The following is a 71,523-nucleotide window of genomic DNA, read 5'->3' on the forward strand; positions in this document are numbered from 1 at the left end:
GCCTTTATTGGCGTCCAACTTTAAACTAAATTCACCCATAGCAATAAGTTCACCCAATCATGTTTTAAAAACTTCTAAACTATTATAAGTTAACCCCCCACAAATATCCTTATTGAAAACCTAATCTCATAAACCCTAAAATATGTAAGTTCACCCGCTGAAAACACCCACATGTTCTTTATTGCATGAACGTCGTGCATCTCTATTTCAAGTGCATTTCCCAAGCATCTTGATGAGCTGGTCCAATAATATTTCAGCTCTTTAACCCCATCACAATCATGAATATTGCTTCTCCTGCACATGGAAAACCCAATAGTGCCGGGTTGGCCGAATGCTCCTATTTGGAACTTGTCGTGGACATTGTCATCATATATATTTTTCAGCTCTCTCGAGTATTTTGTAGCTCCATCTATATTTCAAGATAGTCAGTAACAACCAAACATTGTCCTCGTATATTCAGTCAGTGACCACTGACTTTTATTTTTTCATTCAGTGGATAGGCACCGAACGTCTGTTGTGTTTAAACATTGTTCTGCGATCTACTCAGATTATGCTAGATTCATCCCTCATCGAGCAAATTAGCAAGAAACCGTAAAATATATTAATTTCTTTTTTTTAATTGTATTGTTAACAAATACCAAATCTTTTTATATTGATATGAAATTTTTATGAATGTATTGATATGACTTTCTTCTTCAAAACAGAAGAAAAAAAAGAGAACAAGTGGGTTTCGACTTGATTTAAAAAAAAAATTAAAATAAAATAAAAAAAAAATTAAAATAAAATAAAAAAAAAAAAAAAAAAAAACAGAGATGGCCGGTGGCCACTAAATAAAAAAGATCAAATAACTCTAAGAAGGCAACCAACGACCTGATCCTATTCTAAATCATAAGGCTACCTATCCTAAACCCTAAAGCGCTGCTGCATTTGCTGCATAGTACATGAAATTTTAACGGAAAAAACCTGGAACATTATGCTCCTACCTCACTTGAAGAGTGAAGACTGCCAACCAACGACTACTTAGTCCTGATCCTCCATTTGCCACCGAAATGGCTTTTCTATTCACCAATGCATCAAGAACTGTCAGAATGCTGTGAACTTGAACTACGGCTAGGGTTTTTTTTGGAAGGACTAGGAACTGAAGGTAAGCTTCATGGTTTTTGGTTGGAATACGAAACTGACGTTGAGGATAAGGGTTATTTCTCGAGGGAATACAAACAGTTAAGGAGGAAGAAGGATGGGTGTGTGTAGGGATGGCAACGGTTCGGTTTGGAGACGGAAATACTATATTTATCCCTATAACCACGAAAATTAACCATATTCATAACCACAAATTAACCATCCGGTATTATCCATAACCATACCCACCGGGTAACGGATTCTCCATCAGTTAACGGTTATATCCATCTTCGTCAATACAAAAAATATATTCGTTCAATTGACGCATGATAATTTAGGAAATATTAATTTCGTCACTATATAATTGATGATAAAATGATTTAGTGAATAGATCTTGTAAAGCATAGAAATTAAAGCTAAACATTGATAATGTTGGCTAATCTTTGATATCTCCTATAAGTACCATTGAATTATCATATATTTTGATTCATATAAAATATTTCGAACTTTCCCACAAAATGCAACTCACACAATGCAATTTTTATATTTTCAAGGTAATGGATTCGGTGAATAATGAATATATATATATATATATATACTATTTAATATTTTAATATTACATAATTATACTATATTATTCGGTTCGGATTCGGGGACGGATACAGATTGGAGACCCCTATGACCATATCCAAAATTATAATCGAATAATATTCACCGTTTTTCCCCATACCCAAAATATACCCAAATTTTCATATCCAAATCCAATCCATTCGGTCGGTTATCCGCGGTTATCAGGTGTAACGGTTAGAATTGCCATCCCTAGGTGTGTGTTGGGCAATGTATTAAAAGGTGAAGGCATAGGCGAGGCGTCACATGGATAGCCCCGCCTAGGCGTTCATCTCACGGTATCTAAAATTTTAATATATATTATATATAATTATATTTATAAAATAGAATACTTTGTAAAACAAATATAATTATAACTAAATCAAAGATAATAACATTTTCTTCACTATTAAGTCTAGTTATACTTAGAAACTATGTCATATAGTCTTAAAATGTTGTAATTTTTTTTTTTTGTAAGTAATTATAGAGAACTTCAAGAGGAAAAAGGCTGAGTGACCACAATTATAGGAAATTTCAATGAAAATAAAGGCAGAAATTCACAATTACAGGCAATTCAAAGGAAATAAAAATTAAGTGGAGCAATTATAGGGAATTTGAAATGAAATAAAAGTTGAGTGAAGCAATTATAGGAAATTTAAAATGAAGCAAAGGCTGAGTGGAGCAATTATAGGGAATTTAAAATGAAGTAAATGATGAGTGAAGCAATTATTATAGGGAATTTAAAGGAATAGAATGACTTAATGGAGTAGTTATAGGGAATTTGAAGAGAAATAAAAGAGAAATATGATTATATGATGTTTATCTTCTTTTTTTTTTGTTGGAATGGAGAATATCCATAAAAATATGCTTATCTATAAATAATAAACACAAAAAGATGCTTATCTATCTATCTAAAAAATAATATTAAAAAAAAAAAAAAGAACTAATGAAAAGTGCTTGAAAACTTTGAGTTTTAATAATAAGGACAAAATAAACGGTAAAGTGAATAGTACCAGGATTGACTTTTTAGTGTAAAAATGTGATTTTTTGTTAAAGTGAATAGTACCGGATGCTTTTCATTAAAGTTCTCATAAAAAAAAGATGGTGGGGTAATAAATGTTAGCAAAGTGGGGACTATTTAAATTTTAAAGAGAACAAAATTATTGAAAAACAAAAAGTTAGGAGAAAAGAAAGCCCTCGCCGTTTGTCTTCTTCATCTTCTTCCCTGGTACGATTTTGCAACTTAGGCTCATGGCTGGGTGTCACATCCCGGCCCGGGGCGGATCACTTCTCGGGCCTGCTCCACCATCGTAGCACAATATTGTCCGCTTTGGGCTTACCATTCCCTCACGGTTTTGTTTTTGGAACTCACGAGCAACTTCCCAGCGGGTCACCCATCATGGGAGTGCTCTAGCCCCCTTCTCGCTTAACTTCGGAGTTCCTACGGAACTTGAAGCCAGTGAGCTCCCAAAAGGCCTCGTGCTAGGTAGGGATGGGAATATACATTTAAGGATCACTCCCCTGGGCGATGTGGGATGTTACAATCCACCCCCCTTAGGGACCCGACATCCTCGTCGGCACACGCGGCCAGGGTTAGGCTCTGATACCAATTGTCACATCCCGGCCCGAGGCGGATCACTTCCCGGGCCCGCTCCACCACCGTAGCACGATATTGTTCGCTTTGGGCTTACCATTCCCTCACGGTTTTGTTTTTGGGAACTCACGAGTAACTTCCCAGTGGGTCATCCATCATGGGAGTGCTCTAGCCCCCTTCTCGCTTAACTTCGGAGTTCCTACGGAACCCGAAGCCAGTGAGCTCCCAAAGGGCCTCGTGCTAGGTAGGAATGGGAATATACATTTAAGGATCACTCCCCTGTGCCATGTGGGATGTTACACTGGGCATGGCTTTGGTTTAGGTATTCTTTTTTTTTAAAAAAAAAAAACTAAAGGCAAAAAAGGGAAAATACAACGCCTGGACGCCCTAATGTGCACTTCGTCGACACCTTACACCGCACCTGGAAAACAGAGGCGGCAAGCTACCTGCCCAGCCTTCGAAGCTGCCTAGGTGAGCCTTATAAAACACCGGTGTTGGGTTTACATACTAATTAGATTGGGATTTTTTGTAATTTTTCAATAATGTTTGTTGTTTTGTCTTTCTGTTTAAGATTAAAATAGGACCAGTATTATTAAAAAGTGTTGTTATTTTCATTCCAATGTCTTTTTTTTTTCACTCACTTTTTAATGAAATTTCAAGTACAAGTTGACTGATAAAGATCTTAAAACATATATAATAATAATAATAGGTTGGTGCGAAAAGGTAACTGGAACTTAGACTTATATTGGATTGAGAAAAGAATGAAAAATGTAAGTCGGATTCGCAAGAAATACATAAAGAATGGAGATAGAAGGAATTATAAAACGAAAAGGAATGGATGTCCCTTCACAATTAAAAGGTAAGAAGTGGTGCAGTCAGAAAATTACAATAATGGGACCACGAACAAGAAGCTTTTGAAAACTAAATATACTTCCATTTATAATTGGCGATGACATGTTCTCATATTTTAGTAACGTTGTTTCGCAATCAATAGAATCAAATACATTTTTCATTGTATATAACCAAGTTATCATTCAACCATTGATTTCCACTCATTTTTATTGTACACAACCAAATTATCATTCAACCATTGATTTCTCATATAATAAGAATTCTTAACAATATTGATCACTAGAAAAAGTCTCCCTATTTTGGAAAGGTTAGCGTTTTGTTATGTTTTAATTAAAAAGAGATTAATAAATAGTTTGTCTATTATGCTTGCCTTAGCTATTATAAGGGTCATATATAAAATTTAAAGGGAAGATATTTGAAGTTGGGGTCAGTGGCAGCCAATGCTCCCATGTTAGCTCCGTAAAAAAGAAACAAACAACAAATGATGATTGTAAATTTATAGTTATTGGAGTGCATAATCATACAACAGTAGACTATTTGGAGGGTCATTCATTTGCTGGTAGATTATAGTTGGAGGAGACTTTGTTATTAGGGAAATAGCATTTCAATTCTGTAAGAATAATAGTGGATGGAGCAATAGCATATTTGAGGTTATTTTAGGAATAATAGTGGGTAGAAAAATAACATTTTGTTGCAGTCCTATTGGATTAGGAATGTGACTGTGTAAATCCTAGTGTATCTAGGAGTATCTTGTATATTCCCTTTAGTAGTTTAATTCCTATCAGAATCCTGATAGGGTAAGAATTTAACTTTCCCTACTACTATAAATAAAGGTACAATGAGGTGATACAACACACACCTCAGAATTACATCTCTCTCTTCTCTCTCTATTGTTGTCGGTTGCTCTCCCTCTCTGTCCTAAATACAGTTCAATCAAATAGGACTACAACACGTTATCAGCATGATCTTGTCAAAAGCTAAGGAACTAAAGGATCGTGGAAGAGGTTTTCTTCTACAAAATCAAAGGCTTTCAATTATTTTCTGTCAATCATGTTCTTTTAAAATAAATTAAGATATTTGAAAAGACCTTGAAGTATGAAAACATTCCCCATGATGCATGAACCCCCTATATTTATATTTTCCTTTCAATTATATATATTGTACATATGTTCATATAGTTTATCAATATATATTAGCATTTGCCCACACACTTTGTGTGTATGAACACATTTTTTTAGAAAATGAGAAGGGGAGAGGGAGAGAGAGAACATGGGGGGAATGGCAGGTTTTTGTTTTTGGTATTTTTTTTCTTTTTTAAAAAAAAAATTATTGAAGCTATTTTAACATCACCTGTAGGTAAGGCTTCAATAAAAAAAAAGTAAAATTTGGACATGTGAAATTACATTATTGCCCATCAATTTTTTTTTTTGTGTGAAAGAAAACTAAGTAGTCTTTTGACCATCTTTTGGTTAACAAAGAGGGTTTCATTAATTAACAAAGATATTTGTTCATGCAATACGTAATTATGCTATGTGGAATTTGTGAGTGAAAGCATTGAAATTAATTTAGAAGCAATTAAGGTTTTTTAAACCCTAGGATTCAAAAAAAAAAAAAAGAAAAAAAAAAGGGATTTTTTGTTGCCGAGCTGCAACCTCAAGCAGCTTCGTCGCTGGCCATAAGCCAAGTTGGCTGGCCTGCAGCCTCACCACCACTTTGGGACGGTGTCGTTTTGATGCTATGGACCATTGTGCAGCAGCCCCGTGGGCTTGCTGCTTCTACACAGACAACCAAGCTTCAACCTGGGTTGGGTCTTCCATGGGCTTGAAGCCTTGAGCCCACCAGCAGGCTTGCAGCCTTGTTGGACCATTTTCTGCAGCCTAGCTCAATATGCCAGCAAGCCTTTGTGCTTGCTAGGCTTTGACCTAGCCTTGGACTACGATTCAAATCCAATTTCTTGACTGGGCTTCTCGCACCCAAGCCTAAATTTGAAGCTAGCCCGCAGCTGGGCTTCGTGCATGCATCTATGGCCAACTTCCAACTTGAGCCGTGTTCCCCCATGCCACTAGGCTTATCCCAGACCCCGGCCCGTGGCCTGTAGCTGTGATTTAGGCTGCACCCGCAACAACCCATGACCCAGTAAACCCTTTTAGGGCCTTGCCCTGCATACGACACCCAAGCCCATCGTGAGTGGGCTATGGTTTTTCGAATCCAATCCTACTTTTGGCATTCTCTATAATTTTAACCTAAATGTTATTATTATTATTTTGCTTCTACAATCGACTCTGTATAGTCCGATCTATTGAATTAATTAAAGTGACCATCAATCCATTAATCTGACAATTAATCCAAAATTATTGACCTGAAGTTCACCTTTTGACAATTAACGATTTAATAAATTATTTCGTTTCTTTGAATCATTGACTATCTTTCGTAGTCCCGATGCACTCACACTTGGATTCCTGAAGTAATCCACAAATCCACTACACTTTATTGTATATTGTATAATGTGTTCTTGCAGGTACCCCTATATATGAACTGGACGTTCATAACTAAATTGAACCTGTAGTTTCGAATTTAGTGCCTTTGAAACTTGAAGTTTTCATTCAAAACTTACCACATGAAACTTGTAGCTTTCTTGCTTAAATTAAACCAATACATGTCTATAGAACCCGAATGTTCTATGATATATGTCTATGCATTTCCATATGACTAACCACGTTTTGTTGTACCCTATATTTTGGGACATGTCGAACTTGAACTAGCTTGAATTCACCGCTCTAGAAGTCTCTGGAAGAAACTACCTAAAGTGTGTTCAAGATGTGAAGCTTTATCTTACTGCAAAGAGTCTTAGAGCTACTACAGAGGAACCTATCAACGATGAACCCGTCGATGAAGCTTAGAAAGCTACTACTATGATCTTCATTCGTAGACTCATCCATGATACACTGCAGACTGAGTACCTCGCAAAGGAGGATCCACGTACCCTCTGGTTTGCTCTGGCCGATCGTTTTATCACCAGAAATACATTTACTTTCCTGAAGCAAGACACGACTGGCAACATTTACGCTTCCAAGACTTTAAGTCTGTGAATGAATACAACTCTGAAGTTTGTAAAATCTGATCACTACTTAAGTTCTGTAAAGATGACTTAAACAAATAGGATCTCCTAGAGAATACTTATTTGACTTTTAATGCCACCAATATTGTCCTGCAGCAATAATATAAGGCACATAAGTTCACCAAATTTTCGGATTTGATATTTGTTTTACTTATTACTGAAAAGCAGAACCAACTTTTGATAAAGATTTATCAAGCTCAACCTACTGGCTCGAACGTTACGCCTGAAGTGCATGTGACCAATTCTAGTAACCACAACCGACGGAAACCTCATCGTGGCCGTGGAAATGGATGGCAAGCCCTACCACGGGCCCAAGGTCAACAAAACAGATGCCCACCCAAAGGAGGAAATTTGACCCAGAAGCACCAATCTTTTGCCCCTAAAGCCGCAAACTTCAAGAACAAAGGAAAAGCTACCGTTCAAATGGCTTCCATTGAAATGGACATGTTCTATCGTTGCAGATCAAAGGATCATTGGTTACGCGTATGCTGAGCTACCCCTGAGGCTATTGTTAAATATCATTCCCGTCGTGAGTCTAACTTTGCGGTTGTAGAAAATCCCGAAGATACTACAACAACTCAGGAGGTTTCAGATTTTCAGGAGGCATCTGCTCCCATGGAAGAATAAAGTTTTATTTTTATAAGACATGTTAGGGCATTTTACACCCTTAGTGGCCGAACCCCCCTTAAATTTTAAGACGATGGTTTAATTTTTAGACAATTTTTCTAAGACTTTAGAATTATTTGTTTGGTTTTGGTTTGCTTTGAATTATGGATATTATTTCTTGAATTGTTTAATTGAATAAATGGAATTATATTTACGCATGTGACCAATTCAATTAATTTATTTCTAAGTATGACTAGTAGGGAAGTTAGTTGTCTGCCTGATAGTTCTACCACGCACACCATATTGCATGAGAAACGCTATTTTACTAACTTCGTACGTAAAAATGCACCTTTGATAACCCTTTTAGGCCCATCCAACCAGATAGAAGGATACGGAAAGGCCTATATTATATTGTCCCATGGTACTGAATTAACCATTAAAGAGGTACTTTATTCTCCACGTTTCGGAAGAATGTTGCTGAGTTTTAGAGATATTCGAGATAATCAATATCATGTTGAAACCACTGAAGAGAATGGTTCTGAATTTCTTTGTATCACTTCTTACGAATATGGCCAGAAGCGTATTCACGAGAAGTTGGAACGTCTTATGAGTAGATTGTACATAATAACCATTCATGCCATTAAGAACCATCACGTGGCCAGCCCTATGGCTGGATTCCAGAGCATTCTTCTACTTTGGCATGATCGAATGGGACAACCTAGACGAGATATGATGCGCCGTATCCTCAAAGTATCACATGAGCATCACTTGAAATCTTATCTCGGCCATCTGCTTTGCAAAGCTTGCTCCCTGAGGAAGTTAAACATTCTACCCTCACTTACATAGAGTATTCATGACCCCCTTAAGTTTCTTCAAAGGATTCAAGGGAATAGTTGGGGACCTATCCAACCAATATGCAGACCATTTAGATACTTTATGGTGTTAGTTAATGCATCGACGCGATGATCACATGCTTGCTTATTGTCCACACGCAATGCTGCATACTCTAGCACAAATTATTAAGCTAAGGGCTCACCACCCTGATTATCCGATCAAGTCGATTCGACTGGATAATGTTGGAGAGTTTACATCTTAGACCTTTTTGTTGGGATTGAAGTTAAACATCTTATACCCCATATTCACACCCAAAATGGCCTGGAAGAAGCTTTCATATAGAGCATTCAAATGATAGCTCGAACTTTGGTTATGCGAACCAATTTGTCGGTATCTGCCTGGGGCCATGCAATATTACACGCAGCTTGGTCTGCATAAGGCCTATTATACCCAACCTCATTCACCGTTACAGTTGGTTACTGGATACGAGCTTGACATCTCGCATTTACGTGTGTTTGGGTGTGCAGTCTATGTGCCAATAACGCCGCCACTACGTACCAAAATGGGTCCTTAGAGAAAAATAGGAATCTATGTCGGTTATGATTTGCCATCCATTATTCGCCACTTAGAGCCCTTGATAGGAGATCTCTTTACCGCACGTTTTGCAGATTGTCACTTTAATGAGGCAGTCTTCCCATCGTTAGGGGGAGATAAAATCAGTAACGTTCGTGTAGAATGCCGCAAATTATCGTGGATTACTCCCACTATGTCTTATTTATATCCCCGTACCCTCAGTCTGAAATTGAAGTGCGACATATTCTAGATTTTCATAGCATAGTTCAAAGCATATCGGATGCTTTTACTTATCTAGCAAAGGTGATGAGATCACATATACCCGCTGTAAACGCACATGTAAGGATGAACGTATTTAACGTATGCTGTAACACTGCCTTGGAAGGCCGGACCATCCCCGAGGGTGGAGCGATCGCACCTCCCATACGGCCTGGTCCACTGGCGGCTAACCAATCACCTTCTCCTACCCTGAAGCATGGTAGGCCCCCTGGTTCAAAGGATTCACAACCCCAAAAAAGGAAAATGGCACAAACTAGTGACCTTAGTTTGAATTAGACCATTGCTTACTTATCTGTTCCAACGCATGAGATTATTCTAGATTACGGTGATGTCTTAGATGAGACATATCGGTATCTCGAGAATCGTGAGATTTTGGTCCATTATGCAGTATTGGATGAGGTTTGGCATCAGAATGAGATGATTGTCGATGATGCATACGTGTATACCGCTGCTTCTGACATTATGCTTAGCGATGACATTCAACCACGTTCCATTAATGAATATTGACGTAGAACGGATTGGTTAAACTGAAAACAAGCAATTCAGGTCGAACTCGATTCGTTCGCGAAACGTAAGGTGTTTGGGCCTGTAACTCCTACTCCACTACATGTGAAGCCCGTGGGCTATAAATGGGTTTTCATGAGGAAGCGTAATGAGAAGAATGAAATAGTGCAATACAAAGCACACCTTGTAGTGCAAGGTTTCTCTTAACGCCCTAGGATTGATTACGAGGGGACGTATTCCCTCGTAATGGACGTCATAACGTTCCACTACCTTATCAGTTTGGTCGTTTTCAAAAAACTGAATATACAGCTTATGGACGTGGTAACCACGTATCTCTATAGGGATCTAGATACGGAACTGTACATGAAAGTTCCAGAAGGACTTCCATTAACTGGTTCAAATAGTTTTAGACCACGGAACACTCTCTCAATTAGATTAAGGATATCACTTTATGGATTGATACAATCTAGGCGGATGTGGTATAACTGTCTGAGTGAATATTTGATAAGTCAGGGTTATGTGAACAACAAATTATGCCCATGCGTGTTCATAAAGAAGTCACATTCTGGATTTGCGACCATTGCAATTTATGTCGATGACTTGAACCTCATCGGAACTTCCACAGAGCTTGAGGAAAACTCGTTATTTGAGATGAAAGATCTTAGGAAAACTCGTTATTGTCTCGGCCTAGAGATCGAACATTGTTTGGATAGAATCTTAGTACATCAATCGAACTGCACCCAGAAAGTGTTGTGACATTTTAATGAGGATAAAGTAAAGCCTTCAAGTACTCCTATGGTCATTCGAACTCTAGATGCTAAACGAAATCCCTTCCATCCCAAGGAGGATAAGGAAGAGATTTTGGAGCTTTAAGTTCCATACCTAAGTGCAATTAGTGTTTTATTGTACTTGGCTCAATGCACTAGACCCGACATCTCATTCGTTGTTAATCTTTTGGCTACATACAACTATGCACCTATAAGCAGACACTAGAATGGTGTTAAAGCCATTTTCTGCTACCTAAAAAATACGACGGATTTGAGCTTGTTCTACACCCATGAATCCTCGAGAGAAGCTGCCACCCCTCTCGGTCCTCGAGTTGATTCTAGCCTCGTTGGTTACGCTGATGCTGGTTATCTGTCTGACCCACATTGGGCACGTTCACAAACTAGCTATGTCTTTACCGTTGGAGACACTGTTATATCTTGGACACCTACCAAGCAAATGCTAGTTGCGACTTCTTCAAACCATGCTGAGATTCTCGCCCTGCGTAAAGCATAGTGCTTTGGTTGAGAGTAGTCATGGAACATATTCGAAGCACTAGTGGTTTTACTTCCGTCGTTGACTTTCCTATAACGATCTTTGAAGACAATGCAACATGTATCGAGCAGTTAAATAAGAGATGCGTCAAGGGAGACAACACCAAACACATAGTGTCGAAGATCTGTTATTTTGACCTGCAACAACAACATCAGAACATTGAAGTTAAGCAAATCCGTTCCCAGCACAACTTGGCCGATTTCTTCACTAAGTCATTGCCCAAGTTTACTTTTGAGAAGCTTGTCCAAGGAATCTATATGCGTAAATTATCTAAGTTGAATTGCTTGTAGTTATCTTATTTGGAAGTTATATCTAACTTATGGGGAGTATCCTGAAGCATACTTACTTGATCTTAATGTACTCTTTTTCCTACGATTAGGAGTGTAAACACGAAAAGTTCCTGAAAACAAGAGACAAGAATAACGTGTACAAAATATATTTTTTGGTGTTTATGATTTTGGGGTTACAATCTCTTTGTAATTTGTTCCTCTGATTCTATCTTCGTAGGGTGTAGGTTTGTGGATGAGCTGTTGATCCAAAGGGCCGTCGGGGCTTGATCTAGGGATGAACAGTTGATGAACGGATCTTCGAGGGCTTTTGGGCCTAATCTTGAAGACTGATGGATGAGCGGATCTTCAAGGGCTTTTGGGCCTAATCTTGAAGACTGGGATGAGCGGATCTTCAAGGGCTTTTGGGCCTAATCTTGAAGACTGATGGATGTGTGGATTTGTTGAGGTTGTTGATCCAAAGGGCCGTTGGGGCTTGATCTTAGGACGAACGGGTGATGAACACTTTCTTCAAGGGGCCGTCGGGGCTTGATCTTGAGTCAGTTGGAGTTCTTCAAGGGCCGTTGGGGCTTGGCCTTGAAAGAGGATTTTACGAAGAATGAAGAGTATTTTCTTGATCCTTCGGGATTTGCTTGAGAGCTTTAGAGTTTCGAGGCTTCAAGGTTTTGGTGTGATGTAAATTCCTTTCTTTCTTTCTTTTTTTTTTCTTTCTTTCCTCTTTCTTCCGAAATGAATGCCTTGGCCTCCTATTTATAGAATTCCAAAACTTGATTTTTGGATTTAAATAATCAAATGAAATAAATCATTTCTGCCAGATATTGACACGTGTCCTATTTGATGACCTTTCCAATTTATTTCGATTTTTCGTTGAGTCACACGCTACATGTAAAATTTATGTGACACGTAAGCGTTGAAATTTTAATTATTGGTTAACATTCATATCACCGAAATTTCGATGTCTACAAATGCCCCCACTTCAAGGCGCGTCGTTGACATGTGCTTGTCACGTGTATGAGATGCGTTTTGAAGTTCCTTAATGTAGATGTCAATCCAAGGGCCGTCGGGGCTTGATCTTGAATTGGGCTGGAAATTTCTTCAAGGGCCATCGAGGCTTGATCTTGAGTTCGACTGGAAGATTTTCTGGTTTCCTCCAATCGTTGATTTTCCACAAGCTTAATCTTGAACTGGGCTGGAGGATTCTTTTGGTCTCCTCCGAAGGTCTGAACTTGCTCCTTTTATATGGAGTTGAATTTGATTCAAGGGTGGTGAACACTTGATTTTGAATCGGACTTGTGATTTCTTCAAGGGCCATTGAGGCTTGATCTTGAACTGGGCTGGAGGATTCTTCTGGTCTCCTCCGCTCGTTGATTTTCCTTTGTGCTACTCTTGAACTGGGCAGCAGGATTCTTTTGGTCTCCCCCCGAAGGTCTACGAGCGGTTTCAGGATATGGCAGGCAAGTACGAGGTGGAGGTGCTGACCTGTTTCTTTGTTCAATCTTTCCAATTCGTATTGAAGAGGGTTGGAAAGATTGAAGTTTCCTTGTCCCTTCTCTGGCAGTGTATCAACCGTTGAAGATGACTACTCGAGAGCAATACTAGGTAAGCCATCAGGAATAGATTCCAGGTAGTCGGTTCCAGATCGGAAGACTGACTCCAAGTGCCGGCTGATTGCTTCTTTCACTTTGCCATGCGAGTAAGAACAAGGACAAAGGAAAAGACAGGGAAAAAGCATGATATGAGATACCTTTGCTTTCGAAGAAGCAGCGAATGAATCAACACATATATTTGTTGTGCTTGTCTCCACATGCTTCGATGTATCATTTTCACTTGCCTTACTTGCTCCCCTTTGCAGAAGTGGTATTTCCTTATGCAGGTTTAGCATCTTTTCTTGTAGTATTTGTCCTCCGATGCAGGAGTTGAATGCAACCTTTGCATTTAAATGGTGCTTCACTCCTTGGTGGCAACTGGTTTGAGTGGAGGTTCCGACATATTGCTTTCTTTGTCCTTGTCTTGGCAGGTGAGAACAAGGGCAAAGGAAAAGATAGGGAAAAAGCATGATATGAGATACCTTTGCTTTCGCCCTTGATGATATGAGATACCTTTGCTTTTGAAGAAGCGGTGAATGAATCAGCACATGCTTCAATCTATCGTTTCCTCCTGGGTCATCTGTACTCGAGGCATCTGGTATCTTCAAAGGTTGAATAGGTTTTCTCAAAGGAAGAAGAAGAATTGTGTATTTCGAGAGGCTTTGCTGGGAGTGCGCCCTCAGAGGTGAGGAAGAGTTGGGCATTTTCTTCAGGTCTGCCTTGTCATAAGAGACGAAGGTCGACGTATATAGGGATTTCTTAATAGCAAGTGGTGGTACCGTTCTTTTACCCTTGTCGACAAACGTCTCTTCGATATCTGAACGACGCCTCTTCGATTTCTGAACGACGCCTCTTCGATTTCTGAACAACGCCTCTTCGATTTCTGAACGAGCGCCACTTTTGACAAAGTTGCACGCGTTTTCTGAAAAGCAGAGAAAGCGTCGCCGAACTTTGCGCTTGTCGGCTAAAGACGTGTAGTTGCGATGATGGCCTCCACGTGTTCTCGACTTTGTCAGATATCTTTTGACAAAGTTGAACGCGTTTTCTGAAAAGCCGCGAACGCGTCGCCAAACTTTACGCAGGAAAATCCGGATTTTTGAATCGGTGGTCGTGTCGCTTGGCTTTTTACAGAGGTATCGATCACTCCAACATACACACTCTGAAAATTGCCCATTCTTGAAAATCGTCTCCGGCCTTTTGAGAATTAGCTCCATCCACCCCTTCTCTCTGAACACCTTTGAAAAATGACTAACTCATCGAACCTTTGCTTAGATTTGAGTCTTAGCAGCGATCCAGTTGCACCCCTTCAAGGTAATGTATGGCGCCCTTCTTTTTTATCTTCTAACGGTCCTCTTTCAGGTGAAGACTCCATGATGACGGATGTAACAACAGCTACGATAGTAGCTAGAAACCTCCTCACTCCTAAGGATAGTAGGCTGCTTTCAGGACGGTCCGATGAGTTGGCCGTTCAAGAGTCCCTCGCTCTCAGTGTTCAGTGTGCAGGCTCTGTGTCCAACATGGGCCAACGCCTACTTGCTCGCTCCCGCCAAGTTGAATCCTTGATGGCGGAGGTGGAAAGTCTCAAACAAGAGATCAAGCAGCTGAAGCATGAGAATAGAAGCTTGCACGTGCTTGCAAACAACTATTCGACGGGCATGAAGAGGAAGCTTGATGAGCTGCAAGAGTCTGAAGGTCGGATTCAGAGTGACCGTCAAAGGTTTTCGTCTTTCCTCCAGAGACACCTTTTTCCTGGGTCTTCCAGCGTTTGGCCAAGTATTGAGGCCTGGAATGCTCTAGCTTCAATGCCTCCCGCTCCGATGCCTTCTGCTTCGATGCCTTCCGCTTCTAGAGTTTTGCCAAGTAATGGGGCTTCACGTGAACATCCTTTGTGAAAGCTCCATCTTTTTTTTTTTTTTTTTTTTTTTTTTTTTTTTTGTATACACTTGTAATTTCTTGGAGATTAATGGAAATGCTTTATTTTATTCAGTGTATTGTGTTAAATACAAATAAAACATATACATCACTAAGTTTTTTTTTTTTTCCTCCTTCGGTGGCGCTGATCCACCAAAGTTTTTTTTTTTTTTTTTTTTTTTTTTTTTTTTTTTTTTTTTTTTTTTTTCCTTCGGTGGTGCTGATCCACCAAAGTTTTTTTTTTTTTTTTTTTTTTTTTTTTTTTCCTTCGGTGATGCTGATCCACCAAAGTTTTTTTTTTTTTTTTTTTTTTTTTTTTTTTTTTCCTTCGGTGATGCTGATCCACCAAAGTTTTTTTTTTTTTTTTTTTTTTTTTTTTTTTTTTTTTTTTTTTTTTTTCCTTCGGTGATGCTGATCCACCAAAGTTTTTTTTTTTTTTTTTTTTTTTTTTTTTTTTTTTTTTCTCCTTCGGTGGTGCTGATCCACCAAAGTTTTTTTTTTTTTTTTTTTTTTTTTTTAATGTTGGAAAGTGGCCAACTTGGCTATGCTTTTAGCTAGACAACAATTGCAAATGCTTTTGGCTATAAAAAAATTATAAAGGAAGAAAAGGAGAAACATTTTCCTTGTTTTAGGGAGGAAAAACAGGAAAGTGTTTTTGTTTTTTTCTTCCACATCCGTTGGTTTAAAGAGCCTTTGAAGCAAAGGAAAAAAAAAGTGAAGATAGCTCATTTCGGTTTTGGAGAAAATAGAGAAGAAGAGAGAGCTCAATACTCTGCTGAGAAAAAAGAAAAAAAAAAAAAACTGCAAATAGAGAAGAAAAGCTGCTGCTTCATTTGGTTAGTAATCATCTACCAAAGTAGTTGTTGTTTGTAATAGCTTTGAGCTATATGTATAGAGAAGAAATTATTCATTATATTTCTTCCTCTATTTGTTTCTTTGGTGTGTGAGAGCTTTTGGGTGTATTGGGTTATTTGGGCTGTGAGATTACCAACACTTTGTAAACTCCCATTTGGTTGATAGTGGATTATTGGGTGAGCTCCTACTGCTCCAAGGACGTACTCCAGTTACACTGACTGTGGAGGAACCTCGTTAAAATTTTTGTGTCTTTTATATTTTGTTCTTGCATTTTTTTTTTTTTTTTTTTTTTTTTTTTTGTGTTTTTTTTTTTTGTTTTTTTATTATATATATATATATATATATATATATTTTATTAATTTTTTTATATGGTGATCTGCAAGGCTGAGGCTGCCAAATCGACGAAGAACCCAGGAACGCGTAAATTGGTGGTGTAGAAAGAGTGGTGTTGTGCAAAGATTGCAAAGGGATTTTTTGCTGTGTAATGCCTTTTGGTCACAGTCTTCCCTTGGTAGTGACGTTGCCGTGCCTCTTGCCGCTGCTTGGAGCTTGTTGCAGTGTGTCACTTTTACCGTGTGGGGTTATGCAAAAGACTGCAGCGAGTTTATGCTGTGTAGTGCCTTTTGATCATAATTTTCCTCGGTGGTGACGTTGTTGTGCCTCTTGTTGCTGCTTGCTGCACCGTCATCGCTGCACACCATTGCACTGTCTGTTGTCCTGCTGTTCAAGTTTTGTGGCTGTTTTTTTTTTTTTTTTTTTTTTTTTTTTTTTTTTTTTTTTTTTTTTTTTGCGGTCATGGTATTTTTCAAATGTTTTAAGAGCAACACCATTACCATTCTTGCGAAGGAAAATGATTCGCAAGATAGGGGAACAACTCTGAAGATTTACGCCCCACTGACTGGCCTTAAGGCGCTTGCTCTTCCTACAAAAGACAACTCCATGCATATTAAGTCGTGGTCTTCTGAAGTATCTTGGAAGGTGGCAAACTTTGTTCGATCAAATACGAAGAGGGAGGCGTGCACACCGGGGATTCTTATCTTGAACCCTTCACACCATGCTCATGACAGTCATCCGGCTTCGGTGAATGGCTTGGAATGATGCCTTGTCGACTACCGGAGAAGCTGTTTTTGATGAGTCTTATTGGGAGTGGCTTGAAGATGTCTTGGGCCGATCTAAACATGTGCTTACTAGCATGGGCCTTTACCATGCCGTGTACGCATCTTTGTTTAGTTATGATCTCCATCATTCTGTCCTTCATGCGTTCTTCGAGCATTGGTGTTCAGCGACTAACACGCTTCATACAGCTCAAGGAGAGATGTCAATTTCACTTTGGGATCTCCACAAGATAGGGGGATTGCCAATCCAAGGTAAGTTTTATGACGAGGTCGTTCCTAGTGCGGAGGAACTTTCTCTCTGCAATAACCGAGGATTGCCTGCGAGTTGTCGCTGTTTATTTTGGGCATATCACAAGCTTTTCCAAGATGCTCGAAGTAAATCAGGCGTGAAGATTTCTTCATGGATCCGCTTCTGGTATTGGGAGGACACAAGGTACAAGAAGTCCTCGAAGAGAAGAAGTTGCAACAAAACCACTAAGCCAAAGGGAGACTCATATCCATCTGGTGCCATTGGTTCAGCTAGGCGCCGTTCCCCTGCCGAGTTGAGAGCGTTTGAGGACCTTGGCATAGCATCAGAGCATGTGGAAGAATCTTACCTAGCTGCTTTCTTAGCTTGTTGGCTTTGTAAGTTTGTTTTTCCAATCGGCGACGTCAACTTTGTTCGTCCTGGGGTTTTCAAAGTTGCTAGCAAGATGGCTGCAGGTGAATCTTTCAGTCTTGCTATCCCGGTTTTGGCCAATATTTATAATGGCTTGAGTGTTGTTTCGAACTCAGCAAACACTGAAGATCGTGCCGCGGTTCTTCCCTACCATTATGTGTATGGTTGGTTGGGTGAGTACTTCGGTACTCATTTTTTTTCTTCAACTCTAAACAAGTCAGGGCCTTTGATGACGAAGCATTCTGGCGTGCTTTCTTCGAAGAGCCTCGATGATTCCCAGGCGCAAGCACTGTTTAGAAGCTGCGAAGGCTTGAAGATGGACTATCTGGCGAGAGTTGGCTCGGTGCGGCGAGGCATCATGGACGATTCGCATCTTCGCTTCTCAGACTTATCTTACCTTGTAAGTCTTCGCTCAGGGTATGTTTCTTTGCGGCAAGAAGATCGATGCATTGTTCAGCCGTATAGTCCCCACCGTTTCAGCAGGCAATTTGGTTTTGTCCAACATGTGCCAGGCAAGCTGAAGGAAAAAAACCAATTAGACTCCTTGCAAGCCGTGTATATGCATTGGGAGTCTTGTACCCGTGCATGTACAAATGCTTCTATCACCCTGCCGGCAAAAGACGAGTTCAAGAGTAGTCCAGTAACCCGTGCTTACATAAGTTGGTGGTCAAAGGTATATTATGAGAATTCGGGGATGGCAAGTGGTACCAATTCTTCTCATTCACACCTCAATGTATTGAAGGAGGGGTGTTCTGTGGTTCCTACACAACTGATATCTTTTGATTGCGCGAGTGCTGCTACTTTGCAAGATAGACCAGTGGTTTTAGTCCCTCAATGCCCACGCTTGTCTTCTCAACATCTGGATGTATCTGAAGAGGCCGGTGATGAAGTTGATTCGCACGAAGATGGACTTGTTTTGCGGCAGGGTCAACAAGTTTTAAACAAGCGACGTCTTGAAGGCGCTCAGGCTGATAGCGATGTCAATTTTCGTCATAAGAAGAGAGAAGTGTTTAGGCTCCCTCAACTCGATGGTAGTGTGTCGTTTGAGAAAGACGTATGCATCTTCTTCTCTCTTATGACTTCTTCTGCTTTCATTGTTCTAGCTTTTGTTTCTAACAGCTTTCTTTGTTTTCTTTAGGTTGGGCCTTCTTGTTCTTTTGACTTGGCGACCACAGGTATTTATTCTTATACGGAGATGCTATTTGGAGGCGACCTACCCACAGGCGAGGAGATTGGGGATCCACCTGGTACAGAGCTTATCCCAAGTTCGTCAAGTTTCCCAAGTTTGCCGTGTGTAGGTGGAGGCATGCAAGATCCCGTCATGCATTCTACACCTTTGCCAGCTAGCTCTGAGATCTCTCTGAGAGGGCCAAACCTTAGTGGTACTGAGCAGCTTATTCATCGCATCAATCTTCGTGCGGCAATGGATATCAAGAGCCATATTGAGGGGAGGATTTTGAAATGCCCGTCGGAGGACCTTGCGTTGCTTAAAGAGGACTTGTCGAAACTTATTTCTGCAATTGACAATCTTAACATTGATTCTTCATCCTTGAAGATCAAGATCGCCGAAATTATGGCCGCCTCAACTGAGTATTCTTCCTTGCGTGTTATTTCCTCGAAGAAGTTGAGTCCAGATGTTAGAGCTCACCAACTTGCTGCAATAGACTTGTCACTAACCCAAGCCCGGTCTTCTCAGCAAGCTGCTTCGGGAGATTATCAATCTACAGAGACTTCTTTAGCTTCTGTCCGGGTACATCTAGATACGTTGATGCGAGAACAAGAACAGCTTGGCATCGAGGCATCAAAACTTGAAAGTGTTCTCGGGGAGCAGGGAGCTACACTTTCTCAATGCCAAGAGGAGATTTCACGCCTAGAACAAGAGAAAGACATGGCTATGGAGTTGCCCATCCTGTCTCTCACTGAGGTAGAGACTTTGAAGGCTTTGGAAGGCTTGCTTGAAGACCGCCTCCTTAGTTTTAGGGACATAGTTTTCAAGTAGTGTCTTCCGCCCTTTTTCTTTTGTAATCAGACTTTTTCCTTCAAAGAAATAAAATGTTTGCATTTTTGAATTTGCTCTTTATTCTTCAAAGCGTTTTTTTTTTTTTTTTTTTTTTTTTTTTTTTTTTTTTTTTTTTTTTTTTTTTTTTTTTTTTTTTGAGATGTGACTGTACTTGAAGTTTTGAAGTTTCAAGTTGCCTACGTACCCTTGGTTGAGGAGGGATCAAGTCATGACGTAGTTCAAATGAGTGATGGTTTTTTATGATGATTTTGCCGTACACAGTTTATGCTCTTGCGGGCCAGGAGCGTGACGCGTTTGCTTTAGGGGTAGTAGCGCTTCAAAAATCTGCCGTTGATGGGGCCGATCTTCAACCCGTCTTCTGCCGTGATTAAGTAGGCGCCACTGGTGTAAATCTCTTGTATTACGTAGGGTCCATCCCATTTTGATGTGAACTTGCTTTTTGTCTTATGGGTTGTAATGATAGGCCTACGCAATGCCAGCACGAGATCTCCGGCTTGGAAAGACCTTAGGCGGACTTTCTTGTTGAATGCCTTGGCTAACCGTGCTTGGTAGCATTCCAAGTGTTGTTGAGCTTCGAGCCTTCTCTCATCCAGCGCTTCCAACTCCTGAAGGCGCAACTTTGCATTTTCTTCATCAGTCAAGCCTTCTTGTATAGCCATCCTTAGTGAGGGGATTTGACTTTCAAGCGGTAGAACAGCTTCTACGCCATATACGAGAGAATAAGGTGTAGCTTGGGTAGGAGTCCTATGTGTAGTCCTATATGCCCAAAGTGCTTCACTTATTCTTTCATGCCAGTCTCTCTTTGTTCGGCCGATTACCTTTTTCAGGAGGTTGCACAGCGTCTTGTTGAATGCTTCTGCGAGGCCGTTGGCCGGAGCATGATACATGGAAGACTTGTGCTGCTTGAACTTGTATTTGTCGCAAAGCTCATCCACGAGTCGGTTGGAAAACTGCTTTCCATTGTCCGTGATAATGTAGCGAGGCACCCCATATCGGTGGATGATATGCTCCTTGATGAAACGAACAACAGTTTCCTTTTTTACTTCCCTTAAAGGTATGGCTTCAGCCCACTTGGAGAAGTAATCTGTTGCAGCTAGGATGTAAGCTTCCCCTGCAGATGACTTTGGCGTAATTGGTCCTACAACGTCCAATCCCCATGCGTCGAACGGCCATGAAGCAACTGTAGGGTGTAATGGTTCAGGCGGTTGATGTATGAAGTTGGCGTGGAATTGGCAGGCTTGGCACCTTTTGGCGTGTTCCAGGCAGTCCTTCACCATGCTCGGCCAGTAGTAACCCATTCTTTTAAGCTGGAAATGTAGCTTTGGTCCAGATTGATGTGCCCCACACACACCTGAATGTGCTTCTTCCATGGCTTGATTAACTTCTTCCTCACCTAGGCATCTCAGGAGCAGTCCTTCAAAAGAGCGTCGGTAGAGTGTTCCTTTGTAGTAAAGGAAGCGAGGTGCTCGTCGACGTATTTCGGAACGGTGTCTAAGATCATCGGGAAGCTTTCCGTGCTCTAAGTAGTCGATCAGCGGCTGTCTCCACTCTTCAGTATCGACTGGAAGTACTGAGATGACATTTGTATCATCTAGTGACATTTCATTAACGAGCGGAATCACCCATCTTTGGCAAACTGGCACGTCTGCAACTTCATCTTTTCCTAGTGTCATACTTGAGGCTAGATTGGCGAGAGCGTCTGCCATTTGATTTTCCTTTCTTGGCACATGTTCTAGTGTCACAGCTTCGAACCTTTGTAGCAGTTGGGTCGCTAGCCGGAAGTATGGGACGAGATCATCTTTCCTCACCTCATATTCAGTTAAGAGTTGATTGATTATGAGCTTGGAATCGCCATATACCTCAAGAGCTGTGATTTCCATGTTGATCGCCATTTGGAGCCCGATGATCAATGCTTGGTACTCAGCAACATTGTTGGAGCATAGCTCATTCAGTTGGAAGGAGTAAGGTAGTATGTGCCTTTGTGGTGACATAAATACTACTCCTGCCCCCGCTCCGTCTGCTCGTGCGGATCCGTCGAAGAACATCGTCCATGTCGGGAAGATGTCGATGTAGAACACCTCCTCGTCAGGCAAGTCGTCTGAGATTTTCCAATCAGCCGGGATTGGATGATCGGCAAGGAAGTCTGCTAGCGCTTGTCCCTTGACGGCTTTAGCTGGGACGTAGATGATCTCATATTGATTAAGAAGCAAAGCCCATTTAGCGAGTCGCCCTGTCAAGACTGGCTTAGTCATAACGTATTTGACAGGGTCGGCTTTAGCAACCAAGTGGATGGTGTAAGCATGCATGTAATGTCTGAGTTTCTGAATGGCAAACACCAAAGCGAGGCACATCTTTTCTATTGGGGAATAGTTCAACTCAGCGCCGGTGAGAGTTCGACTGAGGTAGTAAAGTGCTCCTTCTCTTTGGGATTCATTCTCTTGCGCCAAGAGTGCTCCGATTGAACTTTCCTGAGCAGCAATATACAATATGAGTGGTTTCCCGGGCACAGGTGCCCCCAGGACAGGTGGACTTGACAAATATTTCTTTATGCTTTCAAAAGCATTATGGCATGCTTTGTCCCACACGAATGGAACATCTTTCTTCATAAGGCGACTAAACGGTTGACAACGCCCTGCGAGGTTGGAGATGAAGCGTCTGATGAAGGCTAGCCGTCCTTGTAGACTTTTCAGCTCGTGCAGGTTTCTTGGCTCGGGCATGCTTTGAATGGCCTTGATCTTTGATTGGTCTACTTCAATACCACGGTGCTTGACGATGAAGCCGAGGAATTTTCCAGAGGTGACGCCAAACGCACACTTTAACGGGTTCATCTTGAGGTTGTATTTTCGCAGCCTTTCGAACACTATTCGCAGATCCTTCAAGTGTTCTGATCTTTTCTTCGTCTTAACCACCACATCATCTACGTAACATTCTACGTTTTTGTGTAGCATGTCATTGAAGATTTTCTGCATTGCGCGTTGATACGTAGCTCCAGCGTTCTTTAGACCAAAGGGCATTACCTTGTAGCAGTAGATACCTTTTGGAGTACGAAAGGCTGTTAGTTCCTCGTCTTCGAGGGCCATGCGAATTTGATTGTACCCAGAAGAGCCATCCATGAATGATAATGCCTCATGGCCAGTGGTTGCATCCACCATGATTTCAATGATTGGCAAGGGGAAGTCATCCTTTGGGCAAGCATCGTTGAGGTCCCGGAAGTCTACGCAAACACGTATTTGTCCTGATTTTTTAAGGACAATGACGATGTTGGAGATCCACTTGGGGTATTGCACTTCTCGAATAAAGCCTGCTTCGATTAGCTTGTCGATCTCGACCTCGATTTGTGGGATAAGCTCAGATCGATAGCGTCTTTGAGTTTGCTTTATCGGCCGTGTTCCAGGCCTGACCGCAAGATGATGAACAGCGATGATAGGGTCCAGGCCGGGCATTTCTTTGTAGGTCCAGGCAAAGACGTCTTTGTACTCTAACAACAGCTGATAATACTCCTCTATCTCGTCTGTACTTAATAATGCACTTACGAAGATAGGCTTTGGTTCCTTGCTTGTACCTAAGTTGAGTTCCTTGAGATCATCAATTGTGGCTTGTCCCCCATCTTCGAGCTGTGGTGGTGCAGCAGTGACATCTTCCTCGGGGATTTCGTCTTCTTTACCTTCTTGAACCGTGACGTGGAAAACATCTTGGATCTCCTCTTCGGTGTTGTCTTCTCGGGCTTGTCGGCATAAGGATTGTCTGGTGTTCTGGGAGAGGCGTTCCTCGCAATCTTCATAGGAAGGAGCCTTGACCGGGTAATTGAAGAAGTCTTCTGGGAAGAGGTCGCACATTGTGATGGGGATGGACGATCTTTGTGTCGAAATTTCATTATCTCCAATACTTTCACATTGTTCTGGAGGTTGACAGGAGCTGTTTTGCCCCCTTTTCGACTGATAAACTTGTGGACAAGATGGTTGCTGCTTGTCCAATTTCTTCGAAGCGATCTTCGAAATGCATTCCTCACAATCTTCATAACAAGGAGCCTTGATCGAGAAATTGAAGACATCTTCGAGGAAGAAAAGATCCCGCATGAACGATCTTTGTGTTGTAATTTCATCATCCTCAACATTTTCATGTAGCTTTGAAGGTTGACGGTAGCTGCTTTGCCCCCTTTCCGATTGGTGAACTTGTGGACAAGACATATGTTTCTCGTGCAGCTTCTTCGGAGTGACCTGAATCCATCCTTCATCTTCACTTGACTTGACTGACATGGTTTTGGAACATGCCCCCAGCGGTTGAGGTGAAGACTTTGAGTCGAAAGAGCCAGAAGTGACATCTTTCTTAGGGATTTCATCTTCAGTGCCGTTCTCTTGGGTTTGTTGGCATGAAGATTTGCCAGTGTGGACGATGATGCGCCTCCTTACCTTTAGTGGTCCTTTTGTGTCAACCTCTAGGATTGCTTGGCGCTTCATCCTTGAAGGAATCAAGCTTCGAACGTCGTCCTTTTCTCCTAACCCATTGAGCTTTTCTTCCTTTAGTGTTGTCTTCCTTTTTCCAAAAGGCTTCCCATTATCTTCAAACCTTTCTGAAGCTGATCGTCGCAGAGGAGAGATAACTGTGTTGCTTTGTTTCTTAGGCTTTAACAACCTTTCAAAAACAGAGCTTTGGGATGTCGGCGCGTTAAGCCTCTTGAAGACAGAGGTTCGGTCTTGACCACCAATGCGATTAAGCACTGAAGTTCTGGAGCTTGACTGGCTCATCCTATCGAAGACCGACGTCCGAGGGGAGGGTTTAGGCTCTTCTTGGTCTTGTTCAATGCTCATGCTGACATATTGAGTGCTAGTGTTTTTCGCTTGGCTTGAAATCATCACAGGTGCATTTGGTGTGAAACCAAGTCCGGCTTTGTTGTTGTCAACTCCGTAACCATGCTCCTTCAACTTCTTTTGAGTTTTGGTGAGGTTACGTTCTTCGTCATTGACAGTGTTTGAAACTTTCTTTCCAGCCACCGCAGAAGAAGCGAAGTCGTACCCGGCTTTTGACATGAGTTTGTAGGCGTTAGGGTCAAAACCTTCCTTGGTCCTCTTGGTTGGAAGAAAGCTTGATTCCACCTTCTTTGGTAGAGCTTTTATGAAGCCTTGTGGTAGTCTTGCGGCCTTAGCACCCCCTAGCTGTGTCAGAGGCAAAACTGCATTCGTCTTGAGCAACTTCACGTTATCCGTGTGCCACTGTGTGTCGGCTTTTCTAGTTTCGAATGGAGATTGACCATTCTTTCTTCTTGACATCGGGATATACCGGAATATGGGTGCGTTCGGTCCTTCTGACGGCATCCTACTCCCTTTGGTTGTTGCAGGTTTAGCAAACTCGTCATCATCTTTGCTTGAAGATGGCCCAGCCTGCTCTTTTTGTTTTTTAGGCATGGCTTGCCACTCCTGCTTTTTAGGTGCTGCTCTGCCCGTGGATTTGATCTCTTCCGGAAGGGCTTCGGGTACCGTCTCTTCATCCATGTAGAACTTGGCATCTGCAAAGTGTGATTCGGCTTCGGTGAATGGCTTGGTATCACCTTGGATCACCTTTACTCCTTCTCGGTAAAATTTTAGGCATTGGTGAAGGGTGGACGGCACTACCCCATTTGCGTGGATCCAAGGTCTTCCTAAGAGCAAGCTATAGGAAGTTCTTGCATCAATCACGTGGAATATCGTGCTTGATTTGAGCTCTCCCATGGTCATCTCTACTCGGATCATACCTATCGCCCTTTGTCCTCCTTGGTTAAAACCCTGGATCAGCAGACGGCTCAGGGATAGTTCATTCACCTTGATGCCGATTATGGTCATTGTTGATTTTGGCATGATGTTTATGGCTGACCCACCATCCACAAGCATGCGGTTGACTTTGTATTCCTTTATGTACCCGGAGACGAAGAGAGGACGGTTGTGAGGCTTTGATCCCAACAGTAGGTCTTCGTCAGTGAAGTTAATTACGTCATGGGTGGCACAACATGTGGCACATTCATGTGGCTGAAGCTTCGAGCCTTCGTCGTTACTTTCTTGCACTTCGTGGTCGTCGGGACCTGCCAAGACTGCTGCTAGTGCTCTTCGCATCTTTTTTGGCAATGGTAGCGCTTCCTCGATGCTAAAGTGTGTTGGCAGACCTTCTCCAGGTGTAATGGTCTTTTCTACCTCAGTGGCAATAGCTTTGCCTTTTGAGGGCTCTTCTATTTCTACTTCAACCATGTGACAGGCCACGGTAGTGCACTGTTGGAAAAAGTCATTCGGGAAGTACTCACGCAAGGAAACGGGAATGCGTGGCTCCTGCTCCATAGGTTCCCTAGCATATGTTGTTTTATTATGCTTTATGTTTCTTTTAGGCTTCGCATTGTTGCGGCCGTGGTGATTTCTTCTTTGTTCCACCTTTGGCTGTATGACTTGTGGTCTTGGTTTCCTTGTCTTTTTGTAGGTTACCAATATCCATCCTTCTTCATCATCAGCATGTGTATCTTGGTCGCTTCTCTCCAGTGATGGTTGTGTAGGAGGTGCCGTGCAACTTAAGCATTCACGAGAACGGTCAGGTGTCATTTGGAGAGGCACAGGATTAAACGATCCAAACGCAATTGTAGTGGTATGCGTTGCGGCCGTGTCCTCAAGGTCGAGCTCAATTTGCCCTTGTTGTGCTAGCTTCATGATGAGTTCTTTGAGAACGAAGCACTTGCCAACAGGATGGCTCACAATACGATGATACTTGCAGTACCTAGGATCGTTTGTGCGATTCATTTCTTCAGGACGCTTGCATTCGGGTAGCTCAATCACCTTTTTTTCCAGCAAGTCATCTAACATGGCAGCCATGTCAGAGTCAGGAAAAGGGTACGTTTTCTGTTCCAACTCTCTCAAGGTGCTCTTGTATCTGTCTTGGGTGCGAGAAGGCTCACTTGTCTTTATCTCCTTCGCTTTCTTCTTGGAGGAGATCTTGATGGGCGCTGAGGAGGTCTTGATGGGCGCTGAGGAGGTCTTGATGGGCGCTGAAGAGGTCTTGATGGGGGTAGTGTTGACGATGAAAGCTTCCTTAACGGGCTTCTTCCCGGTCTTGTCTACATTTGGGGCGAATACTTTCTCCTTATTGAAGTTAGTAATTGGCTCCTTTTTCCCATGATTAGCGATACTCAGCTCCATGTCGTGGGAACGAGTTGCTAGCTCTTCGAATGTTCTTGGTTTTATGCCTTGGAGGATGTAATGTAACCCCCAGTGCATGCCTTGAACGCACATCTCAATGGCAGAGGTTTCAGAAAGCCGATCTTTGCAATCCAGACTTAAGGAGCGCCATCTATTTATGTAGTTGACGACAGGTTCATCTCTCCACTGTTTCGTACTGGTTAGCTCTAGCATGCTTACAGTACGACGAGTGCTGTAGAAACGGTTGAGGAATTCCCTTTCTAGCTGGTCCCAACTGTTGATAGACTCAGGTTCGAGGTCAGTGTACCAGTCAAAAGCGTTACTTTTCAGCGAACGCACGAACTGTTTGACGAGGTAGTCTCCCTCTGTCCCAGCATTGTTGCAAGTTTCAATGAAATGGGCGACATGTTGCTTTGGGTTGCCTTTTCCATCGAACTGCATGAATTTTGGGGGCTGATAACCCCTTGGCATCTTCAAAGCGTCAATCTTCTTGGAGTAAGGCTTTGAGTACAGTACGGAGTCATGCGAGCTTCCTTCGTACTGTGTCTTGACAGTGCTTGCGATCATCTCCTGTAGCTGCTGGATAGAGAGAGATCCCATGAATGCCGTTTCTTGGTCTAGCTTTGGCTTCTCTTCAACTTTCTCCACTGGTGGCTCCTCTTCTTCGTCGTCTTCTTTCTTTAATAGGCCAATATTTGGGTCGACTTTCACGTCGGGCAGCGCATCTAGTTGGTTGACAAGTGCGGCAATCTGCAAGTCCTTCTCCTCCACAGTCCGTGTGAGCTTTGCGATTGCTTCATTCATCTGAGCTAGCTGCTCCTCGATTGAAGTTGCTCCAGTGGTCATAACTTGCATGGTTGTACTGCCGCTCGAATCAGTGTCGGAGAGTAGGGACTCTGAGTATTTCCTCGGGCCTTCCCCCCTTGATGCCTTTAGCGAGGCTAGGGTGATCACAGGCTCGTACCTCAGGTGCTCTTGTTCCTTTGACAGAGTCAATGCAGGGGCGGAAGCCGCGGCAAAAAGAGCTCTTGCCTTACTTCGGGTTACGATGCCCGAAATATCACCACTTGCGGCGATGATGTTCTTGTTCTTTGCTTTGATTGCAGGAACAGCTTGATCCTTTCTTGATGCCATTTGCGTTTTTCGATGATTGGAGGATAGAGATGAGAGGTAGAGATTGTCCCACTGGGCGTGCCAAATTTGTAAACACGAAAAGTTCCTGAAAACAAGAGACAAGAATAACGTGTACAAAATATATTTTTTGGTGTTTATGATTTTGGGGTTACAATCTCTTTGTAATTTGTTCCTCTGATTCTATCTTCGTAGGGTGTAGGTTTGTGGATGAGCTGTTGATCCAAAGGGCCGTCGGGGCTTGATCTAGGGATGAACAGTTGATGAACGGATCTTCGAGGGCTTTTGGGCCTAATCTTGAAGACTGATGGATGAGCGGATCTTCAAGGGCTTTTGGGCCTAATCTTGAAGACTGGGATGAGCGGATCTTCAAGGGCTTTTGGGCCTAATCTTGAAGACTGATGGATGTGTGGATTTGTTGAGGTTGTTGATCCAAAGGGCCGTTGGGGCTTGATCTTAGGACGAACGGGTGATGAACACTTTCTTCAAGGGGCCGTCGGGGCTTGATCTTGAGTCAGTTGGAGTTCTTCAAGGGCCGTTGGGGCTTGGCCTTGAAAGAGGATTTTACGAAGAATGAAGAGTATTTTCTTGATCCTTCGGGATTTGCTTGAGAGCTTTAGAGTTTCGAGGCTTCAAGGTTTTGGTGTGATGTAAATTCCTTTCTTTCTTTCTTTTTTTTTTCTTTCTTTCCTCTTTCTTCCGAAATGAATGCCTTGGCCTCCTATTTATAGAATTCCAAAACTTGATTTTTGGATTTAAATAATCAAATGAAATAAATCATTTCTGCCAGATATTGACACGTGTCCTATTTGATGACCTTTCCAATTTATTTCGATTTTTCGTTGAGTCACACGCTACATGTAAAATTTATGTGACACGTAAGCGTTGAAATTTTAATTATTGGTTAACATTCATATCACCGAAATTTCGATGTCTACAAGGAGCATTTGTCCTACTGGATTTTTGCTACCTAACGAGGTTTTAACAAGCCACCCATCCTGGGATGATTATACTCCGTTGAGTTTATTACTTTCGTCCTGTTTGTCATTTGTGTTAGAAATTATGCATACTTCTCTCTTTTCTCCTTAGTCTATGGGTTTTTACCTACCTTAGGTTTTATCATAGCTAGGTTTTGTAAGTTTTACTACCCATGCATACTTTCTTTTAAATTTGAGACTCGCATTCACCCGTTGTGTCGATGACTTCATCAACTGTTTTACCTTATCTGTTGAATATCTGATGCGGTGTTTTGTTTGAGTATTTACACACTCAAGGGGGAGTGTTGCAATCCTATTAGATTAGGAATGTGATTGTGTAAATCCTAGTGTACCTAGGAGTATCTTGTATATTCCCTTTGGTAGTTTAATTCCTATTAGAGTTGTAATCTTAATAGGGTAAAGATTTAACATTCCCTACTGCTATAAATTAAGGCACAATGGGATGATACAATTACACACCTCATAATTATATCTCTCTCTTCTCTCTATGTTGTTGCCGGCCCCTCTATCTCTTTGTCCTAAATACAGTTCAGGCAAATAGCCCTACAACACATTTTAATTTTTTAAGATTTTATGGTGAGCGAGATAATAACATAAATATGGTGGGTCTAGCAGAACTCTATTAAAATATGAATCTCACTTAATTAAAGTTAGGTGTCAATAAAAAGACTTAAATCAATACATATGAGATCGCTTACTAATTGTGTATTTATATGTTACAGTTGATGGAATGAAATTTTTTATTTTAAATTAAACATTTACAACATTAATTTTACAAAATAAATTATAAAATCTACAGTTCGTTCGTAAACACAAAATATCTGAATCTGTCAAAATATCTAAAGGAGAAACCCTCCTCAATCTTAACGAGTCAAACATTCCTCTAATAATAATATAAGGCCTCGAGTTACACTGCACGGCAACACCCGCCATCTTTAGTTCTTACCCGGTTCAAGCCGTCCCGTTTCAACAGGGTCGCAATCGTCGCAACGCTAATATGTTCCAACGTCCCAGCCCATCAGATTGATTCTCGGATTGGCTGAAGAAGAAGGACCTCAAACGGGTAAACCTAATTTCGACCCCTAATCCAATTCTCTCTCCGTATTGCTGTTTCTTCCTTGCACATTTCATCTTTAAATTATACGTTTTGTTCTGTTTGGCTGCTGGGAAAACCGTCGGGAATGAAAAGATTGGGTATTCCAATAGCAATAAAATTTCCAGGAAAAGGGGTCCTCTCTAATTGAATGGTTATGCGAAAGATGCGTCTTTGAATAAAATTGGGTTTTGCGCATAGGAGAAATGGACATAAAATTTGAATTGCACTTTGTGGGTGCTTATAGTTTCTTCCTTGATAATTAAGGTTGTGTTTGTTGGACATGATTGGTTTGGATAAGATAAATCACTAGACTCGAGGCATGGTGGAGTAAATGGATGTCTAACTTCTGAATTTGGTCAAAGTTGAAGGTAGAAGATGAGTAATCATGAAGGTAAATTGTCCCTCCTAATCCCCATTGAAAATGGTAGGATTAGGACCGATAAATTTAATGAATACTCCGTCTTCTACCTTCAACTTGGACGAATTTTGGAAGTTTGTCATCCATTTATTCCATTAGTATGCCTGAATCTAGTGAATTATCCCATCCAAGTTAATCAACAAAGGCAGCCTAAGGGTATACTGCTGGCAATTGGGAATCTGAAGTAAAATCTTGTGGGGATTTAAAGTTCCTCAATTGTATGAAATCGTGTTAGTCTCTGATGAACCATGAGAGTCTTTACTAAAAGTTTGACCTTAACTGTAACAAAAAGAAGAAGAATAAATTGGTACTTGGTAATTGTTGGTAACTTAAAAACAGGTTAGGTCTAGATGGTGTTGGAAAAATATCCAATTAGTCACGTTGGTCCTGGGGTGTTGTTGCCATATTAGAAGTCTAGAAGAGGCATTTTGATGCCCCACGATAGCGAAATCAGTCCTGTTGTAAATTTTTATCCCAAAATTAAGAGGATATGATGAAGCACTGCACCGCAGTCCCTATTAGCCGTTTGAAGAACATTCATGTCGGAAGGCAAACAGTAAAAATCGTTTGAGCATCTGCTTGCAAAGTTGTATGTTGATCTATAAGGGTTTGCTTGGTTTAACATGATTTTCGTAAGTTCATAGATTTGCTGGTCTACTTATAAGATTTGTCATATGCACTGTTTTGTCTGATAGGAATAAAGTATATGATCATAATGTGTGATTTCATCAGCCGAGAGGCCATTGTTTTCTCAACATTTTTCTTTGCTAACATCCTCTTTTCTGTTTACTATTTCTCACTTCTTTTTTTTTTTTTTTTTTTTTTTTTTTAACTTTATATTCGCATGTTTCAGAGTGAAAAGCTTAGGTCTGATCAAAGTTGTATTTGACTCATTACCCAAGAATGGCATCATTAGCTCAAACTCCATTCATGATGTCTGCCAATAATGTTTGCAGAGTCCACCCTGCAATGCAGAAATCAGTGAACACATCAAACACAATACATATACCCACCTTTTCTCACATTCGGATAAAACTTTCCCCTGTTTGCTGCACAAAACTGACTCGCTGGGAGCCCTCAGCTGCCTCATACGCCCCCACGGAGAGTGCTGGTGACAACTTCTTGAATAAAACCTCCAACATATTTGAAACCCTTTCTTCTATTAGCAATGATGAAGCACCAGAAACCAACAGTGAAACGCTTACTGATGCAAGTAATCAGACAAAAACGGAGTTTCAGGTCCTCAAATGGCCAATGTGGCTCTTGGGCCCTTCTCTTCTCCTCATCACCGGCATGGTGCCAACTTTGTGGCTACCAATATCTTCCATATTCCTTGGCCCCAACATAGCCAGCCTGCTTTCCTTGGTCGGACTTGATTGTATATTTAATCTTGGCGCAACCCTTTTTCTACTCATGGCCGATTCTTGTGCTCGGCCTAAACAGCCAGAACAAGCCTGTAAAAGCAAGCCCCCGTTTAGCTACCAGTTTTGGAATATGGTTGCAACCGTGTCTGGATTTATCGTTCCCCTAATAATGGCTTTTGGATCCCAAAAGGGTTTCCTCCAACCCCAGCTGCCTTTCATCTCATTTGCAGTTCTATTGGGTCCCTACCTTCTGCTTATTTCAGTACAAATTCTGACAGAGATGCTGACTTGGCATTGGCAGTCACCCGTTTGGCTGGTGACCCCTGTAGTGTACGAGTCTTACCGGCTGTTGCAGCTGATGAGGGGACTGAAGCTTGGAACTGAGCTCAGTGCACCAGCATGGGTGATGCATACGATCAGAGGACTAGTGTCGTGGTGGGTACTGATTCTTGGCATGCAGCTGATGAGAGTTGCTTGGTTTGCGGGTTTCAGTGCTCGAGCTCGTAAGCAGTAGCCGCCTTCTGCTGATGACTAGTTTCTGGTGATGTGTACCCCATCTCGGAGAAGAAATAACTCTGGCTTTCAATGTTGTTTTGTGTTGCAAGTGAAGGAATGTGTGGTTTATCACCTTATCCTTTGCTTTGTTCATATTAATGTTATCAAACATTAAAAATGAGATCATTTTTATTCCATGACATGACTGTATTCGCATACCAAACGAATGTTATTTTGGACATACATAAATAGTACAAATGCGATGTGTTCATAAAAAAAATAGCATGAATGAGTTCAATATCGATTTATTTCTCTATTTCTTATTGTAAATTTGTAAAACGTTGTACAATAATAAATTTCTTCACGTGAAAGTTCTGGCACAAGAATCATAAAGCGAAAATGCACATGAAGGGATGGACGGTTTTTTTCCTTGGGTATGAATTGATAGATTTACATGTTTAAGGGTGCATGCATATCAAGTTACCAGCTAGTTCTTGGTCTAGTAATACTTTTCTTTTGAATGTTAAAATAGGTCCCCAATTCAAATCTCTATTTCATCAATAAGAAAAGAAGATTCAATTAGGGCTTTGGAAGAATTTTAGGAGAATGTAATTAGTTAGGATTTTAAAAGATAGTCAAATGATGTGAATGTTGATGATTGAATTATTACGTAAATATTGATTAACGTGCTTATTTTCTATTAGTCATTTTGAATGAGTTTTGTATACTTCACAAAGACATTGTCCTTTTTAATGAGTTTCGTATACTTCACAAAGACTTTTTCACTTAGATTTCAGTGGAGTTGGTTTAATTTTATCAAAGAGTTTGATAAATTTTTGTAGATTTTTGTGGATTCGTATCGACTTTTTAGCGGTCCATTTAATAATGGGCATTTTGATTAATTTTAGTAATTGAAATGCCGGCTGGGCCATCATGTCATTTGTGATGTTAATAGTGGTTGTGGATGTGATGTTGGCGTGGCCGTGACAGTGTTAGTAAAGACAATGGTACGATGGTGGTAATAGATATGGTGTTGGTGGCGATGAAGACGAGAATGGATCAAAGAAAATTGCATAAATCATCTCCAATCGAAGGAGGGTTAGAGGTTCTTCAAGAAATTAATATTTTAATAAACAGTGTAGAGTCATATTTCTTAGAGCAAATCCAACGACAGTGATGGTCCGATGGATCGGGAACCATTTAATTGCAATTGCCTCCCTCCCTTGCTCCAGCCCATGCGGGCGATTGGGCTCGGAAGCGGCCTGAGTGAAAGGGGAGGCAAGGAATCCATAGCCTAAGAACCTTAGGCGAGCTGATGCAAGGCTGATGTCATGGCGACATCAGCCACGTTATAAAATTAATATAAAATATTAATAAAAATTAAAAAATTAATAAAAAATGTTAAAAATTAATAAATACAAAAAGTAAAAAAAAAAAAATTTAAATTTTTCTATAAATATGTTATCATTATTTTCCAACTTACACCACAATTTTATATTTTCTCAAATACCTTGGGTTGTAATTTCTTATTTAATGACATGTAGTACAACGAGACTGATTAAAAATCTTATCTGAAATTACAAATAAAATTATTTTTTTATTATTTTATAAAATAAAAAATACTAATATTTTATTGCCTATTGCCATGACTATTCAATTAGGGGTGGAGATGCAAAAAACAATTACTATTCATTAAAGGTAGTTACTGTTCAATAGGAAGTTGCCCTGAAGGGCCTTGATACGCTGGACTTGCTCTTACCATTTCCAACCGAGGGCCAAATAGTCATAGGGCCAATCATAATTTATTATTTAAATTTAAAAACTACAACTTCAATTTAAAAACTACAAATTAAATTTAAAAACTACAACAACTTAAATTTATAGGAAAAACAAGTATGGAGTAGTCATTTAAGTTTTATGTTGTTAAATGTTTTTTTTTTATGTTGTATAATTTTTATGTTGTTTAATGTTGTTTCATATTGTTTAATGTTGTTTCATGTTACTTAATTTAATTTAACTGTAAAAAAAAAATTCAAAAATAACGGCTAGTTAATGTTAGCTAGCTAGCCGTTGCAATTTGAATTGTGGCCCCACCTAGGGCTGGCTAGCTGGCTCATTTGGGCCAGCTAGTTGTCCCTTTTTTATCAAGTGGCGTCCACGAGCCCTTTGGCCTGGCCTTCAGTTGGAGACGGTTTTTGAGCTATTTTCAGCCATCTGTACCCTTCAGTTGGAGATGGTCTAAGTTCCATTTGAAAATCAACCGATTTCATCACTTTTTCGTTATTATTCAACTAAAGTCACTGAATTTTTTAATAACTTAAAAATTTTCATAGGCTCTATATAAATGTTACAAGAATATATTCAAATTTATGAAATTTTAAATGTTTGTAAAAGTTCGGACGCTAAAGTTAATATACTCGAATTCTTATAAATTATTCAAAATCCTAATAGGATATTTGTTTTTTCTGCTTAAAAATGGAATCAATTAGTGGCTTCGACAATTCACCATCATGCAATTCATCAAAACTAGAAATTAAATTTAGAATGTACCATGTGAAATACAGGTCTAAAATTTGTCCCAACGATTGAGCATTTAAGACTCTCACTCATGAGTGATATATCCTTGATTTAAATGAAGCATTGAAAATAGTAGCCACCTAGTACTATAGTTTAATGATATTCATTTTTACTCGTAAGTGAGTGATTATTTCCAAAAATAAATTTGAACCACATTAATAGTAGTCCATTATAAGGTTAATTTGAACCATATTAATGTAGATAATATCATTTGTTAAAAAAATAAAAATAAAAAACACAAAGCGTTGAAAACAGTAAGAACCAAAATTTCTTATCTTTTTGTTTGGTCAAAGTATATATTGTCATTCATGACTTGGGCATTAAGTGATCCGATAATTTGTTTCTTCAGGTAATCAAAAAGACAAACCTACCCTTCAAACTCCAATAAAAGTGCAGCTTTGATCTGAACCGAAGGAGCCGGTGACAAACCAGGTGACAGAAAGACAAGCCAACGCAGTCCCACGTTGTTCCTTCCCCTCTCTCAAATCATCCGAATCTCTCCCACTCTCTCCCCCTCTCGACCACTCATCGCCACCGGAAAACCGCTCACCCCGCCGCAAAACCACCATCCTCTCTCTCTTCTCCGATCGCTTCCGATATGAGCACCGGCGAGCTTCTCAGCATCGAACCCCAAGAGCTCCAATTCCCCTGTACGCTCTCTCTTTAACTGCTTCTCCTTTACTTGCAGATCCGCCTTTTTTATTTTTTACTCTTTCTGATATTTTAACTTTCATTTTTTTGATTAATTTCTTTGGATTTGAATGAAATTAGTTGAATTGAGGAAACAGATCTCTTGCTCTCTGCAACTCTCCAACAAAACCAACGACTATGTGGCTTTCAAGGTATTAAATTTTCACCCTTTTATACTTTTTCACCAGAGAAGTTAATTTCTGGGTCTGTTCAATTTTGACTGCTAGAGATTTGCAATCTTGGTTTTGGTGTAATTTTGTGGTCTTTTAGGTAAAAACAACAAATCCCAAGAAGTATTGTGTTAGACCAAACACTGGGGTTGTGTTGCCAAGGTCCACATGTGATGTTATAGGTATACCCTCCACACTGCAATTCATTCTTAATTGCTAATTATTCGCATAATTACGATATCCCGATGTGTTAACATGTGAAATTTGTATGTGGGTTAAGTGACAATGCAAGCACAAAAGGAGGCGCCTTTGGATATGCAATGCAAGGACAAGTTCCTTCTTCAGAGCGCCGTTGCCAGCCCTGGGACGACCACCAAGGACATCACTGCAGAGATGGTAGTTATATGATTTCTATGTGACCTTGTGTATGAGTTTTTGAGTTTACTTGGCTATATTTTTTGTGTAACTGACTTGTCGAAGTATATAACATGTGTTTGCGCAACTGGGTTTTTGTGTTTGTTAATTTTTAGTTCAATAAGGAGTCGGGGCATAATGTTGAAGAGTGTAAGTTGAGGGTTCTCTATGTTGCTCCGCCTCGGCCACCATCGCCGGTTCGCGAAGGTTCAGAGGAAGGTTCATCACCCAGGGCTTCAGTGGACAACGGGAGTGCAGCTGCTTCTGAGTTCAAAGCTGTGAGTACTTCTTGATGGATCAGAAAAGAAAGAGAACAATTTGATTTTGCCCTTAACTGTATTAAATAATGATTTCGTGATTATTTTTGGTTTTAGGCTTCAAGAGCTTTCTCTGAGCAACACGAGCCTCAAGATAACTCATCTGAGGTATACTTTTTATTTTTAAACTAGGTGGTATATTGAGTGTTGAACATTAAAGGTTTATGTAGCTGTCAATTAATGTTGGTTGTTTTTGCATGATTTGCATCTGTGTTTATTTTACGAGTACAATACAACATTTTTAAACGTCTAACCCCATCCAAGTGTGGGGCCTTTCATGTTTAGCATCCACTAGAATTTGAACAGTTCATGAACTCCTGTTTTCAGAATTTACCTTTAATCATCATAGCAAAGCATTTTAATGCCCTGGCAGACCTGAGGGCGGGTGGATTAGTTGTATCTTATGAAGCTGTTTTCAGATATTTTAGCGTATAGCAGCGGAGAGACCCCTAAGACTTCCCTGGCTACTTTTCCATTAGATTTTGTTGTTCATGAAGCTCTATTTGTAAGTTACCATTCCTCAGTTATGAATCCCTCCATTTACACAAGAAACTGAGGTAAGACTAATAATTTCAGAATTTACGATGACTCAAGTAGTTTGCAATTCTTGTATTCGTTCGTGTAGGTTGAAAATTCCCTTTTGGAGAATGCCCTTTTCACAATATTGTATGGCAAGCTTGAGCATTATCTCAATTGAATTATCCCTTTCAAGTTTCTCATTTAGACTCGCTACTGCTGATAACCATTTTGGATGTCCATTGTCCTTTAATCGACATTGTATATTTGTTTTTAATAGTGAAGGATATTTTTATGATGGAATGAATTTGTGGGGTTGCAGAATATTGACGTTGGCGGTATAAGGTAGTTAATATAATTTTGTAATTGCAGGCAAGGACATTAATTGCGAGGCTGACTGAGGAGAAAAATTCTGCCATTCAGCAAACTAACAGGCTTCAACAAGAACTGGTGAGGAACTTTTTGCTTTGGTTGTTTTAATGTCTGAGTGGAACATGGTAGTTAACATGATGTCTTTACAAAAGAACTAAAGATTATGAGAACATTTCAAGATTTTAAACCCTCACTAGAATACTAATTTGATCTAGTTGACCTTTGTTAATAGTGATATGTAATTAGTGTACTAATTATGATCCAGGAAAGCTTATTAAAATCTAGAAAGCTTCTTAATGATATTTTAAATTGCATGAACCCTAGATGTTTAAAGATTTGACATCGTATAGCTGTTTTGTCAAATCTTATCTGTCAGTATTTGATAATTCTCGGAACCAACCATTTATGGTACATCAATATACCGCCAGTTTTCAAATTTTTAAAGCTGTGTTACAATTCTGTACAGACTTAAGCATCTAGGTGAAAGTGAAACGAGATTGTTGACTTGTGCTAATGCTAATAAAACGTCATATGCAGGCTGTTTTGAGGCGCGGGGTCAACAGGAGTGCTGGCGGTATTCCATTTATCTACGTTCTTCTAGTTGGCTTGATTGGCATTATTTTGGGGTACATTCTGAAGAAGACATGACCAGGCACCTAACATTCCCGGGGCACTCCCTTTGCTGGACAATGAAATGTAAAAAAACAAGTAAAAAAACCAGAAATTGAATGCGTGGTTGATTAGTTGCAACTTTTGTTTATGGTATTACCAATCTGTATTGACACTGAGAATGTTCTGAAACACATTAGACGTAGCATTTTCTCATTGTATTAGACACCTTAAAATTGGTTCTGTTATTGACATGTAAGTTGAAAGTTTTCCGTTGTGCGGCCGCCTCCTTTGTGAAATATTTGTGTTTTCTTTCCCGAATCGAGGATTGGTTTTCTACTCTAATATTGGACGAATTGTAGGTTCGATTTCGATTTTTCAAAACATGTTCTCATGGCCGAAGTGTCTCAAATGCAAGTTGTTACAAAGTTTGCTCTCACACTGTCGAATTTCAACCAATGCAAGCTTTAACCTAACGGATATATACTCTTCATATAAGAGCATTACACGTCCTGCTATTAGCTTCCTAAAGTCGATATCTTAAAATCGTCATGCAGCTTTTGAATGACACCCAATCTAAACCCACTTGATGTGCATTATCCAATTCTTACTAATTCTTGCTGCTGCACTGCGCCGTCGGGAATGCTGCAACTTTTAAATCATATTCTTCGAAGGCATCAATCCACTAAAATTGTTTTGAAGCATCAATCCACAGCAGCTTTAGAAACACATTCTACCAAACACTCTACTCTATTTTATAGCTGATTATTCTTACAACACAGCATAAGCAACTTTTGTAAAAAGCACAATACCAAACTAGCCCTTAGCCTATTATTTACAAACTTCACAGAAATCTCTTTACTTGGTGAAATTCGAAATATCTATCGTTCCTGAGTCACTACTTACACCAAAAATTGGCAATTGATCTGTTCCTTTTCCATATTTGATTTGCTTTGGAAAAAAGTGTTGGAATGTAAGCTGCTTTGCAACCTTGAGGTTTCGAAGTAAAGACTAGACCTGGCAATTTATTACACGACACGTAAACGACACGAAAATAATGTGTTTCGGGTCAACACGATAACTAATCGGGCACGATAATAACCCGTTAATAACGGGTCCTTAACAGGTTTACACGAGAGTAACACGCGGGTAACCTGTTTCGACACGATAAGAAAAATGCTATTTTGATGATTTTAATTTTTTTAACTACTAAAAAAAACTTACTATAAAATGCAATAGATATAATGAATATGTATATATTGTTTATTAATTATTATTCTACTATTATTCTATATAAATTTTAAAATTTAAGTTTTATTTATTTATTTATTTTTATAGTATATTATAGGCAAAGATTGAGATTAAAAATCATAAAACACATTAAAAATAAAAATATCAAGTAATTTAAAAATACCAAAAACATAAAAAAAATTATAATAATTAATTTCCCGCCTAATATTTCAAGAGTTTCATCCATTTCCCACCTAATGTTTGGGAAATTTTGCAGCCTATATCCATCCATTTCCCGCCTAATGTTTACCCAAAGAAAAAAAATAACCAGCTTTTTTATTTTTTATTTTTTATCTCTTATAACATTTTAACTTGAATAAAAATAAAATACGTAATAAAAAACATAAATGTAATTTTATTATTAAATATCATCACATACTAATTGAAACATAGTCTAATTAACACTTAAAATATATAAATAATTAATATATTTATTCCAAGTCAACAAAACGATAAGATTCACTAACGCTTAAAGTTTATTTATACTTTAATTAAGTATAACATCAATGCGTATCCCATCAAAATGATGAAATTATGAATAAACTCTTAAGTGTTAGTGAATTTATCGTTTTGACGAGATACGTATCCTACAAAACTAATTTCAACAATCCAACCGTTAAACTTGTTTATACATGCTTCGAGATCGCATACTCTAAAAATTGTAAAAAACAAACATTCATAGATGAAGTAATGAGACAAAACTTTTCAACGGTTATAAATGAAAAAACACGATTTAATGGTTATTTTAACTCCGATTTTGATGATTGTTTACAGCTACACTCCTTGACCTTATATGAATACAATGAATGAATTCGATCTTCAATTTAAAATATTTACACTAGTGCATACCACAAATCTTATGTTATACTTAATGAAAGTATAAATAAACTTTTTAAGTGTTAGTTAATGTATTGTTTTGATGGGATACGCATCCTATGAAACTAATTTCAATGATCCAACCGTCAAACTTGTTTATACATGCTTCGAGATCTCATACACCAAAAATTGCAAAAAACAAACATTTAGAGATCAAGTAATGAGACAAAACTTTTCGACGGTTATAAACGAAAAATCACGATTTAACGGTTATTTTAACTTTGATTTTGATGGTTTTTTATAGCTACACTCCTTGACCTTATATAAATACAATGAATGAATTCGATCTTCAATTTAAAATATTTACACTAGTAGATACCACAAAATCTTATGTTATACTTGATGAAAGTATAAATAAACTCTTAAGTGTTAGTGAATCTATCGTTTTTATGGGATACGCATCTTAGAAACTAATTTCAACGATCCAACCGTTAAACTTGTTTATATATGCTTCAAGATCGCATACACCAAAAATTGCAAAAAACAAACATTCAGAGATAAAGTAATAAGACAAAACTTTTCAACGGTTATAAATCACGATTTAACGGTTATTTTAACTCCGGTTTTGATGATTTTTTTACAGCTACACTCCTTGACCCTAAACAAATACAATGAATGAATTCGATCTTAAATTTAAAATATTTACACTAGTGGATACCACAAAATCTTATGTTATACTTCATGAAAGTATAAATAAACTCTTAAGTGTTAGTGAATCTATCGTTTTGATGTGATACGCATCCTACGAAACTAATTTCAACGATCCAACCGTCAAACTAGTTTATATATGCTTCGAGATCGCATACGGCAAAAATTGCAAAAAACAAACATTCAGAGATCAAGTAATGAGACAAAACTTTTCGATGGTTATAAACGAAAAATCACGATTTAACGGTTATTATAACTCTGATTTTGATGATTTTTTTACAGCTACACTCCTTGACCCTAAATGAATACAATGAATGAATTCGATCTTCAATTTAAAATATTTACACTAGTGGATACCACAAAATCTTATGTTTTACTTGATGAAATTATAAATAAACTCTTAAGTGTTAGTGAATCTATCGTTTTTATGGGATACGCATCCTACGAAACTAATTTCAACGATCCAACCATCAAACTTGTTTATATATATGCGTCAAGATTGCATACGTCAAAAATTGCAAAAAAAAAAACATTCAGAGATCAAGTAATAAGACAAAACTTTTCGACGGTTATAAATGAAAAATCACGATTTAACGGTTATTTTAACTCTGATTTTGATGATTTTTTACAGCTACACTCCTTGACCCTAAACAAATACAATGAATGAATTCGATCTTCAATTTAAAATATTTACACTAGTCGATACCACAAAATCTTATGTTATACTTGATGAAAGTATAAATAAACTCTTAAGTGTTAGTGAATCTATCGTTTTTATGTGATACGCATCCTACGAAACTAATTTCAACGATCCAACCATCAAACTAGTTTATATATGCTTTGAGATCGCATACGCCAAAAATTGAAAAAAACAAACATCCAGAGATGAAGTAATGAGACAAAACTTTTCGATGGTTATAAACGAAAAATCACAATTTAACAGTTATTGTAACTCCGATTTTGATGATTTTTTACAGCTACACTCCTTGACCCTAAATGAATACAATGAATGAATTCGATCTTCAATTTAAAATATTTACACTAGTGGATACCACAAAATCTTATGTTATACTTGATGAAAGTATAAATAAACTCTTAAGTGTTAGTGAATCTATCGTTTTGATGGGATACGCATCCTACGAAGCTAATTTTAACGATCCAACCGTCAAACTTGTTTATATATGCTTCGAGATCGCATACGCCAAAAATTGCAAAAAAACAAACATTCAGAGATCAAGTAATAAGACAACTTTTCGACGGTTATAAACGAAAAATTAAGATTTAACGGTTATTTTAACTCCGATTTTGATGATTTTTTTTATAGCTACACTCATTAACCCTATATGAATACAATGAATGAATTCGATCTTCAATTTAAAATATTTACACTAGTGGATACTACAAAATCTTATGTTATACTTGATGAAAGTATAAATAAGGGTAGATTTTTAAAACCCTCCAAATCTCATGAACAATGTTATTTATTTGAGTGAAAAATTAATAATAATAAGTGTGAAAATTGTAATCACTCGTAATGAAAGACTTTACAACTTTCATTAAGGGGTCAACTCTGAAATTTAGTATGTATATTCTAATTTAGTATTATGTTTTACATTTTTTTTGGGTCAAATTATGTTTTTCTTTTCATTTTTATTGATTTAAAATATAATTTTCTTAACGGGTAACGGGTCGGGTCATATTACCTGATAATATTAACGGGTTGATTTCGGGTCGGGTCATATTACCTATTTTCTTTAACAGGTATTACACGACACGACCCGTTAAGCTATCGGGTATGACACGAAAATGACACGAACACGAGAAACACGACATGAATAAAGACCAAAGTGTTTCAAATGTGCAACGGCTAGTTTATATTTAAAGTGCAAAGGCTAGTTTTTCATGAGAATAGTAGGTAGAATCCTAGTCACTTAGAACAAATGTAAGGTTAGGATTAGAACATGTGAATGGCTGAAATTTACACATCTCTAATTGTTGCCTTCGGGGCAGTGTACCTTCTGCGATTTACCCATATGTCTTTCTAATGGATTGCACTTATAAGACTAACAAGTATAAGATGCCATTACTAGATATCATATGAGTTTCAAGTTACAACACGTCCTTTTATTTTTGTTTTATTTTCATGCAAAATGACAAAGAAAAGGATTATGTGTGGGCTCTAAAAAATGTTTAGTAAGCTTTTGGGAGTTGATAATCATCCTATGGTGATTATATCAGATAGGGAGTTAGAATTAATGAATGCTATACACATTGTCTTTCCAAGTACTTCCAATCTTTTGTGCGTGTGGCATATTGAGAAAAATAGACTTGCATATTGTAAAACTCATTTGGAGGAAGAAGTTGATTGGCTTGATTTCATTTCTACTTGGACAATTTTAATCCAATCTCCTAATGAAACATCATTCAATGAAGCTTGGAGTAGTTTTGAAGTTAAGTACAAGGAGAGGAAATTTGCTTTGACATATATTCTTAGTACTTGGCTTCCATACAAAGAAAAATTTGTAAGTGTATGGTCTAAGAAAGTTACACACTTTGGTAACCGTGTTACTTCAAGAGCTGAAGGTGCACATGCAATGTTCAAAAAATATCTTCAAGTTTCAACCAGAGGTCTTCACGAGGTAAAAGAAAAAATATGCATTGCTATTGAAAATCAATTTCAAGAAATCAAAACTCAACTTTCAAGCGAAAAAGTTAGAGTTGCACACAAGTTTCGACTTTCCTTCTTCAAAAAAGGTTGTTACTCATGTATCTAGGTTTGCATTGAATGAGTTATATAATCAATATGAAGCATCAAGTTCATGTAATCTTTCACCTTAATGTGAGGGTCATTTTCTCAAGACAATGGGTCTTCCAGGTGCACACAAGATTAGAGAGATGAATATTGAAGTCTTGCAACTAAATGACATACATCCACAATGGAAGATTGATACAAGATTGTTAATGAATGTCCTGCAAGCTTAGAAAAGAGAATATATAAACAAGTTTGTTTTTTGCAATTAAGGGAAGAGAAGTATCAAGAATTTCAGAGATCAAGAAATTCACAAGTTTGCTATTGGAGTTTAAAGTATGAAAAGTTGCCCCTTACTCAAAAAAGAGAATAACAAAATGCATCTTTGTGAATTTCTTGATACTTCTCTTCCCTTAATTCTTGAACCTAATGATAAATCTCACAAAGGTCATCCGGTAGGGTCTAAAAACAGAAACGAATCAAGCTCTACAAAGTGTGTTCCTTCAAAGTTTGGAATAGTGGCGAAGGCTTGGAAACGTGCTCGATATGTACGTTATTATTATTTATTTATCTTTTAACATTCTCTACTATGGTCATGATTATCTATATATACGTGTAAATTAATGTTCATTGTTTATAGGTATGAGGAGCATAATGATTTGCCAGGGAAACTTTTTTTTAATAGCTTAGATGCGTAAAGAACACACGAAGGTACACACATTTTTGTTTATTTTTCCAATAAAAATACTAATCAAGTTTCTAATTTTCTTTCCATTTGTTGACATGTTTACATTTACTTGTAGGTTGGAGTGAATAGGTTGATTCATATCTTTTTGGTAACATTGACATCTCCTTTTGAAAACAAGATTAAGGCCAACCATAGTGCAGGCAGGATGTGAAAGCTTGTAGTTACATATGATATTTTTTTTTGGGGGGCATGAGTATGCTATTTGGGGATTGAAGTGTATTTGGATTGCTTAATAGTATCATTAGGTAATCGTTTTAGTTGACTCCAAAAAAAAAGGTAATCGTTTTATTTTTATTTGTTGCTGAATATATATATATATATATATATATATATATATATTGTAACATCCCGTCCCGAAACTAACGAGACGTACATTTAAAATGACAATTTTACCCTAATTTGTTTGTGTACGTTAAGTGTTGTGTAGTGTGGTGTTGTAGGACCACACACACACTCACACCTCACCCTCACTTTCCCGGGATTCCCTCCCTCATTCCCTCACTCTTTGTCTCTCTGTCTCTGTCTCAGTCTCTCTCTCTCTCTCCCCGAATCCATCTTCTTCTTCTTCCTTCAACACACACGGCCACACATACAAACATACTCAAACCTGCACCAATTAAGAAACCAAGACCACCCTCGTGCTCGTGAGGTTGTGAGGAGCACAACCATACCAATTCCAGGTAAGAATTCGAACGTTTTCACGTCGTTTCAACAATGGCCGAATTTTACACTGTTCATGCAAACCTAAACTAGCTTGTTTTTGGAATTTCTAAGCTTGTAGTTGTGCTTGTGAGGTCCCAAGGAGCCTCGGAGTAGTTCGTTGGGTGAATTTGGACGTCGGGATCGTCCTGTACGAAGTTGGCCGATTCTTGAAGTTGAAGACAGGTATGATCTAGCAATTTTTAGGCCTTAAAACTAGTCTAACGTGATTCTACTAGTCCTAAGCTTCATTTTGGTATAAAGAACGTGAAAAATGGTTGAAAAACGAAGGAGAAAACTTAGTTTGAAAATTACCCAGTTTTCCGGCGCCGTCGCCGGCGCCGGCGTCTCGCCGGAGAAGAAAGGAGAATATTCCGTTAAGTCTAACGGAATATTCCTAACGGCAGTGACAGAATCCGGTTAGATTTGACGGAATATTCCGTCAGTTAACGGAATATTCCTGACGGCGTCAACTGACGCCGTCAGTGTGCAGTGCACGTGGGCCGCGCGTGGGGGCGCGTAGGTCCGTGCGTGTTCAGGCGCGTGGGGGCGCGTGCGTGGTCCAAAAATTTTTCTAAAAATATGGGCGTGATCCTGAGGTTGTGTAGGTCACGTTGGTATATTCATTTGTCCATTTTGAGCAATGTATGAGAAGTTATTACGAGAAGTTGCTTAGGTGCTTTTAAATTAATGTTTTCGTAACTTTGTCGCGTATAGGTGATTCGTTTTCCGAGGACGAGCGTACGCACTCGAGGCAGGGGGGCTACGACCCTTCTAATTATCAGTGAGTGGGCTTTTGTTTTCCGTATATACCTATATACATATTAATTCCCAGAAATTAAATAGAAAAGGTTATATGTTTTATGCCATGCATCATTTGAATATTGTTTACGCATCATCACGTGCGTTGGTAGTTGGCATACATATATAAATGTGTATTTGGTGCTGTGGACGCACAGGTAAGTGCCAGGTAAGCGGTATTCATGTGGTTATGCATTCCTGTTTATTATGCAATAGTAGTTTGAAATGCTTAGAGAGCTCATAATCTGCACCCCCGGTGTTAGTGCTCCCGCCCAGGGCCAGGGCACAGTCCTTCACGTGATGTTCACCAGCACCACACGCTCGCCTTGGATCCAAGTTAGGTGCAAGCCTTGTCGTACAGACCACATTAGGTGGTTCCGACTCGTAGGTGACCCGCGATTATTCGCACAGTCTTCACGTGATCGTAGCACTAGAGCGTATATATTACACCCAGTCTTGTCGTACAGACCACGTTAGGTGGTTCCGACTCGTGTGCAGATTCAGATATTGAGTTGAGATTGAAGCTCTATATGCAGCCGTACAGGTCACGTTAGGTGACTCCCGGCTGCCAGATTATATGTTATTGATGTGAATTATGCTTGAACAATTACATTTGATTATGAGATTCTGTTGTGGCATATTCTCAAGCATGAATGGCATATTGTGAGCATGAATGGCATATGTGGAGCATTATTGACATACCTATACATACGTATATATGTTCATTTTCTGGGAAGTATACAGGTTTTACGGCGAGGGGTTAGAATGTATTTTTGTTAAAGAGTTTTAAAAGAGCTTTGTTTTTGCCCACTCACGCTTTTGTTTTTGCGCCCCTCCAGGTTCTAGTGGTCTAGCAAGTTCGGTGGTCCATCCCAGAGGGCGTCCCGGCATTTCTGACAGACACTCACCATTGTAGGGTCACCTTCGGGTGTACATATGTCGTAACTTTCCTTTTTCGACTGCTGTAGACTTGCTCTGAATTGTGTCTCACATACACTAGTACTTTGTATGCTATTAGGTTTTTAATTATCCGTACTTTTATATTACTATACCTTTAGCTTCCGCACGCGCACATGGCTACGTCACCTTCGCGTGACGGCCAGCATGCCCTGATCTCGGTCGGGGTGTGTCAGCTTGGTATCAGAGCCTAGGTTTGGCAGTCCTGTGTCTTTGTGAGTATTCTAATAGTTGGTGTCTTCTGTCAGAATCATGCCGCCTCGTCGGGAACCACGTCGCTCAGATGAGTCTAGTTTTCCTGATCTTACTCAGTTGGGGGAAGTGATTGCTACAGCCCTTCAAACAGTGATGCGCCCTCCCCAGAGGACTCCTCTGGAGACTATGTATAACTTGAAGTTGGATAAGTTTAAAGGTAACGAGGGTCATGAAGGCGCAGAACGTTGGTTGGAACACATAGAGAAGACTTTCCGTGTGTTACATAACCAGGGGAACCTTCCTATGGAAAGGTGGGTTGAGACAACCTCTTGGTTTCTGGAGATGGAGTCTGCAGCTTGGTGGGAGCAAGAACTTCGTAGGTTGACTCCAGCTCAGAGGACCGATTGGAATGTTTTCAAAGACGTGTTTCAAAGGAGATTTGTACCCCCTGAGTATATCGACCGTAAGAAACAGGAATTCACTGAATTGAAACAGCGAAAGATGACGGCTAACGAGTACTATCGTAAGTTCACTGATTTGTCTCGTTACTATCCTGATGTCGCTGGTAATCCGGCGGAGATGCTTCGTCGTTTTCGCTTGGGCACTAAGAAGAAATGGCGTTCTATGGTAACTACTACTCACTGTGAGTCATATCAGGAGTTCTATGAGATATTGTTGAGGGTAGAGGACTCTGAGAATATGTCAAGTGATAGTGACGAAGAGAAAAACGGCAATCAGAAGAAAGACGACAAAGGAAAAGGTCAAACATCGTTGGGGCCTCGCCAAACTCAGAACTTTAAAAGGGGTGGTGCAAGTTCAAGTTCGTCTAGTGGTGGTTTCAGTGCCTCTGGACAAGGACGTGGAGGTAGGTTTTATGGAGGTGCTCGAGGCCAGAGACAAGATGATGGTGGCCGAAACCGACTCCCATTTTGCCGTAGATGTAATAATCGACATTTCGGCGAGTGTAGGCGTGGCAACGGTGCTTGTTTCACGTGTGGGCAGATGGGACATAGAGCGGTGAATTGTCCCCAGGGTCAGCAACAGAAGCCGCAGCAGACCTTTATGCCGCCACCTGCACCGATTCGGCAAATCCAAGGTCCGAGTAATTATGGTCAAACAGGTAGAGGTGGTGCCTATCACTATCAGGGTGATGCTGTTCCCTATGCCCCGGGACCATATCAGTACCCCCAGGACCCGTATTCACAAGGTGGTTATCCCCCGTATCCCAGCAACTACATGCCGTATCCTCCAGCTCCAACAAGTGGTTCTCAGTGGTACCAAGGAGGACAGTATCAGCAGGGTGAGAATGCCACTAGTAGTGCAGGGTCTTCGAGGCAGATGGGTCAGCCCAGTCAGGGGCGTGGAGCTCAAGGTCGCGGTGTTCAAGCGAGCAGAGGTCGTGGAGGACGACAGCAGGGCCAGGGGCGTATTCACAATATTTCCCTGCAGGATGCTCAGAACAACCCGGACTTGATAATGGGTACGTTAAACATTCTTGGTTATTTTGCTAGAGTCTTAATTGATTGTGGAGCTACACATTCCGTTATTTCTCATACATTTGCTCAAGTAACGCAACCTCGCCCCACACCTCTAGGGTACGATTTAGAGTTCGCTATGCCTAGAGGAGAGAGATGTGTTGTAGATTGTGTGTACCCAGGATGTCCAGTGATAGTAGAGGGTGTAGTTATGCCCGCGGATCTTATTCCGTTAGATATTGTCGATTTTGATGTGATTTTGGGCAATGATTGGTTGCACTTCTATCGTGCCAAAATTGATTGTTACGGGAAAGTAGTTACTTTTCACCGTCCTGGATTACCTGAGGTTACTTTTGTGGGTGAGCAGAGTGGGGTAAGACATGGTGTTATTTCGGCTTTACGAGCGAAGAAGTTGTTGACTAAAGGTTGTCAGGGGTATCTAGCTCATGTGGTACTAGAGGAGGCCGTTCCAAGCAGAATTGAGGATGTGAGAGTGGTTAGACACTTCCCTGATGTTTTTCCTGAAGATTTACCTGGTTTACCCCCAGATCGAGATGTGGATTTCACTGTTGAGTTGCTTCCAGGTACCAATCCTATTTCATTAACTCCTTATCGTATGGCTCCCGCTGAGTTAAGGGAATTGAAAGTGCAATTACAGGAATTAGTGGATAAGGGATTCATTCAGCCTAGTATTTCACCTTGGGGCGCTCCAGTGTTGTTTGTGAAAAAGAAAGATGGGACTTTGAGGCTGTGTATCGACTACAGACAATTGAATCGGGTGACGATTAAAAACCGTTATCCATTGCCTCGTATCGACGATTTGTTTGATCAGCTGAGAGGTGCTTGTGTATTTTCTAAGATAGACTTGAGGTCTGGGTACTATCAGCTGAAGATTAGTAGGGATGATGTTCCTAAGACGGCGTTCAGGACTCGTTACGGTCATTACGAGTTTCTGGTTATGCCATTTGGGTTGACGAATGCACCAGCAGCTTTTATGGATTTAATGAACCGGGTATTTCAGCCTTACCTGGATAGATTTGTCATTGTCTTCATTGACGATATTCTGGTGTATTCTAAGTCCAAAGCGGAACATGTCCGACATCTTACTTTGGTGTTGAAAAGGTTGAGAGAACACCAATTGTATGCTAAGTTTAGTAAGTGCCAGTTCTGGTTAGATCAAGTCGCGTTTTTGGGGCACATCATTTCTGCTCAAGGTATTCTGGTTGATACTCAGAAGGTTGCAGCTGTGGAGAGTTGGGAGCAACCACGAACCGTCACTGAGGTGAGAAGTTTCATTGGTTTGGCGGGATATTATCGGAGATTCGTTAAGGATTTTTCGGTAATTGCTTTGCCACTGACGAGGTTAACAAGGAAAGATGTTAAGTTTGAGTGGAATGATAAGTGTGAGCAAAGTTTCCAGCAGTTGAAGCATTGTCTTACTAATGCACCTGTTTTGGCACTTCCAGACGATAGTGGTGATTTCGAGGTTTATAGCGATGCTTCCTTGAATGGTCTGGGATGTGTATTGATGCAGCATGGTAGGGTGATTGCTTATGCTTCGCGGCAGTTGAAAACCCATGAAATGAATTACCCTACACATGATTTGGAGTTGGCTGCTATTATCTTTGCGTTGAAGTTGTGGAGACACTATCTTTATGGAGAAAAGTGTAGGATCTTCACAGATCACAAGAGTCTTCAGTATCTCTTTACCCAGAAGGAACTTAATCTTCGTCAACGGAAGTGGTTGGAGTTGCTCAGCGATTACGATTGCACGATTGATTATCACCCTGGTCGTGCGAACGTAGTAGCCGATGCACTTAGCAGGAAGTCACATGGCCGTATCAATGCGTTGTACGCTAGTCGTATTCCTCTTTTGGTGGACTTGCGTGCTACGGGAGTAAGGTTAGAAGCAGAAGATCGAGAAGTGGCATTACTTGCTAATTTTCAAGTTAGGCCAATCTTAGTTGATCGGGTGCTTGAAGCTCAGGTAGCTGATGAACAGATTCAAGAACTAATTCAAGCTCGAGGTCAAGGAAGGTGGCGAGATCTCAGAGTTCGTGATTCTGATGGCATGTTGATGTTAGAGGGTAGAATGTTCGTGCCTAGTAATGTGGACTTGAAGAAGGAAATTCTTGATGAAGCACATATCTCGGCTTATGCCATGCACCCAGGGGCAACCAAAATGTATCATACCATTCGACCATTTTACTATTGGCCGGGTATGAAAAGGGAGATAGCTGAGTATGTGAGCAGTTGTGCTGTTTGTCAGCAGGTTAAAGCAGAAAGAAAGAAGCCGTTTGGATTGTTACAGCCGCTTCCCGTTCCAGAGTGGAAGTGGGAAAATATCACTATGGATTTTGTGTACAAGTTGCCGCGTACACATAATGGCTTTGATGGCATTTGGGTGATCGTTGATCGGCTCACTAAGTCGGCACATTTCATTCCAGTAAGAGAGAAGTATTCTTTGAGCCGGTTAGCGGAATTGTTTATCTCAAAGGTTGTGAAGTACCATGGTGTCCCTGTAAGTATTGTCTCGGATCGTGATCCACGATTCACATCAAAGTTTTGGGTAGCCTTTCAGGAAGCTTTGGGTACGAGACTACTTTACAGTACGGCATATCATCCACAAACGGACGGACAGTCTGAGAGAACTATTCAGACCTTGGAAGATATGCTGCGAGCATCAGTGTTACAGTTCAGTGATGCTTGGCACCAGCGATTAGATTTAATGGAATTTGCTTACAACAACAGTTTCCATTCGAGCATTGGCATGGCGCCATTTGAAGCTTTGTATGGTAGATCTTGTCGCACTCCGTTATGTTGGTCGGAGGTTGGCGAAAGAGTCTTGGTAGGTCCGGAGATTGTCGAGGAGACTACTCAAAATGTTCAGGTAATTAGGTCTAACCTGAAAGCAGCTCAGGACAGGCAGAAAAGTTTAGCAGATCGACATGCTACGGACAGAACGTATGAGGTCGGAGATTGGGTATTTCTAAAGCTTTCACCGTGGAGAGGTGTTGTGCGGTTTGGAAAGAAAGGGAAGTTGAGTCCCAGGTATATCGGACCGTACATAGTCACAGAAAAAGTTGGTGAGGTAGCTTATAGGTTGGAGTTGCCTCCGGAGTTGGCTAAAGTGCATAACGTTTTTCACGTGTCTATGCTCCGACATTACGTTGCTGATCCATTGCATGTGATACCTCCTCAACCGTTAGAGATAAATCCAGATTTGACGTACGACGAGGAACCGTTAACGATCTTAGATTGGAAAGAAAAGGTTCTGAGGAACAAGACGGTGAATTTGGTGAAAGTTTTGTGGAGGAGTCACTCGGTTGAAGAAGCTACATGGGAGACAGAAGAACGAATGAGGGATTTGTATCCTAGATTATTCTTTGACTATTAGGGGTGTATTGAGGTTGTTTTGAATTTCGGGACGAAATTCTATTAAGGAGGGTAGGTTGTAACATCCCGTCCCGAAACTAACGAGACGTACATTTAAAATGACAATTTTACCCTAATTTGTTTGTGTACGTTAAGTGTTGTGTAGTGTGGTGTTGTAGGACCACACACACACTCACACCTCACCCTCACTTTCCCGGGATTCCCTCCCTCATTCCCTCACTCTTTGTCTCTCTGTCTCTGTCTCAGTCTCTCTCTCTCTCTCCCCGAATCCATCTTCTTCTTCTTCCTTCAACACACACGGCCACACATACAAACATACTCAAACCTGCACCAATTAAGAAACCAAGACCACCCTCGTGCTCGTGAGGTTGTGAGGAGCACAACCATACCAATTCCAGGTAAGAATTCGAACGTTTTCACGTCGTTTCAACAATGGCCGAATTTTACACTGTTCATGCAAACCTAAACTAGCTTGTTTTTGGAATTTCTAAGCTTGTAGTTGTGCTTGTGAGGTCCCAAGGAGCCTCGGAGTAGTTCGTTGGGTGAATTTGGACGTCGGGATCGTCCTGTACGAAGTTGGCCGATTCTTGAAGTTGAAGACAGGTATGATCTAGCAATTTTTAGGCCTTAAAACTAGTCTAACGTGATTCTACTAGTCCTAAGCTTCATTTTGGTATAAAGAACGTGAAAAATGGTTGAAAAACGAAGGAGAAAACTTAGTTTGAAAATTACCCAGTTTTCCGGCGCCGTCGCCGGCGCCGGCGTCTCGCCGGAGAAGAAAGGAGAATATTCCGTTAAGTCTAACGGAATATTCCTAACGGCAGTGACAGAATCCGGTTAGATTTGACGGAATATTCCGTCAGTTAACGGAATATTCCTGACGGCGTCAACTGACGCCGTCAGTGTGCAGTGCACGTGGGCCGCGCGTGGGGGCGCGTAGGTCCGTGCGTGTTCAGGCGCGTGGGGGCGCGTGCGTGGTCCAAAAATTTTTCTAAAAATATGGGCGTGATCCTGAGGTTGTGTAGGTCACGTTGGTATATTCATTTGTCCATTTTGAGCAATGTATGAGAAGTTATTACGAGAAGTTGCTTAGGTGCTTTTAAATTAATGTTTTCGTAACTTTGTCGCGTATAGGTGATTCGTTTTCCGAGGACGAGCGTACGCACTCGAGGCAGGGGGGCTACGACCCTTCTAATTATCAGTGAGTGGGCTTTTGTTTTCCGTATATACCTATATACATATTAATTCCCAGAAATTAAATAGAAAAGGTTATATGTTTTATGCCATGCATCATTTGAATATTGTTTACGCATCATCACGTGCGTTGGTAGTTGGCATACATATATAAATGTGTATTTGGTGCTGTGGACGCACAGGTAAGTGCCAGGTAAGCGGTATTCATGTGGTTATGCATTCCTGTTTATTATGCAATAGTAGTTTGAAATGCTTAGAGAGCTCATAATCTGCACCCCCGGTGTTAGTGCTCCCGCCCAGGGCCAGGGCACAGTCCTTCACGTGATGTTCACCAGCACCACACGCTCGCCTTGGATCCAAGTTAGGTGCAAGCCTTGTCGTACAGACCACATTAGGTGGTTCCGACTCGTAGGTGACCCGCGATTATTCGCACAGTCTTCACGTGATCGTAGCACTAGAGCGTATATATTACACCCAGTCTTGTCGTACAGACCACGTTAGGTGGTTCCGACTCGTGTGCAGATTCAGATATTGAGTTGAGATTGAAGCTCTATATGCAGCCGTACAGGTCACGTTAGGTGACTCCCGGCTGCCAGATTATATGTTATTGATGTGAATTATGCTTGAACAATTACATTTGATTATGAGATTCTGTTGTGGCATATTCTCAAGCATGAATGGCATATTGTGAGCATGAATGGCATATGTGGAGCATTATTGACATACCTATACATACGTATATATGTTCATTTTCTGGGAAGTATACAGGTTTTACGGCGAGGGGTTAGAATGTATTTTTGTTAAAGAGTTTTAAAAGAGCTTTGTTTTTGCCCACTCACGCTTTTGTTTTTGCGCCCCTCCAGGTTCTAGTGGTCTAGCAAGTTCGGTGGTCCATCCCAGAGGGCGTCCCGGCATTTCTGACAGACACTCACCATTGTAGGGTCACCTTCGGGTGTACATATGTCGTAACTTTCCTTTTTCGACTGCTGTAGACTTGCTCTGAATTGTGTCTCACATACACTAGTACTTTGTATGCTATTAGGTTTTTAATTATCCGTACTTTTATATTACTATACCTTTAGCTTCCGCACGCGCACATGGCTACGTCACCTTCGCGTGACGGCCAGCATGCCCTGATCTCGGTCGGGGTGTGTCATATATAGCTGTTTTATATTTGTTTCGTTAGGCAGTAGAAGACCTTAAGGTCTTCTGGTTAGGCCTTATATGGTTTAGTGTTTTATGGTTGGGCCTTTTTTTTTTTTTTTTTTTTTTAAAAAAAAAAAAGTGTAAAACAAAATAATAAATGTATTTTAAAATTCCAAAGATCAAAAAGTAGGAAGGGCATATATAAAAGATCAAATAGTAGAAGATGAATAAAGTGTTAAAAAATGGAAAGGGTGTGGAACAAGTATTTAAGGATGTGTGAATATCACAACCATAAATATATGTCCAACTAAGACAGTAGACAAACTAACACACTTTGAGGCTTTTCATGGTAGAAAGCCTTCTGTGAAACACTTGAAAGTATCCGGAGCTGTGTGCTACGTCTACGTACCTACATAACTAAGGCGTAAATTGGAGTAAACTAGCAAGGAATTTGTGTTTGTTGGGTACGGAAATTGTGAGAAATGATACATGTTGTTCAATGTCAATACACAGAATATCATAATTTTAAGGGATGTAGTATTTGATGAAAAAGCAAACTGGAGTTGGGAGAATAACACTGAAGTAAAAATTTCAGTATCCTTGGATGGTGATTCTTCTAAATTTATGGACTCAGGAAGAACCTAAAATGATTACTGCAATTCAAGAACCTGCTCAATCTCTTCAATCCTTTCAAATGTCAACACCTCAAACTACAAGTGGGAATTCTCAACTGACAGGTTCACAGAGACTCCAAGTTCAACTCCTTACAGAATGAGGAGTCTGAGTGAATTATATGCTTCCTGCAATTTTTGTATTGTAGAACCAGAAAACTTCGGAGAAGCTAAGGATGATGTAGCATGGTAGAAAGCTATAGAAGATGAAATTGCAATTCAAGAAAAGAACTCAACATGGGAATTGGCTAATAGACCACATGATAAGTCTGTTATTAGTGTTAAGTGGGTATACAAAACCAAATTAAATTTAGATGGGTCTGTGTAGAATAACAAGGCAATACTTGTTGCCAAAGGGTACTCATCGTAACATGGAGTTGGTTTTAATGAAACCTTTGCACAAGTGGCAAGATTGGACATAATTAGAACCTTAATAGATTTGGCAGCGCAAAAAGATTGGAATTAGTTCCAATTGGACGTTAAATTAGCCTTCCTCAGTGGAGTATTGGAGGAAGAGGTCTATGTTGCGCAGCTTGAGGGTTTCCAGACTAAAAAGGTAGAAGACAAGGTATATAGGTTGAAGAAGGTCTTAGATAGTCTAACGAAGTTCAAGTGAAGATATCTTATATACCAAGAAACAAGGCAACTCTAATATGTTCATAGTGTCCCTTTGTGTTGATGATGTGGTGTCACTAGCAACAATGAAGGAATGCTCAATGAGTTCAAAAATGATATGATAAAGCAGTATGACATGACAGACTTGGGCTTATTGCATCATTTCTTTGGTATAAGAGCAGTGTAGAATGATAGTGGAATCTTCATACATCAAATGAAGCATGCCAAGACTGTTGGAGAAATTTGGACTCAAGAATTGCAAACCAATGTACACTCTACTTGTGTCAAATGCAAAACTATGTCAAGATGATGAAATTGAAGCTTTGGATCAAAATTTGTATAGGAGTATTGTTGGCAGCCTCCTCTACTTGATTGCAACAAGACCTGACATTATGCAAGCATCAAGTCTACTCTCAAGGTTCATGCATTGTCTGACAAAACCTCACTTGGGAACTACAAAAAGTGATTGATCATGGAATTCATTATAGGAAGGGTCAAACCACAATTCTTGTTGGCTTCTGTGACAATGATTGGGAAGGTAGTGAGGATGATTCAAAAAGCATCTCAAAGTATGCTTTTCACCTTTAGGTCAGGTGTGTTTTCATGGGTTTCTGTCAAGCAACAAAATGTTGCATTATCAACTGCAGAAGCTGAGTATATGGCTGCTGTAGAAGCAACATCTCAGGTCATTTGGCTTAGATTTGTGCTAAAGGATTTTGGCGAAGTTCAATTGGAAGTTACATCACTGATGTGTGACTACAAGTCAGCGATAACAATGATGAAGAATCCTGTATTCCGTCACAGAACAAGGCACATCAAGAGGAAGTACAATTTCATCAGGGACAGTTGCAACAAAATGTGATTCAACTACTTTACTACGAAATTAAGGATCAAGTGGATGATATCTTCACCAAGCCACTGAATAAAGAGAGGTTCACATATCTGAGAGGTCTACTTGGTGTCAAGTCTAGAAACATCTTAAAGGGGAATGTTGGAATGTAAGCTGTTTTGCAGCCATGAGGTTTCGAAGTCAAGACCAAAGTATTTCAGCCATGTAACGGCTAGTTTTTATTTGAAGTGGCAAGTTATTGATAAGAGTACTAGGTAGAATCCTTATCACTTAAAACAAATGTAAGGTTAGAATTAGAACATGTGAATGGCTGAGATTTACACATCCAGTTGTTACCTTCAAGGCAGTGTACTTTCTGCAAAAATTGCAGATAAGAGAATGTTTGTCCGATACTGATAAATAAGAATGAATAGCAGCAGTTTAGCAGCAACGTTTTGCTCACTGAAATTTTAGCCAAATTCCTTTTGTTTTGTTTCAATCTTACATCATAATCTCTCCCTAAAATCCAAACTTTAACAGAATGTACCATGGTTTCGATCACTTTAATGCCTTTCTTAGTTACAATACTCGCAACGAGACTCCATAAAGAAAATAAAAACAAAAAGAAACAAAGAAAAAGTATACCAGTTCACCAAATCAAAATTTCCACACAGAACAAGCAACTGTTTTCCCTGCGACCCAGATTTTGTTTTTACACTCACTAAATCATCGTCATCCTCGTCATCCATAGCCTCTTCCTTTTACCTACTAGACGAAGAAGGTCCCTTTTACTCCTCTTCAAGCCTGTATTCCTCGTCATCCTCCAAGACTTTGGCTTTCCCCTTCTTCTGCTCCTTTTACTTCTTCGCATTTAGGCCTTAACCCATTACAAGCGATTTTAGGCAGAGCTAAAGCCTCCATTCTCACCCTGTTCTCTGCAATTCTTAATAGCTTCTGATTCTCGTACTCTGGCACTGCTCCCGCTTGTTTTTGCCACCATTCATGGGGTTTCCTGCATCCTCTGACTCTCTGCGGAGGTGTCGGAGACGGAAAATGATTCTCTCCCTTCTTTTTTTCCCTCTCCTTCTCTACCCTTCTATTTGAACGATCACGGTTAAGCCACGCCATCATTTTATATTAATTTTTTATAGAAAGAGAAAGACAAAATAAAAAGTTTGAGAGGAGGATATGAAAGGGAATGGAAATAAGAGGGAAGAGAATCCTAGTCCGTCGGAAACTTCTTCGACGTCCAAGTCAGAGATCGAACTTTGGCATCTTTGAACTGTGAGATTATTGAATTATGGCAAAAAATTTCAAAGAGAGAGCAAATTGGGTATGGGCGCCTTAAACTGCCAAACGTAGAACAATGACGAATTAGATTTTGGATTGTCGCCGTGACATTTAAAATTTACTAGCCTCTCAGGTCGGTTTTTCAATCACGCGCCCCACACGCCATTTATAAATTTTTAATTACGTAAGCTAGAAGCAACTTCTAAACTTTTATTTTATTTTTGATATTTTTTATTTGTCAAGATACTTTTGTTATGCACACAATTAAAAAACTAATCAAATAAAAATGTCTAAAGTTAATTAGAAATTTGTGAGTCGCATAACAAGTGTGATTGAAAAAAAATAATAGACAAAAAAAAAAATTAGAGATTTCACTCAAGAATTTACAAAAATCGCTTAATGTGATACAATTAAGTGAAGTTACATAAATTTATAGGATATTTGTTAATTGTTTGGATCCAATATTACACCATTAGCCCGTGCAATCGAGGCCTTTGAATAGACTGAGTTCTAGGTTGTTGGATGGCTCCAGAAATAAAGAGATTGTTCTTGACATTACTATTGGTTTATCATAGTAATTATCTTAAAAATATCTTTGGAACTTGCAGGGTTGTGGCGTGCGTTGGATTCTATCAAAGTTTAAATATCTATTAATTAGTTTGGTTTGGGATAATATTTCAAAAGTTGGATGATGACCGTGCATGCAGATTATCCTTTGGATTATTAGCAAATAATAACGAGATTAGCATGCCTTGGCTGGTGAGGTGATAATGGTGATTTGACCAGGATGGTTTGTATTAGGGGAAACGGCCAAAGCATCTTAAGATTGCATTGAGTTTTGACAGATTCATTTCAGAGGTAACATTGCAATTGGCTTGCATGGCTGCATTTGGACAAACAACATGGAGAAATGAGTCTTTTGGTTGGAATATGAAGCATCACCTAAGGCACTCCTTTCGTTTGAAGTTTGCAAAGGATAAGATCGTAACTCAATATAATATTATTAGAACAAATATATAGAGTTATCATGTGGAGTTCTACTACATGGCCGCTAGGCAGATATGGAGGGTGTATCTATAAAGCTTTGGGAAAAAAAGGTGCAAATGACCTTCAATTCAACACACAACTCAACGCTTTACGTGAAACTCTGGCTTTATGCTAAACCTTCTCATACCCTGAGAAAATACTAAATTCCCTAACCTTCATCAACATACATTCAATTTGAATTAAAGTCATTGTGGTGACAACCAAGACATTAGATTAACATTGGAATTGTAAAATTGGTCGATCTAAGAGAGCCTTCAATTTGGATTAATAACACTACTTTTATTTGGTTGATTATCTATCCATGTATCAGCCGGCAAGGAGTCTTTGGTTCTTCGCCAAAAGAGGTCAGGTTACTCACATGTGCATTTTAGAGTTCGACATTCAAACGGCCGAACCACTTTCACTGTAAAGACACACATCTCTTCTGAGTACCTTTGCCCTTATAGCCTAATTCCTATTCAATGCACCTATATTTTCACAGATATAATTGAGGCATAACCTTGCCTTCAAGTTTCAAAAACCCTAGGCCGAGAGTGTTCCTTCCTCGATTGAAGTTGTTCAGTGTAGAAGTCAACAACATGATTCGCCACCGCATTACCATGTTCATCTCATCCGCCGGATCGAACTCGATTGTGAATTGGCATGCCCGCATCAACAGAAGAACGTAATTAGCTCAATAGTTACTAGGTCTGCTTGCCACATGGGCTTTGTAATTTCTAGGGTCAACATTTTGGCACGCTTGGTGAGACCTAAGTTCTAAAACGACGAAGTTCATATGATATATCAAATTATGATTATTGAATAATTTGTATTTGATAGCACAAGATACATATACATATATATACAAGTCTATGACTTAAAGTACAAGTAATTCAAATTCCATAGGGATTTACAAGACCGAGCCTAATAGAATCCTAGCTGAATTGTTCTGTAGTAACAGTAACTGAAGCAAAAAACCCATGAAAGTATGGAAATAACAAAGAAGATAAAAAAAAAATTATACAGACTTTCCTTGTTCTCTAGTCGTTGTCTCTTTTCCTCCAACTTTATCTGATTTTGGTAAATCAAAAGTCAACTTCAACTAACACGTTTGAAGTAGGCGTTAATCACTACAAATTGTATCAGTGGTTTAATTTCGACATTAAAACGATCTACACTCAATATCTTTATAGGCTTAAAAAAATACCACTAAATTAGACATAACACTCTTAAAATTGTTTTTTATTTCTAGGATTAAGTACTTAAAACGCTCCAATATTTAGTGCCATTCCAAATTGGTCTCAACCTTTTGAAACATTCCAAACAAGTATCCAACCTATTGAAAATGTCACATCCGCTAATCCCCAAATAATTTTTCCGTTAAACATACATATGACAAAAATGGGTCTCACTTTTTAGCTTACTTGAAGACAAATAATAATAAAAATAACTTTAAAAAAAAGAGAGGAAGATGAAAAATATAAATAATAAACAAATTCATAAATAAAATGGAAACCAAAAATAAAGATTAGGAAATATCAAGCCTCCGCCACCTCCAAGCTCAATATACGACCACCGAAACTCCATCCCAACCTTTATACTTGAAAGCTTTGATTGACCTACTTGGTGGTTGGAAAATATTAAGTTCTAGGGTGAGTTAAATTTGATAAGAGGAAGACTCAGAAAAAGTAGGGGAGAAAGAACCTAGGCAAATATTGATTATCACCATCCTAATCCTGATATTAAAGGAGAAAGAACAACCCGATCGAGTAGTGGCCACCACATACAAGCTTGATCTGGTTCTATTTTCAGTACTTGAAACCGATTGTAAGCCCTGAATTAGCAACTGAATCAGCAAGTGCATCTCTCACCAGATTTGCCTCTTTGATACACTACAAGTGAATCAACAAGTGCATCACCCACCCACACCCCCACACACTTCTCTCTTCCACCCGTTTCTCTTTTTACCAAATGGATTACTTCAGTCTCATATATATTATATGTATTTAATTTTAAAATTATGTGGATCATCTTATTGGTTGAGATTTAAATCTCAAATCGTTGTTTTATAATTAACCATAGTTAACCTCTCTCTCACCTCACCTCACTCTCACTGTCTGTTTCACCTGATTCGCCTCCTCCGCCCAAATTTTTAATCAAGCTCTCCTCCTTCCTCTGTCCTCCCACATCAGTGGGATCACCCAAATTCGTCGCCTGAATCGCGACTTCCACCCGCACCAGCCCTCAATCCTCAGTCTTTACTCGTGAATTTGTCCCCTAAATCGCGATTCCACCCACTGTCCACACCACCTCGCCTGAATCGAGCTCTCAGTCTTAGTCCTCACTCCTCCTCACTGCACAAGGTAAGAAATTCATGCAATAAACTCAACCAAAGTTCATGGATATTGTTTGATTTTGAATTTGGTTAGTGATTTTGAATATGGGTTCTGAAATAGGGCTTTTGAAAACGGTCTCTGAATTAGGGATTTTGGAGGGTCTCTCTATACCTCTCTCTCTCTCTCTCTCTCTCTCTCTCTCACTCCTCTCATATCTGGGTTTTTCCTTTGTGTTTTTTTTTTTTTTTGAAAAATACCAACACCACCCATGCATCATATTTGAGTTCGTGTTTTTTCGTTTCGAGTTTATATTTTATGAGATCTGACATGTATATTTTGTGTCTCGCCTCGTTGCGTATGGCTTTGAGTTTTCATGCATGCAATTTTGGATACGAATATGATGGATTTTTGGTTAATTCATACTGTGAAGTTTCTCGGTGACTGGTTTGGTCGACCCGACCCAACCCATATTGGAGCGGTTTAGAGCCTTGTTCTCTCTGCCTCCGCAACCTCAAAGGCCCTGCCCTTGTCACGCCCCCATTGCCGGTTTGTATTATGTATTTTTATGGAAGAATTTCATATCTATTATTATATTTAAGGAGCCATGTTGCTTAGAATTTTAGGATTTTGGTTCTTCAATTTTTGGAAAAGCGTAAAGTTTTTTATTGATTTATTGAGAGTTGTCTTGATTCCACCCCTCCCCCAGTAAGTATTTATTCGTTTTTGACTTTTCTTTTATGGTGTGGCAGCATTGAAAGAAGAGGATTTAGTAATTGGATCTAGGTAGAGATGAAACCAGAAGTGAAATACAAAAAAATGGATTCAGATGTGAAGTTCTTAAGGTGCTAATGTTTAATCATGTTAGTATTATTATTTTTATTCTTATAGGAACCATACAAGTTTCAAGTTTCATCATGGAAAATGCAATATCGTTATACTGTCTATGCTAACTTAAACAAATATTTACTAGGTATGTGATTGAAATAAGCATCTCACTTTGACCATAAATAATGTGCATACTTATATATTTCTTTGATTCAGGTGACCATGAGCTGAATGTATTATCTCCAACCCAAAAGTTACTTTTACAACCCGAAGTGAGGAATATGAATCTTTGATATGGCAGATCTGGAACCTGTAGGTAATGATTTTAATTAACTCTTTTTAGTCGTAATTTTGGACTAATTGTGTTTTGAATTTGACCATATTTGTGTTGGCTTCTGATGAATATTGTAGTCTATGTTAGCCGAGTGAGTCTTTTACTCACTGACATCAAGCTAGAGAATTATGTCAGTTGGCCTTCAACATTTTTTAGCCATGGTCGCTGTTAATAGCATTAATTGCATTTGGTCAATTTCTATGGTTTGTTACAAAACGTAACCTCGTCTTTGTGTTTGAATAATGGAATCAAAATGAAGATGATAATATTTCTGCACCAAATGTGAACCTTGAGCAATTAGCCATGTAACCTTATGCAGAGTCTTATGAGTCTGAATAATGTAGTAATGCAGAGTTGGTTGTTTTGGAGGGTGGACTTATTTTTATTACTTGTGAACTTATTTTTAATGAGGAATAGTTGTATACTTTTCGCATCCATTGTTGGTTGTTTTGGAGGGTGGAGTTGTTATATAAGAATCATCTTAAGGCAAGTGGTGGAAAGACCCTTGAAGTAAATAAGAGTCCTCCCACAAAGGTATTCCCTTCATACGTTCTTTATCCCTTCATTTTCTTTGCTCTTGTAAATTGTGTGGTTTTTCCTTATCTTTGCATTTGACATTCATGACTTTTGTGGGGGTCCATATACTGCATGTCATCTGGTTAATTCGTTTCTGGAGCAACAAAGATTTGATGAGGTGCAAGGCCTGCTAGGGAAGATGCATCTGTTCAAAAATATTTGCCTTCAAGTTTTTTTTTGCATTAGAGAGAAGATATGTAAAATTACAATATATGTTTGTGAGATTCAAAAAGTGAAAGTTGGTTTCATGGTTGTAGGCTTTCTTCATTTCATGAAAATTTAAATTTTTTCATTTCCTCAATTTAGTTTTAATTTTTCAAAATTTTTTTTATTAATTAATTCATGTTGGCACAATTATAATATAAGTGCCAACATGGCTGGAAAAGCTTATTTGACAAAGTTGTCAAAACAGGGCACAAATGGACCACTGTTTGTGCTTGCCTCTCTGGCACAAACACACTATTGTGCTCTTTCAGCAAGGGCACACCCAAAGAGGGCACATATACAATTTTGGTTGCTGCACTGTTGCTATTGATCTATGGGCACATTTGTTGGTGTCCTTAGGCCTCAAAGGGCACCAATAACTTTTTGTGCACAGTGCTCATATTTTTTCTAGTGATAACATGTTAAAGTTCTATGTGATTCGTATGGTTGGTGATGTGAAGTGGTCAAGAAAGGTACCCACTTCCAGCTGCTATAGTATATTTGTTTTGCTCGTATTTGGAGTGGCTTTAAGTTGTAGGATGGAATTGGTAATTGTGTGTTGGGTTTGGAGGTAATGACAACCGTTAGTTGGTGGAAGCCATGCTTCCATGACCTTTATTGATTTTGAAGACAAAATAAGTCCTATTAGTTTAATGGATGCGACATTTTTAATAAGTTAGGTACTTATTTGGAAATTTTATAAAGGTTGAGAGCGATTTGGAACGACGCTAAAATATTAGGAGTTTTAGGTACTAAATCATTTCTATAATCATTTAGAGGGGGTGTAGTCAAACTTCGATTTGAGAAGATTTTAAAAGACTTTAAAATCCTAATGTGGTCAACTAAAGGATTTTTAGAAGGGAATTTTATGACAATTTGAGCTAAGTTTATTTTAACAAAAAAATCATTCTATAACTTTATTTAATGAAAAAGACTTAAATTTTAATGAAAAACTCTTAAATTTTAATTAAAAAAAGACAAAAAAAAAAAAACTTCAATTTTAATGAAAAATACATAATTTTAATAATAAAAAAAATTAAAAAATAAATATTGCCCACGCGTCCTCACACATACTGTTTATGAAACTTACTATGTTGTTTATAAAACTTAACAGTACTACACTGTTTGTGAAATGATAGGAGCATATTCATGCGACTTAAATGGCTTGTTCTCGTGCATTTACGTTATGTTTCTCTCGTTATTTTAGTCCTTTATGCTTCTTTTGTGTGTTTTCAGGTTCTAAGGGCCTAGGGAGCAAGAAAGTGCATTTTGAGGCCATTTGGAGCATTTTTGGGCATGGATTGGATAGCTTATCCATGGAGCCAAGAGGATGGACGAATTTGAAGGCCTTGTATGCACTTGAAGACACAAAACAATGGCCCTAGCCCAATCACATAACACATTATGCCATACAAACCAACCTATTTTAGGCCCATTCTATGTACTTAAACCCTAGCCCTTTAAACTAGTTCATTTATCACTTATCAAACCATTCACTTATCACTCACCACATATCATTCACTTATCACTTAACATATCATTCACTCACATTTCCACCATATATTCTTTATTCCTTTCCAAACATCTCACATGCATTTCCACCTTCCTACTTCATCATTTCACCACATTCTCCCTCTTTAACTCACATGCATTCATCATAATTCACAACACAAAACAACTTCATTGCCGTGGGTTCCCATTTCCTATATGCCATTTTCAGATTTCCACCCACTAACCTAGTCATCAACACATGCACTTCCACCTTTCATCCACAATGATTCATGATTCATTCACTTTGCATCCTTTAATTCAAACACATACTTTCCCATTGTATAATACATCCACATGCATCTTTAACCAACAAACATTACAACCACATGCACAACCTCTCATTGCCGTGGCTTTCACATACAAAGCCATGCATTCACATGAATTTTCAGCAAGGAAACATCATTGCCGTGGCTTTCACATGCAAAAGCCATGCATTCACATGCATTTTTCAGCAAGAAAGCATTCTTGCCGTGGCTTTCACATGCAATTCCATTTTCACATGCTTCCCTTGTTGTTTTTCATCATTAACCATCCACATGCATGCTTAAACAAATACTAATTCACACCTCCATTCCTCCTATAAAAACCCTTGCATTCTCATTCATAAACACACCTCAATTCATTCTCATTCACTCCCCATTACATATCTCTCCATTTCTCACACCACAACACAAACACACACCATCTTTACATCCTGAAATTCCAAGCCTTGCCGTGGGTTTCTTTCCATTTTCTATCTTTCCTCATCCATTTCCATAATTCCCCAATCCATTCAACACACCAACAACATCCCTTAGACCTTGTGCCATAATAACGAAGAAGAAGAGTGCCTAAACGTTCATACAATTCAAGTTTGAGTTGTTGGAATGTTTAGGTGTTTCTTTGATTTCAAAGTTTAAATTCAATTTTCTTTGTTTTGTAATGGAAGAGAAGAGTGCCTAAACGTTCATACAATTCAAGTTTGAGTTGTTGGAATGTTTAGTTGTCTCTTTGATTTCAAGGTTATGAGGAACTAAACCCCCTTTAGCTAGGGGGTGATTCGAAACTATGTTTATATTTGCAATATGAATTGATTACTTTTGGTTGGAATTTCATAAGTTGTGGATTCAATTCGTTTAACTGTTTGATTGATAACGTATTTATGTATGTTCATTGAGATTGCAAGCTTAATTTTCATGCATGAATATGACGCTTATAAAGAATCGCGTTAAACGAATTCTTGGCATAAGTTTCATGCGTATTCCATAGTAACGAATGCCTCGTCAATGTTTATGATTTCCGTTGGACTTAATGATCTTTGTTGAATGTCTCTATCATGCGTATTCCATAGTTAGGGACTTTGATTAAAGAATAATTTGGTTGTAATGCGTATTCCATTCAATCCAATGAATCTAGGGAAATCTGAAAGTTAATTTAAGCGAACCTAATTAACTTGGAGCATTGAGTTTCATAATTTATCGAAAGACCAACCGAAAATCAATCTTGTATTACAAGTGTAACATGTGTGGAGAAGAACCCCTTGGCTATTCCATCATCCATATTTTCATCACATTCATATTTACGTTTATTCGTTTTACAATTTGCTTAGTTTATTAACTTGTTTTGTTATTTCAATTTTCGTCAAATCAAACTTCTCCCCCCTTATTTTGTTAAGTCTTAATCATTTGATTTGTCTTATTTTATGTTTTTAAAGTATTTGGAGTCTTTTGAACTTGTTTTGAGTCTTTTAAGTTTGTCTTAGTGTTTTAAAAGTTAGTTTTATTTATTTAAGTCAAGTGTTTAGCATCCCTAGTTAATCCCCGGTTAGAACGATCCCTACTTACATCATTACTACATTTGTCACAAATAGGGTTTAATTTGTATGCGTATAATGCTCGTATCAAATTTTGGCGCCGTTGCCGGGGATTGGCAAAATTGCTAATCCCCTGTCTTGAGTCTTGTTTAAATTGTTTAGTTTCTATTTTGTTTTAATTTTTTTGGCACCGTGTGTATGTGTTTTGTTTTTGTGCCGTGTGTGGCAACTTGTTTTCTTACTTGTGCCAAGTCTATTAAGTTGGTTATTTATCTTGTTTACTTTTGTGTGTAGGTGCTAGTTTATGACCCGTAGCTCACAACCTGTTCGTGAGCATATCTCCGACTTTGACGGTGATTTCGAGAGAACTTTGAGAAGGAACAAGAAATTGCAAGAGTCTAATCCTCCTAGTCCCGAACCTGAAGTAGAAGAGGAAGCCCCAGATTGGGTTAAAGAAGAAATACCAACCATGGCCATGGACAATCGAACCATCAAAGAGCTTTCTGCCTCGGGTTTGGCCAATGCAGCCCCTCTTTACATTCAATACCCCGAGGCTGCCCAAGGCAAGACTGATGAATTCGAGTTGAAGTCAAGCTTGTTGCACCACATTCCGAAATACCATGGGCTTTCCATGGAAGATCCCAACAAGCATCTCAAGGAGTTCGAGGTTGTTTGTTCGAGCATGACACCCATAAATGTTGATGGGAACATTCTGATGATAAAGGCTTTTCCATTCTCTCTTGTGGAAAAGGCTAAGGATTGGCTTTATGAATTAGCACCCGGGACCGTTACTTCTTGGGAGAGCATGAAGAGAGCGTTCTTAGAGAAGTTCTTCCCTACTTCAAAAGTCATTCTCTTAAGGAAGAAAATTAGCGGAATCCAACAAAGTCAAGGAGAATCTTTTCCGGCATACTACGAGCGTTTTAAAGCCCTTGTTGCATCATGTCCTCAACATCAAATGAAGGAGGAGCTTCTCCTTCAATACTTCTATGAGGGCCTCCTTCCCATTGAAAGGCAAATGCTCGACGCTTCGGCGGGAGGTGCATTGGTGGACAAAACACCTATGGCAGCCAAGACCCTAATTGCAAACCGTGCTCTAAATGCACAACAATATGAAAGTGTTGGGCAGAGAGACGCCCCACGGCCACATCATGTAAATGAGGTAAGTTCTATTTCCGAATTACAATCCCAAATGGCTAACCTTCAATCTATGTTGTCGCAGTTTGTGGAGGGCCCCAAAACGCAAGGAGCTACAATCTGTGGTGTATGCTCCATTCAAGGGCATCCATCCGAGACATGCCCTCAATTAATTGAGAACGGAGGGTGGGAATCTGCCAATGCCATGGGCTATGGGAATCAAAACCAACCAAGGAACGATCCATATTCTAACACATATAATCCAGGTTGGAGAGATCACCCAAATTTCAGATGGAGAGATGCACAACAACCTGCCCAACAAAGTGGATTCCGACAACCTCCGGGTTTCTTTCCAAGGCCAATGGCACCACAACCACCTCCTCAAGCACAATCATCCCAAACCAACTCAGGTACGTCAATGAATGATGATAAAACATATCAATTATTAACCACAATGGCGCAGGGAATGCAGAACCAAGCAAAGGAGGTGAATGAACTAAAGAAACAAATGGGACAAATGGCCGAATTTTTGGGACAATTTCGTGAGAATGGTAAGTTACCAAGCACTACGGAGGTCAATCCAAAGGGTGGCTTCGAATCTGCAAAAGCTATCACCCTAAGAAGTGGAAAAGAAGCGGGAAGCAAAGCACATGAATCTGCCCAAAACAAGGAAGATGAGCAATCCGACCCCACGGCGAGTGTAGCACCACCCAAGCCGCAACCATCTAAACCTTCCCATCCGTCCATCTCAGGTAATGTTGTCCCAAATGTTGTGATTTCGAACACTAATCTGCCCAATGTTCCTTTCCCTCGCAGATTTGCACAATCAAAGAAGGAAGAAGCCGAGAAGGACATTCTAGAGACCTTTCGGAAAGTTCAAGTCAATATTCCGCTCCTAGATGCCATAAAGCAAGTGCCCAAATACGCTAAGTTCTTGAAGGAATTATGCACTACAAGGAAGAGGGCGTCACATAAAGAGGTAGTAAGGGTAAGTGAGAACGTTTCCGCTGTTTTACAAAGAAAGTTACCACCAAAGTGCAAAGATCCAGGTAGCTTTACAATCCCTTGTATTATTGGTCAAACTAAGTTCGAACATGCTATGTTAGACTTAGGAGCTTCAATTAACGTCATGCCATACTCTATTTATGCTTCAATGAACCTTGGTGAATTGAAAAATGATGGTGTGATTATTCAGTTGGCCGATAGATCTAATGCCTATCCAAAGGGCGTATTGGAAGATGTCTTAGTGCAGGTGAATGATTTGATCTTTCCGGCGGATTTCTATGTCCTTGAAATGGAGGAAACCACCCATGCTCCATCCTTGCCGATTCTTCTTGGGAGGCCATTCATGAAGACGGCCCGAACTAAGATAGACGTGTTTAAAGGCACTTTAACAATGGAATTCGATGGGGAAGTGATTGATTTTAATATTTCTGAAACTATGAGATATCCCGTTGATGACCATTCTTGTTTTTCCATTGATGTTATCGATTCTTTGGCGCAGGTATACCTTGAAGAATTGAACGAGGACGCCCTGGAAACAACCATCACTAAGGCCATAGAGCGCAAAAATGAAGGATTTTGGTCAATGCATGGCCATGGCAAGGAGGAGGAATTCTTTGCCATGGGTTCTAGTGAAGAAATAATTGAGGTTGTGGCAGCCCTTGAGTCATTGCCACAACAATATGGTAAGGTTCCACTCTCACTTTCAAATTCAGTTTCCACTAAGATGCTACCTTCTGTTGTTCAAGCACCATCGCTTGAACTTAAGCCGTTGCCAGACCATTTGAAGTATGTGTTTTTGGGAGAAGGCGAAACATTGCCCGTCATCATTTCATCAAGTCTCACGGCAATGGAGGAGGAGAAGCTTGTGAGGGTGCTGCAAGAGCACAAAACGGCCATAGGGTGGACTTTGGCCGACATTAAAGGAATAAGCCCTACCACATGCATGCACCGTATACTTCTTGAGGAGGGGACTAAGCCATCCCGAGAGGCTCAACGCCGTCTCAACCCTCCGATGATGGAAGTGGTGAAGAAGGAAATAATCAAGCTTTTGGATTGCGGAGTGATCTACCCTATCTCCGATAGCCGTTGGGTCTCTCCAGTTCAAGTCGTTCCCAAGAAGTCCGGAGTAACTGTTATCAAGAATGATGAGAATGAGCTCGTGCCTACACGCATTCAGACTGGATGGCGGGTATGTATCGATTACCGGAAGCTAAATGCCATGACTAGGAAAGATCACTTTCCTTTGCCATTCATCGACCAGATGCTCGAAAGGTTAGCCGGTCATGCTTTTTACTGTTTTCTTGATGGATACTCTGGATATAACCAAATTGTGATAGCCCCGGATGATCAAGAGAAGACCACATTCACATGTCCCTTTGGAACATTTGCTTATCGTCGCATGCCATTTGGCTTATGCAACGCACCGGCCACTTTCCAAAGGTGTATGGTAAGTATATTTTCCGATTTTGTTGAAAAGATCATTGAGGTTTTCATGGATGATTTCAGTGTATTTGGGAGTTCATTTGATAATTGCTTGGATAATCTGACCTTAATTTTGAAACGATGTGTTGAAACTAACCTTGTCTTGAATTGGGAGAAATGTCATTTTATGGTGAAACAAGGTATAGTTTTAGGACATATTGTTTCAGAAAAAGGAATTGAAGTAGATAAATCAAAAATAGACCTTGTACGTCACTTACCCTCTCCTACTTCGGTTAGAGAGCTACGTTCGTTTCTTGGCCATGCAGGGTTCTATAGGCGTTTTATCAAGGACTTCTCCAAGATGTCCAACCCTCTTTGCCGATTGCTTCAAAAAGATGTGCCATTCAAGTTTGATGAAGAGTGTAATTCGGCATTTAACCAACTCAAGGAGAAGCTAGTCTCGGCCCCCATTATTGTACCTCCAGATTGGAGCCTTCCGTTCGAGCTCATGTGCGATGCATCCGACTATGCATTAGGAGCTGTTCTAGGACAAAGAAGAGACAAGCGGCCGCATGTCATATACTATGCCTCTCGGACTCTCAATGATGCCCAATTGAACTACTCCACGACGGAAAAAGAACTTCTAGCTGTGGTTTTTGCTTTAGATAAATTCCGTTCATATTTAATTGGTACTAAAGTAATCGTTTATTCTGATCATGCAGCTTTGAGGTACTTGCTCACGAAAAAGGAAGCAAAGCCGAGGCTTATCCGTTGGATTCTTCTTCTTCAAGAATTTGATATTGAAATCCGGGATAAGAAAGGAAGCGAGAATGTAGTGGCTGACCATTTAAGCCGAATGGTCCACGAGGAGCATGAACATGCCGTACCTATCCCTGAAACTTTCCCCGATGAGCAGCTGCTATCCATTGAGGTAAGTGAACCATGGTATGCAGATTTAGTGAATTACTTGGTGGCTAAACAATTTCCAAATGAACTAAATAAGCACCAACGTGATAAGCTTAAAAATGATGCACGTTTCTATGTTTGGGATGACCCTTATTTGTGGAAGTATTGCTCAGATCAAATTGTACGTAGATGTGTGCATGATTCTGAATTTCACTCAATTCTAAGCTTTTGTCACACATATGCATGTGGTGGTCATTTTGGCACACAACGCACTGCCCTCAAGGTTCTGGAGTGTGGTTTTTATTGGCCGACTATATTTAAGGATGCTAGAACCTTTTGTATGTCTTGTGATCGTTGCCAACGAATGGGTAACATAGGTACCAAGGACCAAATGCCGCAAACCCCTGTCTTTAATGTTGAAATTTTTGATGTTTGGGGCATTGATTTCATGGGCCCTTTCCCTCCATCTTATGGTTTCACTTATATCTTGCTAGCCATTGATTATGTTTCTAAATGGGTGGAAGCAAAAGCCACCCGTACTAACGATTCTAAGGTGGTTGCAGATTTCGTGAAAACTAACATTTTTGCTAGGTTTGGAGTGCCGAGGGTAATCATAAGTGATGGAGGGTCTCACTTTTGCAATCGGACCATTGAGGCGTTGCTAAGAAAGTACCATGT

General features: G+C 39.6%; 5 protein-coding genes across 7 annotated transcripts; all 5 read left to right on the forward strand.

Moving 5' to 3' along the window:
- Window positions 1-16,785: 16,785 nt before the first annotated feature.
- LOC148695697 (uncharacterized) lies at window positions 16,786-18,962 on the forward strand. Its single transcript, XM_088697373.1, has 2 exons — window positions 16,786-17,058; window positions 17,141-18,962. Exons 1-2 carry the CDS (start codon window positions 16,840-16,842, stop codon window positions 18,953-18,955), a joined length of 2,034 nt encoding a protein of 677 aa, XP_088553499.1. The 5' UTR covers window positions 16,786-16,839; the 3' UTR covers window positions 18,956-18,962.
- Window positions 18,963-29,933: 10,971 nt separating this feature from the next.
- On the forward strand, window positions 29,934-32,858 carry LOC137734760 (cytochrome P450 family protein). Its single transcript, XM_068474042.2, has 2 exons — window positions 29,934-30,177; window positions 31,482-32,858. The coding sequence occupies exon 2, from the start codon at window positions 31,532-31,534 to the stop codon at window positions 32,504-32,506; it is 975 nt and encodes a 324-aa protein (XP_068330143.2). The 5' UTR covers window positions 29,934-30,177; window positions 31,482-31,531; the 3' UTR covers window positions 32,507-32,858.
- Window positions 32,859-35,477: 2,619 nt separating this feature from the next.
- Window positions 35,478-38,451, forward strand: LOC137733658 (vesicle-associated protein 1-2). Its single transcript, XM_068472804.2, has 8 exons — window positions 35,478-35,714; window positions 35,836-35,906; window positions 36,025-36,106; window positions 36,205-36,320; window positions 36,455-36,616; window positions 36,713-36,763; window positions 37,544-37,621; window positions 38,081-38,451. Exons 1-8 carry the CDS (start codon window positions 35,663-35,665, stop codon window positions 38,189-38,191), a joined length of 723 nt encoding a protein of 240 aa, XP_068328905.2. The 5' UTR covers window positions 35,478-35,662; the 3' UTR covers window positions 38,192-38,451.
- Window positions 38,452-43,007: 4,556 nt separating this feature from the next.
- Window positions 43,008-44,361, forward strand: LOC148695698 (uncharacterized). The gene is made up of 3 exons (XM_088697374.1): window positions 43,008-43,923; window positions 44,062-44,263; window positions 44,356-44,361. The coding sequence occupies exons 1-3, from the start codon at window positions 43,829-43,831 to the stop codon at window positions 44,359-44,361; spliced, it is 303 nt and encodes a 100-aa protein (XP_088553500.1). The 5' UTR covers window positions 43,008-43,828.
- A 3,936-nt stretch (window positions 44,362-48,297) lies between these two features.
- LOC148695699 (uncharacterized) lies at window positions 48,298-54,223 on the forward strand. 3 transcript variants are annotated; one of them, XR_015964938.1, is made up of 4 exons: window positions 51,096-52,384; window positions 52,486-52,589; window positions 53,121-53,187; window positions 54,044-54,223. XR_015964938.1 is itself a non-coding variant. In XM_088698067.1 (3 exons), exons 1-3 carry the CDS (start codon window positions 48,352-48,354, stop codon window positions 54,048-54,050), a joined length of 318 nt encoding a protein of 105 aa, XP_088554193.1. In that variant the 5' UTR covers window positions 48,298-48,351; the 3' UTR covers window positions 54,051-54,223. The 3 variants fall into 3 exon arrangements, 1 of the variants encoding a protein (XP_088554193.1); XR_015964937.1 differs by having other exon boundaries at window positions 51,099-52,384; window positions 52,479-52,589; XM_088698067.1 differs by lacking the exons at window positions 51,096-52,384; window positions 52,486-52,589 and adding an exon at window positions 48,298-48,595.
- Window positions 54,224-71,523: the final 17,300 nt, after the last annotated feature.

Source organism: Pyrus communis, chromosome 7 (genome assembly GCF_041283825.1).
Source record: "Pyrus communis isolate YQ-2024b chromosome 7, ASM4128382v1, whole genome shotgun sequence".
Taxonomy (NCBI): Eukaryota; Viridiplantae; Streptophyta; class Magnoliopsida; order Rosales; family Rosaceae; genus Pyrus; species Pyrus communis.

Coding starts and splice junctions, on each gene's coding strand:
- LOC148695697 (XM_088697373.1), top strand. CDS start 16,840: ATGGTATTTTTCAAATGTTTTAAGAGCAACACCATTACCATTCTTGCG. Junction 17,059..17,140: donor GATCAAATACGAAGAGGGAG/GCGTGCACACCG, acceptor ATGGCTTGGAAT/GATGCCTTGTCGACTACCGG.
- LOC137734760 (XM_068474042.2), top strand. CDS start 31,532: ATGGCATCATTAGCTCAAACTCCATTCATGATGTCTGCCAATAATGTT.
- LOC137733658 (XM_068472804.2), top strand. CDS start 35,663: ATGAGCACCGGCGAGCTTCTCAGCATCGAACCCCAAGAGCTCCAATTC. Junction 35,715..35,835: donor CCAAGAGCTCCAATTCCCCT/GTACGCTCTCTC, acceptor GAATGAAATTAG/TTGAATTGAGGAAACAGATC. Junction 36,321..36,454: donor AGGACATCACTGCAGAGATG/GTAGTTATATGA, acceptor GTTAATTTTTAG/TTCAATAAGGAGTCGGGGCA.
- LOC148695698 (XM_088697374.1), top strand. CDS start 43,829: ATGGGTCTTCCAGGTGCACACAAGATTAGAGAGATGAATATTGAAGTC. Junction 43,924..44,061: donor TGGAAGATTGATACAAGATT/GTTAATGAATGT, acceptor AAGTATGAAAAG/TTGCCCCTTACTCAAAAAAG.
- LOC148695699 (XM_088698067.1), top strand. CDS start 48,352: ATGCCGTATCCTCCAGCTCCAACAAGTGGTTCTCAGTGGTACCAAGGA. Junction 48,596..53,120: donor CAACCCGGACTTGATAATGG/GTACGTTAAACA, acceptor TGTCGCGTATAG/GTGATTCGTTTTCCGAGGAC.